Here is a 72,089-nt window from a genome sequence, read left to right on the forward strand (position 1 = left end):
TGTCTTGCATTAATTTTTCGCCAAGATCTTGTATTGATGACGGGAGATTCGGACCACTGCGCAAAGTCTTCTCCAGCAAATCCCAAAGATTCTCAATCAGGTTCAGGTCTGGACTCTGTGGGGGCCAATCCATGTGTGAAAATGATGTCTCATGCTCCCTGAACCACTCTTTCACAATTTGAGCCCGATGGATCCTGGCATTGTCATCTTGGAACATGCCCGTGCCATCTGGGAAGAAAAAAACCCATTGATGGAATAACCTGGTCATTCAGTATATTCAGGTAGTCAGCTGACCTCATTCTTTGGGCACATTGCTGAACCTAGACCAGACCAACTGCAGCAACCCCAGATCATAGCACTGCCCCCACAGGCTTGTACAGTAGGCACTATGCATGATGGGTGAATCACTTCAGCCGCCTCTCTTCTTACCCTGATGTGCCCATCACTCTGGAACAGGGTAAATCTGGACTCATCAGACCACATGACCTTCTTCCATTGCTCCGGAGTCCAATCTTTACACTCCCTAGCAAATTGAAGACGTTTTTTCCGATTAGCCTCACTGACAAGTGGTTTTCTCACGGCTACACAGCTGTTTAGTCCCGATCCCTTGAGTTCCCTTCACATGGTGCGTGTGGAAATGCTCTTACTTTCACTATTAAACACAGCCGTGAGTTCTACTGTTGTTTTTTTACCATTTGATTTCACCAAACGTTTAAGTGATCGGCGATCACGATCATTCAAGATTTCTTTCCGACCACATTCCTTCCTGGAAGATGTTTCCTCACTGTCCTTCCAGTTTTTAATAATGCGTTGGTCAGTTCTTAACCCGATTTCAGTAGTTTCAGCAATCTCCTTAGATGTTTTCTCTGCTTGATGCATGCCAATAATTTCATTAACATCTTTTCCACGAACACAGGTTATGTCTTTCGACATGACTTTTTAACAAATGAGAAGCGACTCACTGCATCAGTTAGGGTTCAATAACTTGTTGCCAGCTGAAACATAATCACCCAAGCAGTAATTATCCAATGGGAGGCTCTTACCTATTTGCTTAGTTAAATCCAGGTGGTGACCTTTTTTTTGGCCGGGCAGTGTATTTCGACATAATATGTCAGAATAGCTATAGCTACAAACACTTCATTCACACACAGATACATCTGAAAATACGCTATATTTAGTTTATTTATGCTCTAAAACTCATTTTAACAGTGTATTTTAACTTATGGTATGTGTTAATCATTTTGTATTTTATTCATTCATGTTTTTGTTTTTATTTGTTTTTTCTGAGACAAACTGTTTTGTTTCTCGATGAAAATCTTAACCAGGCACGGCTGCTGTTACGGCTGAACTGGAACCAAACATGGCTTTAGTTCCTTTATCTTCTGTTGTTCATCCAGTTTGTTATCAACTTTAGCATTATCTTGAATCTATGTTTGGTTTGGAGTCACAACACTGGAAAAGGGGAAGATAACTGGCAGGTGCAGGGGAGACAAAAAGCAGAACAATATTAGAAGAATATTTGTTCTACCGTTAAAGCAAGTGGAGTGAACAAAGGACAGGCTTTAAAGGCTGCCATTAAGCAGCTTCATCCAATTCTCCTACTCGTCAATTAACCTTTGTTAATGAGTTTTATAAAGTGGAGTGAGGAGATCTCAAAGTTGCCACAAACTACCAACAGTCCTCACATCCCACGTGTGTGAACATGACCCAAACATCCAAATCCAAACACTCTTGTCCTTTTCTCAAGACATAGTCCTTGCTCTCTGAACATTGTGAGCTGTCATGACAGGAACCCAGTAACCATGTGCCTGTTGACAGGAGGCACAATACTGGTGATTAGTTACACTTGTGTTTGACATTCGCAAATGTCAAATTACTGTTGTGTAAAATTGAATGTGTTGCAAAGCGGCACAAGAGGAAACAAATAGTATAAGGGGTGTAATGTCATTAATTTACACTGTCTTATTCCCTTACTTGTGTGCAGTAATCATCAGCAGGTGAGACGGTGTGCCGACTAAAAACAAACTTGTGTCACAGTTTCAGTCTGTTGATTTTAACTCCAACAGACTGTGAGAAACAGGTGTCCTCTGCAGACTTTCAGTCTCTATGAGGTCAGACATGATTAGCCACAGCTAGCTGAAACACAGTTTAGTATATAGGCTACAGCCCCGGAAAAAATTAAGAGACCACTACAATTTTTTCTTAAATATTTCTCTACATGTATGGCAGCCATTCCAGTGTCTGTTGAATTCTAACACAGAGAAATGTTGTCAGTACTTTATAGAAAACAAACAAAAAAATTAATTAAATAAATAAATAATAATAATAATAATAATTTAACTCGGAGCTGTATACAAATAGTGTATTATGTTTAAAAGAAGGCTGCAACTAATATCAATTCAATATCGACTGCTTGAGTAGTGATAAAAAAGCATGCGGTTTCTTTCTTCTACAGGACGTGAAATATTATTTCTAGAAAGCTTGTTTTAGTTCACCTTCTTTACCTTTTCTTTCTTTCTCTTTAATGTATGTGCAAAGTATCATCAATTCAACCCAATATTTTGTTATTAATCTAATTGCTTGGTCTTTCAAATGTCAGGAAGTATTGAGGAATGTCCATCTCAGTTTCTCCAAGGTGATGTTTTTGTCTCTCTGAAACCCAAAGATATCAATTTGAATCAAACATTAATCAGAAAAAAAAGTTCATTTCCATATTAGAGAAGCTAAAACGAGCGTTTTTCATGCCATTTCTGCATGAAAAATGACTTCAACAATTTATGGATGATCAAACCACCCAGCGATTATTGTTCTGTGGATTCTGTAATTGCTGCAATCTAGTTTAAAGCAACAGAAATCGAAGGAGAAACAGGTTTTTTTTGTATAATGTTGAAATCATGACTCAGTAAAGGGAGAGCCCTGTTTTTGAAAGAGCTCAGAACTTCTTGATGGAGCGTGAAGCCGCACCACTCAGCTGCCAGTCCACTTTCACTGAGGCATAGCCAGACCCTCCTTCCCTTTTCCTCAATTAACTTGCTTGTTTTTGTAAAAGCGGCCTCAGTGATGAGGATGGATGAGACCCTGCTCAGCTTGGCTCTTCATCTTGTGTACATTCTACGAGTCTAACCTGGCCTGGGCTGTTGGGGTGATCAGGAAGCCGCCTGTTCGAGCTGCCCGCCTCAAACAGGAAGTGCTTTGTTTTTTATCTGCAAATATTTCATCACTCTGCCTGCAGGCCCCAACGGCCCCCTGTGTTCTGAAGAGGACACATGAAAATGATCACACATGCATCTGTCTAACAATTCAACTGTATTTCTTTTCTCACACACTGGGTGTTCTGTTACCGCTCCTTTTCATTCACTTTGTTTTCCCTCAGCAGTTTTGTTTCCATAATCGCTGCTTTCCTGCATTTATACAAACATTACTTTGACATACTTTAGTGTACGATTTTAAAGATTTAAATCCAGGTCATTTAACTGCAGTTCTTTAAATGCAAAATTGGAGTTCCTTTCAGCTGGACTATAAAGCAACACAGTCATTATAAGGAAGTAAAAGCTGTAAAAAAGAAATTAAAAAAACGTAATACATGGAAAATGTACGTAATGTTAAGCCCTCGGGACTACTTTTACATATTAAGCCATGAGCCATAAACAAGTACTCGGCAGAACAACCGCAGGATTGTAGTGGGAGGGACTGACAAAGATTCTGAAGAAGGTGACAAAGTAGGCTATTTGACCATTTTTATTTTCTATGGCAACCACACAAACAAACACATTTAGATAGCAAAAGAAGCATGTATGAGTCTTGGTTAAAATGTCAGCAATGTCTTCATTTTAATTAACGGGTGTATAGATATAATTTAAAGTGTAAAAGGTTGTTCACTGCTTCATGTATGAGATTTGTAGCTTTTTGTGCAGCCTTTTTTGACTATCATGCATGAAAGAAACTCAAAAAGGCTTACCGATAAATGTGCTTTAAAGCTGCAGCAATCAATATTAATATATAAATGAATGGGTGACGACTAGATATTTAAGCTCACACTTGTAATTATGCAATTTTTGTACTGTATAATATTTGAATCCTAGTATTTTTTAAAGATCCTACTTTGCAGATTTCTGAGGTATAAGTTAACCGGCCTTTTGAGGATACTGGCTTGAGTTCAACGAGTGTGTGATAAATTAAAACACAGCACTGCCCAAAGAATGTTTTTGGCACTGTTAATTAATTTCCCGTCTTTTCCAGTAAAGTTCATTTAAATTCACACAGATGTACACAGAAAAGGGATTTGTCATTTGCCTTCACGCTCTTCACGGCAATTTCTCGATCCATCTCCTGCTATCTGGCACTCATTCCTCTCACTTTCTACTGGTAATGGCTCCAGATTTGACAAACTGGGGAATATAACTGTATAATGCAACATGGATTATCTCTGTAACAGTCTTATACCTCATTCACAAAAAGACTGCCAAAGTGGTAATATCGTCATGTGATAGAACAATTAAGCTATTGAATAATTGAATTGGTCCAATTTTGAAAGTGTTTGTTTTTGACCAGATTAGTTCGATGTCGGATTTGTTGGAAGACGGCATCAACTAGGAAAGAAAACTGGGCAATTTTGAGCAATTGATGGACAAACACAGCCCAAAAAACATACTGTTCTAACCTTTTACCTATGTCCTGTTCCTTTGGTTTGATGGGATGTCAAAGATGAATGCCTGCCCAGAGGATCCTAGTTTCACCCAGATGGACAGGAATCATACCTACGTGTGAGGATGTGTGATCAGAGGTTGCAGAAAGTGCCAGAACTTTCCTCTTTGTTCCAATAAACACACGTTTCTATGAGCGAGCAGGGCAAATCTCACTATACAGACATATCCTGTAGAGACACACACACACACACACACACACACACACACACACACACACACACACACACACACACACACACACACACACACACACACACACACACACACACACACACACACACACACACACACACACACACACACACACACACACACACAATCGTCATTAAACAGTACATTTTGGTCAGGAGACACAACTGGTTTTCATTAAGAGCTAACAACTTAATCCATTGTAAATGGATTTTTATTGTATCCAATATTTTGTTAAAAAATGGATCAAAGGGATATTGTGCCATCTTTTTGTCCTGTTCACAGAGTTGAGTCCCACAGTGCCTATGTACTATGATGCATTGCACATACTGTAAGCTTTTCCCACTCATTGGTTCCCCACCGGCTATACACTCTGGCAGGTTAACACAGCCGTATACTCTGGAACGAAAAAGTCTGCTGAATATCTGAGACAGCCAAAACAGCCAAGATCTATCCTCGCCATAAACACCATTCTACTCATATTTTGTGACGCTTTTTCAAAGAAATCTAGCTGGTTTGCTGAACAAGCAACAATAAAGTAAGTTATGTTTATGAACGGCATGGAGAACATTGTGACGACCCTTACTCCTCCCAGTAGTGTGTTGTCTAACAATTGTCTTATTTGTAATTGAAGGTGACATTGGATTGCGAGAGACCTGGTCGCTGCACTGCCGGGTTTAAAGCCCTGCTTAGTGTCTCGCTCTCTTTTTGCTGGCCTACTCCTTCCTCAGTGCAGCTATCTGTTTTGTCATTTGTTCTGCATCGTTCTATTTTTGGCATACAACACTAGGCACTACATCATGCTCACAGATCCACATCTACACTATTGATTACAGACTCACACACCTGATTTTTGTAGCTTCCTTTGTTGAGTTATAATAAATACAATGACTTTACTTGTACCTTGTGTCTTTTCCATTCTTTTGTCATTGGCAAGACACAGACCATGAGAAAATGCCCTCTTTTTTCCTGGAGGCGCAAACCAGTAAGAAACAGCCTGTAGTTCTTCCTTGCTTCTAATTACCTCATTGTCAGGTTTTATCACGGAGATGGATGCAGGTACAACAGGTTTGCACCGTTTCAATCTAAACTGTATTGCACATGAGGATTAATGGCTTTAATCATCTACATTGACTTTCGAAACTGATTGGGTATTGCCTTTCTGTTACTGTAGAGCAGGGATTCCCAAAGTGTGGTGCCACCAGGGGGTGCGCAAGATGAAACATGTAATGGTGGTCTGGTATAAAAATATTACACAGTTTTGTTTTTTAAGTGGGATTTTTCCATAGGCTACAATAAAAAACAGGAACAATAAACATTTCCTTTGTAATCCCTTTTATTTTAATCAAAAAACCTATAAGTAATTAGTTTTTGATAGAAACGTAGAAGAAGACAGCCGCTGGAACGTCTCATGACAAAGTTATTTATATGGCGATAAAACAAAGCTGTGTCGCGTTTTTTTTGCGTTTTTTTGGGGGGTGCGTCAACCCGGTTGGGACGTAGAAGGGGGTGCGCCGCAAAAAAGTTTGGGAACCACTGCTGTAGAGAAAACTCAAGTTAGTTGAAATTATATAATTAACACACAATGAGGGTTTTTTTAGGGGATGCACCTAGTTCTTTTTATCCAGTTTGACCATCAGACTGCATCTGCCTGCAGTTCAAATATATTTTGTCATTGTGACTTGTGTGTAAAACCGCTTCAGCTTTAGAAATCACCACTGAAATCCATGTTTAACAAATAGATAAACAATCATTTGTAACACAAGCCTCTCAAATATGACAACACACATTTCTTGGACTAGTCAAAATAGTTACACATCAGTCATTTTGTTATGCAAAAGCGATGAATCATAAACCTTGCATACTTCAAACAAGGTATGTAGTTTGTGGAGTGAGCGTAGTAGTTGAAATACTGTTTTCTTTTCATGGCTTATCTTCCCGGTGCTTGAGTACATCTACTCACTGAAGAAAAACCACAATCCAAACACACATGTCACAGAAGCCACAAAACCCCCCTAAACAAAACAGAGCCAAATAGAGGGATGTTCCTGCTTCAACACGGCTCGTTTGCAGATGAACTTTGCAGGTTGATGGATGTGTGGAAAGACAAGTGCCCGAGGAAAGAATCTGAAATTAAAGTGCTTATTTTAAAGCTGAGTGCCAAGTATTTTAGACAAAGGTCTCTTTGTGTCATGGTGAGCAGAAGCAGCTATCTTATTTTGCTTTGAAACCTGCTGGGTGCCTGAGGGAGGAACTGGTGGGAGCAAAGCACCAATAGCAAAACCTTTCCACAGTAGAGAGAAATTACCCACAATTATGAAACAAACAAAAGTGTGCAAACATGCATACACCTAACCACGTGCAAACAGACATTTCTAAAAGTCTAACTGGCATGTAAGCACAGAGTTTTGTTGTTCAACCATCGCCATCAGAGCAGATTTATTGTCCATGAATGCAGAAGAGGACAGGTGTGGTACTGGATCACAACATATGCAAGCGCCCGCTACTGCAGACTAATGATTGTCTCATTAAACTATGATACTGAAAGACAAGGAAGTAAATCTTTTACTGTTTCTCAGAATCAACAACTGTTGCTCAATTAAGCGAGGAAAACACCCAATAATATAGATTACAAATCCACTGTTGTAATGAATTTACCCAATAGAGTCCATATTCAGGTAAAAATGCCCTGTTCGGATCTGGCATTAAAGAGGACACATTATGCTCATTTTCAGTTTCATATGGGTATTTTGTGCCTCCACTGTGACATGTTTACATGCATTTTGAAGTTCTCCTTTTCCTGTAGTGTATTTTATAGGTTTGTGTGCATGTAAATGATCTGCAAAGGCTAAAATACCTGTGTTTCCTCACCCCCCCCCCCCCCCCCCCCCCCCCCCCCCCGCCTGGACTCCTTTGTTTACTTCTGTAACAGAGACCTCATTGTAACACTTGCCCTTCTGTTGGCTAGCGCTCCAACTTATTGTACATGACAAGACAAGGGGCGCGACATGTCTGAGTGGTTGACCAATCACAAAAGAGCTGGCCAGCTAACCAGTCAGAGCAGACTGGGCTCTGGTTTCAGACAGAGGGTGAAAAGAGGTGCTGCAGCACAGGCAGTATGAGAAACATAAAGAGCTTTTTGAACATTAAAGCATGGAGACATGTCCCAGTGGAGGCTCTAAATACTAAAATGAACCTGAAAATGAGCAGAATATCCTTTTTAGTTGCTTATACTCTGTACATTTTCCAATCACAGTCACCCACAATTAAAAAGTTTAAAAATGTCAGATAAAGCAATATTTTTAAAGAACTTTCTGGAAATGTTTTTAGGGAAAACCCATACCACTCCTTAAGCGTGTCATGCAAAGTGGTAGCCGCTCGTCAGCAGCGTAAACAGCAGGGTCAGACAGGGTCACCGCCTCACTGTGGCGTCTGCAGGAACCTGCTGGATTCTAGGTGAACTAAGGTGAAGTGCAGACATATAACTCTTAGCTGTTTTTGTGTAGGATGAAAGGTGCATGAAGGGTTTTGGCATGTATTTTAATTTGGTAATTATACAATGCATCTCCCTGTCTGTCTCTCTCTCAGTCTCACACAGATTCTGTGGACGCTGAAGCACTTGATGTTTGCTGTTCTAGCCGCCGGAGGGAAATAGTTTGCAACTGTCGAGACTTGTTCCTCTAAAGCTTATGTTAAAACCGCACCTGAGTGTGGAGCTGATGAGCATAATTATAGCCATAAGGGTCTGAGGTTCTTTATGAATGTACTGGTTGAGAGAGGGAAACTTTGGGGCCTATAAAAAAACAATTTCTTAAAAAAGGAGAAGTAAAAAAAAAATCAAGCTTGTCACATACTTCCTTTTCATTCATTCAAGTAACGGTTCACATTTTAGGTGGCTTCCTGCAGGACTCCAAGTTCTTATCTCCACACACACCCACCATACTGCAGCTCGCGTATGGCGTACTTAAACCTCTGTGGTCTTGTGTTGTCAAGATAGAAGAGAACAGTCTGTATGTTCTGTTATGTGATGAGTCATGGCTGAGAAACGTTACATCTGTTCAGCAGTGGGAGTAGCTCATTACATTTATCCATGTTTCTGTTATTGCTGTGCAGCCATTAGTTTAAGTGTTGAGAGATCGATGGTACTTTTGTTCTTTATACTGGAGATTTAGATTTTGTCAGCTGCCTGTTGCACATCAGAAGTACAGAAAAGTCGTCTGGAATTAGTTTTTTGTCCTTGATTAATAATAAATATATATTCTCCTTAAGCAGCTGGTAATTTTTAACTTTAGTCCATCTGTGATCACTGTTATTTCAATAAATGAGTGTAACTCATCTGGCTAATTATTAATAAATTAAGAAACACTATTGCTTTAAAATGGTTAAACATTAATAACACACTTTTCTAATAGTCCTACTGGAGTTCTTTGTGTTGAACATTAACCGTGCACTGGTAAAAAACTAAATATTTGCATGCATAAAGGTGTGCTGGGTCAAAAATATAAAAACAGCTATTGTAATATTTGGTTACATGTCCCTTGGCCATTTTCACCTCAATGGTAGCTATCCACAAGCTTCTGGCAAGTTTCTGGTTGAATCTCTGACCACTCCCCTTTACAGAATCGGTGCAGTTCAGCTAAATTATTTAGCTTTCTGACATGGACTTGTTTCTTCAGCACTTTCCACAGGTTCCTGATGGGCTTTAAGTCAGGACTTTGGGATGGCCATTCCAAACCCTTAATCCTAGCCTCTATCACTCTATCAATAAGAGTTCTAGAAATTAGTGGGAACTCAAGACTGCCCTGATATACAGTATGTTTTTCACAAGTGTATGTAAACCTTTGACCACAACTGTATCTGTGGTGTCATAGATAAATACAAGGAAATCTAAAAGTGTGTGACGGTGGTCACATCATCAGATATTTTGAGGTTCATCAGTGTATTAGTCAAGACCACGAAACAAACATGTAGGTGGATGAGCTCACATTTAACTCCCTACTTTTGAATTTTTTTGTATAACATTCACTCCGCAGTAGGGTTCCTGTGGTCCTCACAGTTGCAATAATCTAAAAAGTGTCATCATTATTTCTCCCTTTAATGACAAAGTTGACATAGCCTAAATGTAAGCTTATAGTTATTTCTGCTCTGCCATATTCCCCCAAAGGATTATTATCACATTGAGTGTGGGAATTACACAAAACATTGTTATAGGAAGATCTTAAGCATTTCATTTTGTTTAATTCGTTGTTGTTTTTTTCTGCACACAGGCTGCAGCCAGCTTCCACCTTTTTTCCGTCAATTGTCTCTCTGTTTATTAATACTCTTTTAATCACTTTAACAGAAACTGATCCCACTGCTGATATCATTTGGGAATGTGTATGAGGGTTAAAGAGTGCATCCTTATCCCAAGAGCTCCACCTTTAATCTGTGTAGTTTTAATGATCTGGGGGAGTAACCTGACTTCCGTGGGGGGAATAAACGTGGGAAGATTGTGAGGAATGCTTGATTGCCACGACTTTTTCTGGAGTAAAAACAGTCATTTATGTCCTTCTATCTTTATTGGCCGTCTTTTAAAGGATCATTAATATTACTGAGTTTGACTGCCGGAATGCAATAATTGACATAGGAGTGAGGACAAATCGGGACTTGACTGGCAGTGATCTGCTCCCTTATTTAGAACAAAGAGGATCTTTTAGCGTTAATAAGACTCTCAAGCACTTGGCACTGTGAGAGCAAAACATGCATACCCATAAACCGCAACAGTTAAAATAAACAATAAATACAGATCTGCACTTGTAGGAGGGAAAAGAGGAATGTGGTACTAACTGTTTAGCACATTTACATTTGCACACAGTGACTTTTGAATGTTCTCCTTAATATGAAACATGTAAAAGAGGCTATTTTGATCATTTTCAGGTTCATATTAGTATTTAGTGTCTCTACTGGGACATGTCTCCATGCTTTAATGTTCAAAAAGCTCTTTATTTTTCTCATACTGCCTGTGCTGCAGCACCTCTTTTCACCCTCTGTCTGAAACCAGAGCCCAGTCTGCTCTGATTGGTTAGCTTGTGATTGGTCAACCACTTATATATGTCCCGCTCCTTAGCCTATAGCGTACAATGTGTTGGAGCACCAACCAATAGAAGTGCAAGTGTAACATAGTGATGTTACTACTGGTTAGAGCCAACGGCCCATATGCGGTCAACGCTGCCTAGTAAGCTGGAACGAATCCCAAACTGGCTGAACATTTCCGGCAATGTCCTCCCCTCCGTCTCCCCATTTCAGCACTAAGATCTCCAATAAAGACCCTCTGGCTTAAAATGGTGAGGGGGATCAAGGGCGGTGAGGAGGAGCAGTAGATTCGGTGGTTATTCCTCCCTGGGGAACTGAAAGAAGTTCTGTTTTCCCAGGCTGGGACTGTTTCCGAATACCTCTCGTACAATCATGATTTCTTCAAACATAAACAAGGCCATTTTAGTTCAGTAATTATAGGGGCTTCAGTTGAAAAATATTAGAAAAATGTAAATAAATGTTCTTTAGATCTCAACATTGGTAGACAGTGGTCTGTCTTAGATATGGCTCCATATGTTGCCTAATAAATGCCAATTAATAAAACCAATTAAAAAGATCTTAACCCTTATAAAATATATTCATAGTGTACACTGCTCTGTTACTTTTATTCTTGTATTTTCATACCTGTGTCTTTTTTTAAATTACTTTTAAGTTCATTTTAATGTAATTGAATAATGTGTGTCTGTTGCTTTTAGTTTTTATGTGCGGACTATGAAAATCAAAGTAGTTTTTTTCAGACTTTTTGATGCAATAATGGATTACATAGGTATAGTTTGAAATAACATAAGTTTAAGTGTTCAAAACCACTTGGATGTATCATTTATCGATGACACTTAAAGATTGTTTCAGTGGATATGAATTAATTGAGTGCAGCCTTTTATTTATAAGACAAAGTATGGTGAGCTCATGTATCTCCCTGATAAACCCCACACTTTATGCAGAACCTATCCGACTGGGTTATTAATGCAAACATAGTCACTAAAATATTGTGATAATTGTGTGATCAGCACCATGGACAGCACTGTACATCAAACAACACGTCTACGACAGAACGCAGCTCGGGGGACATTTTATTCTACCCTGTGATGTAAACTTCTGGAGCAATGGAGAAGAAACTCAGAGAGACACGGGAGAGCTGAAACTTTGATGGCAAACACTGAAGATTTATTCTGAAGTTAACGGCCGGAGAATTGACAAGACATTTGCTGCAGCCACGAGTTGACACAGTGGTTGCCCCGACCAATTCTTAAGAACTCTACTGCAGTCCGAGGTTTTAACCAGTTCAGAGTGTATAATCAACATTCCTCATCATCGAGAACAGACAAATATGGACTCTGAATCTAACTAAAGCTGTCGTCCATAGAAAAGAATGTGCGCCAGGGAACCTACGTTCCAGAAAAGAAGGTCTTCTAGACGTCCCTGAACAGTACCTAGTAAACTACCTCATGGCAGCTTGTGCTCGGTCATAGACTGGCATCAACAATGCGCCCAAGCTGCCCCTCCTTAAGGGAGATTACAGGACCCCCAAGGCCAAAGATTTATGCTATGGAAAACAAACAGCGGAAGGAGAAAATTATGAACTGTGTTAAAGTTTAACTACCTAAGCCAAAAATTCCCTAACATACCCCATCATATACGTATCTATAACTCCATATTTTATTTCCTAAAATTGGGAGGACAACAATTAAAATCAAGTCAGCAAAATGTATATTTGAAGGTTGCCATTTTCTCCTCGTAAAGTTCAGTGTAGTTAATTTAAATTGATTCCACTCTAACTTATAAAACATGGCTTCACATTTCAACATTTAAGAAAAGTACAAAATCCATCTCCCTCACAAGGTTGAAATACAAAATCATTGTTGTTTGCCTGTCAAGTTTTCTACCCATGTATGCAAACAGTATTAGCATAAGTCTAAGGCATATTAAATTGATAATCTTGGCTGCTTGCGTATTTATCCTGTACGTGTACCTTATCAAAATACAATTTATACATTTGCACATTAACTGCATATGGTTTCAGTCACTGCATTTCCCAATACAGAAAAGCAAAGTTTTCCTTTTAGCCTGTGTTGTGAAGGGCGTCCAAAACCCCTGCAGCCTGGCACCGCTGACCAACTCTCTTTTTGTTTCAATGAGCTTCAAGATTAAAAATAACTAATCTATAATGTGCTCTCCAGGAAACGCTTTTAGATTATTCAAAGGAAAAAGGGTCAACTAAATCAGATAAACTACAGGTGCAGTGCCCCGCTCTGTAAACACATAGTTTTGTGGTTGCACACTAAAGAGCTTTTCTTTTTCTGAAGGCCAGTCCTCTGTTAGCGTAACTTTACAAAGACTACTCCACCTACATCATTTCAGTAATTTGTGTAAGAGCGACAGCCACCAATCCCTGAGTTTAGATCATTCTTTGTACTTAATTTGCATACGGTAATCTAAATGTTTTGTGCCCTTGGGTGTTTACAGATATTTGTTCTGCTGCCAGCTGTCATGTCTCAACAGTCAAATGTTTTATTGCCAAGCCACATCATGTGTAAACCAGACTGGAATACCAGTTTGGCTTTTTTTTTTTAGGGGTAATGTAGCTACTGCTAAACAAACGCAACCATGAGGTTCAAATATATGACAAAAGACATTCATAAACAGTCATAACTATGCAAAGACATAATAATAATAAGTCTTTAATGGAAATAAAGGAGGCTCTTTTTTAACTTGGCCATCTTTTTATTCTGTTTGTTTGCATACTATTTATAACATAATTTTCCTAACTTTGATTTGGCCTAAGGAGCTGCAGTTGTCATTGTAAGTCAATCTAAAGTGTGACAATTGTACAATTACATAAAGGTGTTTTAAAGGGTCAGTTCAAATTGTTTTTAAAGCTATTATCCCGTTTCCAGTGTCGCTGATGGGGGACAAAATCAGCATTTGTTCAAATTAAACTGACAATATAACGCTTTTACTTAATCAAATCTTCAAGTGCTTTTTTAAAACAGTATCATAACTTAAGTGCTTCTTTTGAGTTTCCAGCATCAAGATGCAGTCAGAGCTACTTTTGTGTTTCAACATCTGTGTGCTAAAAGCAGTAACATTGTGTAATGTTGAGAGCACAACAGAAAAACTGTGTTTGGATCCGCAAATGCATTCTGAATGTCAGTGCTTGTTGAAAGATTTATTCCAAAGCATGCAGACACAACACACATAGAAGGAGTTTTTCTCACTGTAAAGAGGTTTAAGGAAACCATACATAGTAGTACAGACCTGTTTTGAGTAGATGAACACTATAATTTGACTTACAAATTGTTCTGTGTAACCTGATTTGAGCTTTAAGTGCACACCACCTGTTACTGCACACACAGGCAATAACATGGGGAACTGTTAAGAATCTAAACTCGTCTACAATGAAAGATAAAGAGTAACGCTTCATATAAGAATATATAAAATCATTATGTTGCAACATGCTAAAATGCACATTTTGATGAGGTATATGAAATATGCTAATTTCCTTTGTGCGAGAGGATAAGACACCCCAGGGTCAGAGAAAGTGGCATCTCGGTCCATGTTTCACTTTTTTATTTGGTTTAGCAGTATGTACAAGACACATTTTCAAGACCTTTTCCCCCCACAATGGTTTAGCATTGCTAACATCCTGCTCAAAAGCCTTGTGTTTGCAGGCCACAAATAACAGAATTGGTTTGTTAGTTACTCTGTGTTTGATGCAAGGGACCGCACTATCAACTTCCTGACTTAGTGTCTTAACAAACTGTTAGATATTTATCTGTTGCAGCTGTCATTGTTGATCACAATACGATTGCCTCCAAGTCAAAATGCTGACAAATTAACAACATTTCTTTGCTTGAGTGTAAGAGCCCTGAAGCTGATGCATTCTTCATGTTTTAAAGTTTTGTGCATATCATCATTTTTAGATGTATTTTAAATGTATATAAAATTCATTTGTGGTTTTGCACAGGAACTTCACCGTCTCAAGCTGACTCAGGGGAGTGTTTACAAGTTTGGAAAGTTTCGTGAGATGTTCCATTACCACAAGTTAAAAGCATATTTAGATGACGCAAGCCCACTTGTTGATGAACTTTGTGTGGCATTGTTAGAAAAGTAGTGCATGCAGTAGGTCATGCATTTTTTTTTTCTTCCACTAACATTCAAAACTGGGTGAAATATCTTGAAAGGTGTGTTGCTGCACTACATTTAAGATGAATAAAGGGAGTATAATGTCATCAATTAAAAAACAGGCTTGGATATAGAGTAAATTAGGGGCTAGGAGTCCATTAAAGGCTGAATTAAAGACCAACCCGACTTTATAATAAAGGGACTTTTTCTCAATTAGTAAAGTATGCACACATGAAGTGGAGTCAAAAGTATGTTATTTGACTTTTTATAAGGTTTTTATAAAGTTTATAAAGTATATAGTCGAATGGAAGTTAGCCCTAAATTGATTGAGGGTGCATATATTCATTTTTATGGACACATGTCATAAATGCATGACACTTGCTACGACTATATGACCTGAAATTACTAACAGGGTAAGGTTGGTAATAAACTTATTTTTAGTCACAATGGAGTGGAACTAGGATTGTAACCTCGTACAAACACGTACGCTTCATGTGGCGGCATTATTTCTCAAACAGCTCACTGGTTAGACGAGACTTAGAGGAGGAGCTGCCTTCAGGGCCCCAGAGGAAACTTCCCTGTCAGTTTTGAGAGTGACAACAACGTGAGGCGCGGCTCGCAGTCTCGCAGCATCAATTGCACACCCAAACCACAAGAGTAAACATATTTCTCCTCTGGGTTTCACTGATTTGATCGCGAATTTTGCGGATTATGGAGTTCTCAAACTGTGCGTAAAAGGGAAGCAATGGATTTTCTTCTTGTTGGAAAACCTGGAGAATGCGCATTCATGGAAAGTGCCTCTTCTTCGAATGTGAGAAAAGAACCTAACTTAGTGTGAAACAGTGAAAGAAACTCCAGCAGATATGAACTCCACGGCAGCAGAGAAGGGATTTAAATCGCCCTGCACCATCCCGGTGATTATGTTTATTTTCGGTGTGGTGGGAAATGTCATCGCCATCGTTGTCCTGCGGATATCACGAAAGGAACAAAAGGAGACCACTTTTTACACCCTAGTATGTGGCCTGGCAGTGACGGACCTCCTGGGCACCCTGCTGGCCAGCCCGGTCACCATCGCCACCTACGTGAAGGGCGCATGGCCGGGCGGAGAGCCTCTGTGCCAGTACTCCGGCTTCATCCTGCTCTTCTTCTTCTTGGTGCAGCTCAGCATTGTGTTTGCGATGTCAGTGGAGAGATACCTGGCGATTAACCACGCATATTTCTACAACGAATACGTGAACCAGAAACTCGCTGCTCTGACTCTTTTGGCCATTTACATTTCCATCATCTTGTTTTGCGCGCTGCCCAGCGTGGGGTTCGGGCAGGTGAAGCGCCAGAGACCGGAGACATGGTGCTTCATCGACTGGCAGAACAACCAGACAACCGTGGCGACTTATAATTTACTCTACGCCGGTGTCAATTCAGTCATCGTGCTGGCCACCGTCATATGCAACGTGAAGGTGTGCGGGGCTCTCATCCTCATGCACAAGCGGTTCATCCGCCGCACGTCTCTGGGCACGGACCAAAGGCGCGTCGCGGAGTTCCGGCGCAGGCGGAGTTTCGGACGGTTAGCCGGAGCAGAGATCCAGATGGTGATCCTGCTAATAGCCACCTCCGCTGTGGTGCTAATCTGCTCCATACCTTTAGTGGTGAGTAAAACTGCAGCAGACAGTGTGCCACCTACATGTGCGCACTAGATGTTTACCCGTAAAAAATGGCACATACTTAATGCCCTTAGAGAAAATGCATTATAAAACCAAATTAAATAGAAAGCAGTGAAATAGAAATGAAAACAAATATAAATGAAAAAGATTGTGCACTTTAAACACAATAATATGTTTTTATTTACACCCTCTTTTAGACGTACAAAAACAGCTTTTGGGAAATGTGTATTTTCCAATACAGGCTTAATTATAAATGTTATTTGATAATAATAACATTCTCAAGGTGGTGTTTGGAAGGAAATATCTCAATTAGTATCAATACATGAGTAAGAGTATAATATTTCACTCTGTATGAAATAGTCTAAAATGGAAATATTCAAAACTGATTAATACAGCACCTCAGTATAAAGGTAGCCTTTTATATAACATAATGTACTTAATTATAAGCAAATGGGGGGTTAGGAAAGCTGAGTGTCAACTCTCATGTTATTTGCAAACGGTCCCTGAGAGTTGAATCTGTTGAGCTCTACAAGAGGTCAATGCTCAGCCTGAGGGAGAGCAGAGGATCAGTGCAGAGCGTGAGATTCCTGCAGGTGCTTGCTGTTGGGGTGCCGAATGACATCATGCAAACTTAGTTTCTCCATCTGTGAGGCCAAAGTCAGTGATCAAAGTGAAGGTTAGGAGTCTGTCTTCATACAACAGTCAGGTGCCAAATAACTTGTTTTTGTTTGCTGTAACCATTCAGTGGACAGAATCTAGAGTCTTCTGTGTTATCACAAATAATAAATGTGTTAATAGAGCACTTTTCATAAAAGAGATGCAGCTCAAAAGGCTTTACAAAACTTCAAACTTCAGCTGTCATTAGCAGCCACAGTGAATCTCTTCCAATGCTACTGTGTTCTCCCTTCACAATAGCTTCAGATAACTCATCTTCCATATGAGGCATGTTAAAAAGGGATTCTTTAAAGGCTGCGTACTGGAAAAAATGCCCTTTAATGATGAAATACCGACCATGTTGTGACTCAATTTGTCAAAAGATGATTCTTTGTTTGACCCTGGGGAAGCCCAAAGGCCAAAGGCTGTCCTGCGATGAAAGACGATGAGAACAGTTTTTACTGGCCTCCTGCCATCTCCACGCCGTTGTTGTTTCTAAGAAGTGACATTCAGCCTCGTGTGTATTTAGATTCGACCTGTTCCTTGCCAACCGTGTAGGAATATGTAAAATAAACATTGACTTTATTCCTGTAAATGAAGCAGAGACAAGTTTAGGCTTGTAAGAAACACAGGCTTGAAATGGATTCTGCCGGATCAGCTGATGGACAGATAAAGTCATTCAATTGACTTTGAGAAACTATGCTTGACATTTTTTACTTTTCTGACCAAATGATTCATCCAAAAAAATGATGTGTAGATTATTTAAAGGGAAATATTCTTTAGATGCAATTCTTTATTGTTGCATGTTCCTTAATGTATCCTCTATTTCTCTCTGCTACAGTTGAGGATCTTTGTGAATCAGCTGTTCACAAACACGACAGAAGAGACTTCCGGGTTGAACAAAGACTTGCTGGCCATCCGCATGGCTTCTGTCAACCCCATCTTGGACCCTTGGATCTACATCCTGCTGAGGAAGACTGTGGTCCTCAAGCTGATGGAGAAAATCAAGTGTCTATTCTGCAAAATGTGCGGGCGGGGGGGAAGTAACGGCGGTCAGTTCCGCTGTGCCGACGGCCATCTTTCCTCCATCGTTTCACGAGATTCTCCCTCGCTGGTGTCACAAGAGCTGCGGGAAATGGTGAGCACCTCGCAGACCTTCCTGTACCTGGCAGAGGGTGGGAGGTTGGGGGCACAGAAAGGCTCCAGTCCCCCACATGCACAGACGTTAACAGGGCCCCAAGAGGTGGAGGGGCCTCCGAGGGAGCTGCAACCGACTGATTTAGAGGAAAGAGCGCCAGGCAGGCCGATGAAAGAGCTGCCAATGTGCCCAAAGGACACGACTCTGCATGTGACCTTCACTGACGAGACTGCAAACATGCAGGAGAAATGCATATGACTGTTAGCATGATCTTGAAAAAAAGCATTCCTCGTTGGAAAAATAACTCATAAGAGCGCTGCAAAGAGAGGAAAAGCATCTGAAGACTGAACCTCTTGCAGGCTGCTGTTCTCAATGTATTCATCTTCAGTCATGTTTTTCTACCAAACACACATCCAACTTTGCATAACAGTTGTATCGAAGAGAACAATTTTGTAGAAAAGCTCTTCTGTTGCACTTTTTGTAAAACCACTGCGAGGCTGTGTGGACAACCTGCACCATGATTGTAAAACATACGTTAAAAATGTGAAAAGTGATCCATGATGTTAATTTATTTTATGTATGTATTTTATGTCTTCTCTGTGAGAAGGTCAAGATGGTTTTGAGCCATTTTTAAACTGGTTTAAAGATTAATATGTTCAGTATTTTTACTTTAAGGTTCTTAGAAACATTGGCAAATCATTTGGTCTTACTTTTTCACAAGATAGCAAAGATAACATTTTACTATCCCTTATATTTCATCACTAAAGGCAGCTACACTGAGGGCTCTTCCACAATGCAGACACTTGAGGATGTTAGCCGGCCTCCTAAAGAAAACTAATGTGTACATTAAATCTTTCCAGCCCATTACCTTGCAGGGATTCATCCAATTCCATCTTATTTCAACCTTAATCTAATGTGCAATTCTTCTCATCTAATCAGAATGTTTGGGGAATAAAAAAAGGGAATAGAGACTGATGACATGTTTCCTGTTCTGACGAGCTTAAACGTCTTGCCTTTTTGGATTTCCCTGTGGCATTAATTATATTGTCGCTATAAAGATTGATTTAAATGCCATGTTCACATTTCAATGTTAAAGTTGTTGTAGCAGCAGCAGATGTTAAATGTACCTGCAATATGTTGACTCTTGTTAAAGGACTCATGTTTTACCAAACTCATAAATAAACCAAAATAAAGGTTTGTAAATATTCAAATATGTGTGTCACTCTTTTGGTGTTGTTTAGTACAACAGTGAATGGAGTTGATATGATATTGAGCTAAAATATGCATGAGTAATAGTTAGGAGCATCTATAAGCGGTATATTTAGTCTCGAAAATTACGTCAATTCATGGAAGTTGATGGATTGAAATGAATCAAAAATCCCTTAAAAAATGCCTGCTTTCAGCCTCATACATTTGAGGATTTGCAGTTTAAAAAAAATATGTAAATAGTATTTTTTAGGACACGCAAACATAAAACAATTGGCTTTCACTCATTTCGGACATTTTATAGACCAAAAGAATAACTGATTAATTGAGAAATAATCTGAAAGGTAATCAAAAATGAGAATAAGCCTTAGTTACTGCTCTATCTGTACATAAAATAAATCTATTTCACCATAGGCCACGCTTCTGATAGCAACTTCATCGCTGAATCGTGGCTATTTATATCTTTAAAGGTGACCATTGTGCTCAATTGTGTTTTGTTCCTTTACTGTGATATGTTTACATGCTTTGCCTTTACAGACCATTTACATGCACAAACACCTATACAACACACTTTAGGAAAGGGTAAAATCCCCAAAAGCATACCAGGGCCCCTTTAACATGAACCTACTGAAAAGCAAAGAAATGCTGCAAAGATTTACCTAAAACAATTATTCAAAAGCGCTGCTTATTTATTTCCAAGCAAATCAGATGATCCCAACTGAGATTTAAGCATGTTTTCAGATCAATGTTCTAAAAAAACACGTTATTTTGCCAGCATGTCACAGTCAATGCCATTCAGCACCTGACAAAATGCAGATCAGCTTTCTTCCCTTTCATCTTTGAATGCACTGATGGTTTGAACACATTTCGGACCAATATCCAGTTCAGATGGCACAGCCCACTCACCTGCAGACTGATGGGTTCCTCACCCTGCAGAACACTTCCAGATCCAAAATGGCTGACGTCCAGAAGCTTCCCAGAGCCGTAAAACCTCCCTCTGAGAACAATTTCCCGTTAAACAGAGTGCTGACCTCAGACTCAGAAATCTGCTAAAGCTGCGGAGTCTCTCGGGAAAGCAGGACATATTGATTGACAAAGCAGTTGTGAGGAGAAAAAAATGAATTCTTCTTGGAAGGCAGCTCATTCTCCACCTCATCAGCTAATGGATATCGTATGCAGTGTGACATTTAAAGCCCCGACGCCTGTGAAAACAATCAGCTTTCATTTAAAAGATGCCACTCAAAGAGCAGTGTGTGTTCATCATGAGGCTTTTTAGCTCAGGGATGGAGTGAAGAGCAAAAAATTCCAGGAAATGACAGTTGTTAGAAATGCCTACACTGAAAAAACTGAAACGTTGACTTTAATTAAATGTTTCATATCAACTGATTTCACATTACTGCAAAAAATCTCAAGTTAAAACAAAGTCAATGTTTCAGTTTTTTCAGTGTACAGTATTTGAGCTGTTGTATCTTGCTTAAGGGTAGTTTTAAGGTTGAGGTGAGGATTCAAACTGAAGTTAGATTTATTTAGCTTTATGTTTTAAGGGATGGTCAGCACAACGGGAGAGTAAAGATGCAGCCAATAGTCCAGAAAATAAACGTAATTTCCCAACTTAACAGCATCACAGAAGACTTAATGGATAACATTTAACGACCGTGACATCCTATTTCCTGGCTCACTTAACTCTCGAAGTGGCCTTGTGGGTGTGAGTGAGTTTTCTTCTCTTTTTTTCTCTCTCCTAACTTTATGATATACAGTATATCAGTGGTTACCACGTGCAACCGGTTGCTAATGAGCTATAACCTTTGAAAGTCAAGACAGTCTGTTGTATCATGTTTATTTGTTTAATCTTAAACAGCTTCGGACCTAATTTTATCCGTCAATTTCACTGTATTTTACAGTTTTTCCATCCCAAAACCTTCAGTATAAGCTCAGCTTTTATCTTACATGTTTTAAATACATTTACACTTTATTTCTTTAGTTCGTTTACGCATTATTTTAAAGTTTTTTTCATGCTGAATACAATATTTTCAATAATTTGCGAGCACATCTCTGGTTAACATTTTAAAGTGGTGCTTGTGCAAGATTATTGCTTGATGGTTTTACAGATCTGTCTAAATCAGCTAATAAATATATAATCCTTAATTTCTTTAGTTGAGGAGAGCCCGATTGTTTTCTGAGAATCATACAAGCAGCTGTAAAGTAGATGACGTAAGGCTGGCCGAGCACAGATATTCAACATTTGTCAATTTAATTATTATCTTACTTAAAAGGTGTTTTCTTTAGTCTTTTCAGATAATTCACGAACATATCATATTTGTTTTGAAAGCTTCGCTTTATGATGCAACTGGCTCTCACCACCTGGACTACCCCCTCATATGTTTATCTAACCTGAAATCCCTTGGCACACCCTGACCACACACAGGTGATCTCCATCTCCATCCGTCTTATTAAACACCATCTGAAACAAACTGCTGCATCAGTGATAATGGGTGTGCGCCACAGGTGAGGGTGTGACTACTTATGTAATTATATTTCTTTGTTTTCTATATTTGTATTAAATTTTACAGCAATTTTGTAAACGTGTGTTCTCTTTGTCTCTGACGGATATCCATTTGCAAAATCAAAGCGAACACTTTGTATCGTAATTATTGTACAGAAACTGTCAGCTGGGAGTCCAGTTTACTTTCATGCAAATACTGTTTTAATTATCTGCTCCTCTGACAGGAAGATTGGGACTGTATTTCATTTCTTAAAGGACCTTTTTTTGGTATTCCCACAGAACCTGTATTATCTCGGGACTTCTTGTGGCCTTTCTATAGAAACTCAATTATGTCTATATTTACGCTGCCCTACAAAGATGAGAAAGACTTCCACTGCTTTGGAAGTGAGAGTTATTTTTTAAACAATCATTTAAAATGCATTTTTACAACACTACAACATAAAACAATCCATCAATGACTTTAGTTTCTACCTTGGAATACAATGCTGAAATGTTTTAAAAACTGTAATAAAAAAGAAATCAAAGTACCTTACAATTCACTATAGGCTGATTTATTCAAGTATATGTTTAAACTATATACTGTACGTAAGCGATATGAAAACACACTGTTGGACACCATTTAGTAATCCTCAAATCTATCCACCTACCTATCTATTTTTTTTAACATTTCCTTCCAAACCTATCAACAGATGTGATAAATCTGAACAATTTTCCAGCAGTTACTCTACTTGTGTTTGCCGGTAAACTTATCAAGATCTCCCAGTAATGCTAAATGGTTTCGCTTTGTGGTTGTTATGAAGTATTTCTAGAAAATGTCAATGGAAACAATCACTTATTACATCCTTAAGAAAGGAAACACAGAGCAGCTTGTGGTTTACTGTGCATCTTCCTTTACAGTAGGGTCTTGTGGTTCCTCTCTGTAGGGTATTATATAGAAGGATTTCATTTTCTGAACTTTTAGAAAATGCATGAATACTCCTAGAAAGTGCAGTTTGTTGTGGCTAAAAGCAGATATTTATTTTCATTTTTTCTTTTGGAAATGTATCTAAAAGTTGAATTCAAGTAATAGTTTTTTATAAATCAAGGTTTTCAAATACTGGCATTGGATCCACCTTGGTAGAAATCTTGCAAACTATCTCCAGATAAAAAATTTAAAAAGCACAGGACTATAAAAGCCTGCAGGGAAAGAAAAAGTGCAGGACACAGAGAGAACTATTCTACCTTTTTATTCAGGTTTATACACTTCTTGACAATAAGCAGAGCCTTACAAACAAACACAACAAAATATCGCAAGTCATTTACATTTAGAGCCTTAAAAAACTACTAACATAGGAACCATTGTACTCTGTTAAACCACCTGTTTTTCTTGGTTTGGATTTGTGTTGATATGCCTTAATTCTGTGGAATATGTATTTGGAGAGATTAATCAATCTTCTTTTTTCTATTTTTCCATTAAAGCCTTTCACTGCTTTAGCTACAAGGAAATGTGTTGACTGGAGCTTTTGACTGGAGAAATTGTGTAACATTTGATAAATAATCCCAAATTGCAAATAGGCGTTTAAACCAAGCGGAAGTCTCCTGTTTCAGAAGCTAATGTAAGCCTAGTGTACATAAGCTGTTAGCTAAATGAGTAATTGTGTTATCCAGAGGAAACACACAGAACTAGGATGTGCGTTCATCGCTTCAAAACATGTAAAATGTCTACATGCACATTAACACAATCACACAAAAGGGATTGAAATTATACAAAAACAGTAATACTTTTTAAGTCTGTTGCATGAAGACCTATAACCAGACTTTGTCAGTTCACATATTTTCTTCTGAATTGTTTCTTATTTTTAAATTTACACAAATAATAGCGTTCAGTCCAATTTTTTCATTCTACCAGGACAATCGTTTCGGCTGGAACCAAATCAAAGTCCTCTTGCTTTGACAAACGTGTCCGTTGATGGCTCCTCTGATCCCCCTTCCCCAATGAGAACATTTTTTAAATTCCCCTCAGCGTCCATGACCACGGTGGTCCTCTTTAGCTCCTCGTAGCGCGTCTGCCGCTCAGCAACAGCCACGCAGGCGGCCAGCACCTCATCCGACTCAAAATCAAAGTCCTGCTGCAGCTCTGGGGCATTAATGATCTGGTTTTTGGTCTCCTCTTCTTGCCGGGTCTTCTCTTTTGTTGCCAACTCCTGCTTCTGTAACCTCCATGCCCACTCCAGGTCCTCCTGCCACAGGGAGCGCTCAGATGGGCAGAGGTGGATCGCCACCTGGAAGGACCTCACGGCCTACAAGGACAAGCACCATGTGAGCTTAGGGTTCAAACACTCTTAGGAAGGGTCATAAAAAAGCTGAAGGCCAGTTTATGTCTTCCTGAAATGTAACGTCTTATCTGGATTTCCCTGTAATTCTCACAGATGAATGGCATGAGATTGGAGCTGAGCATCATCAGCTTGTCTACAGAGCGAGACTTTAAACATTCCTCGTGCAGACAGATTTATGGTTTCATTAGGAAGACATCAATAGCTCGCAGCTGACTGTGCATTTGTAGATCGATGTGAACATTATTGTCCCAATAAAAGATGAATACAAACGGCCGCCTTTGGTTTCTGGGACCTGACGTCAAGCGGTGGCTGTGATGATGTGCTGCCTGTGACATGGTGACATAAATCTGCCTCTGCATGCTGTATGAGGCTACTGATTAGCTCGTAAACTAATTCTGGCAGATATAGGAAATCTGTTAAGCCTTTTCTCACAAATAGAAGCACATTTGAATCCACCTTAGAGTGTTAGCAATAATCGAATAACACTGGTTGGTGACCAACACTAATAGTTTGTTATAGTTACATAACATATTACTTATTAGACACTTTTTATCCAAAGCGACTCAATACTTTGGGCCCACAGGGAAAATTTGGGGTCACAACAACATGCTGCACACAAAATGATAACACTTATTATCGACGGGTGACAATATCTGCTGCCAGCTTGTCATTTGCTCAGTGAATGTATGCTGCTCTTTGCGGATAAGAAAGTAGAGTGTCGGAGTTTAGAGAATCTGCCAACCAACCTAAGTGTTTTCTAAATGTACACACACGAGCCTGGACTGTAATAAAGGAGAGCAAGCCTGGCAGTCTGAGGTAGACATAATAGGATCTACACTTTATTGGTTTTATCTACGTTGATACGCATACATAAAATATACCTGGATCTGCCCTGATAACCCTCTTCTACTGGTTCGCTGTGTACAGATGAGAACACACACATCTCACAGAACAGCTTTGGTTTTCGGTTGCACCTGTTCCCAGTGACACAAAGACACTCCCATTGTGAACAAAATAATCAGTCTGTAAGTCATTCCCAGAACAAATCCCACATGTCCAACCTGTGCTACAAGTCTGGCCGAGGAAAGTGTCATTGATGCATCACACGTCAAGAATTTAATCACAAACTGTTGTTTCTAAAGGTCTTTCACACAAGCTTTAACATTGGGTTTAAACATCATGAGGCTTTTCAATGAAGAATATCAGCTTCAATAAGTCATTTTGTATTGAAACGGTTAAACGATTTGTTTCTGTGAAGCTGAGCCCTCGTATAAAGCTCTTTATGGGAATCTCAGAAAAGGCCAACATCTTTGACGACTTGATGTTAAATGTTCCTCAACTCTAGCATGAATAACCAGCTGAAAAACACTTTGACATGAACCACTCAAAACTATTTTTGGCTTTTCAAACTGCTCAAAACAACAACAGGTTTTATCTTGTACAGACCGTAGCATCAGGTTTTTATTTCTAAAGTAATCCTTCAACAGACAAAACGCCACGACAGGCAGACCAACCGGCTCCTTAGTGATAATACTGAGGAGATGGATTGAGATGGATCTGTCACGCTGCAATGATGACAGTTTCCAATGTTTTTAAAACATTAGGAGACGTGAAGAATAACATATAGCAAGCTAGATGCTTGTTTAATTTGGGTACTTTCCAGAAAAAGAAAAGACTCAAAAGAGAAAATGTGGAATCACTGCGTGCCAACGTGTTGATGCACACAACGCTGTGAAACTAGACTGAACAAGCCTGGCTATAAATAGCTGTCCCCTTTTTTTCGCCTTCCTTCCCAATAGCTTCATTATTCAACAAGGTGTGTCCATATTTGGTTTAGCTTTTAGCTCAGGTAACTTTCAACACTTCCATTCTTGTGTGTGGTGCCGTAGGACAGGTCTCCTGCTCTGAGGAGTGACATGCAGCGCCATGAGTTGAAGGGATTCAGAGTTCAGCCCTGTTTGTTTGGCTCTAAATGGGCGAACTGGGAGTTCTGCAGGTTTCGTGCACCCACAGGTCCCAGCGTGTTCTCTGGTTTTTTAAGCAATGGTCCAAGCCCGAGGCGAGAGGGCGTGATTTAAAAAAAAAAGAGGAACGTCTCGGGGCAAAGTGCAGAAAGAAGTAAACTGAAAATAACTGACGTCCCTTAACAGCCCCTCACACAACTGATTTATAGGAGGCAACTATCGTAGTTCATTGCAAAATCAAACATTCAAAGCTATTCCCAGGAAGATCCTAATGATTGTCTGAACACAAGTACATATTTTTTAATGGTACTACTGAGGAAATGTTGCTAGTCAGTTAAGAGTGCCAGCATGACATTTGGTGTGTTAGCATGGAAGACATGTGTCTTTACTAGTTCTTACACATCACACATTATTTTATTTTATGTTCTTATTGCACATATTTACTGTAACTTCTCATGTTTCTACAAATATTTGTATTATATTTTATCTTTGTATTTTTATCATTGTAAAATGGAGCAGTTTCACCCAAAAAGAAATTCTGATAAGCTTTGTAATAGATTTTTATAATTATTAAAATAAAGTTAAATAAAATATAAATACATAAAGTATTATGAGTTTGATTTTTAACTTAAACCCAATAATGCATTTTTATTTAATCACCTCAGAAATAATTGTTTCAGCCCAAACAATCATCTGCAATTTGTAAACAAAAGGCATGTCGTTTTTGTTACACGTCCTGTGTCCTCCCAAATTCCTCTATCTGGTATTTGCATGTGTTGAAAGGACCTGACTTTGATTGCAGTTTGAAGCATTTACATGTCATCTGGAGTGTGTGTGTGGCATCAGTACTCACTAGGTCGACTTCTCCCAGGTTGAGCTGAGCTCGGCCCAGAGTCTGCCAGCCCTCCCACCACAGGGGGCGCAACTTCACGGCCATCTCTGCTGCCTTCACTGCAGGGAACACCTCCTGTAGGATGGTCAGCACCTGCGGAGAAACCAGACTTGGTTAAAGACCGTCAATGAGCTACTAACGCAAGGAAAACAAAAGTGTGACACCATAACACGGTCAAAATCAGAGGTTGAAGTTTGTCGAGCACAAATACATTTTTCTTTCTTCTAGCTCGTCAAATGTGATTTTTTTTTTTGCTGTTTTTCCTTATTTTATGTACTTTTTAATATACTTTCAAAAGGAATATCTCTCATTTTCAAAGACGGGTAGGGTTTTTTTTTCCTACATGATCCATCCCCTATCGGAACATATGCACAGTCACAGTCACAAGATCACTTTGTGTAGTGTACTTAACCTTTAACAGTTTTGCACTGCGTTAATTCACTTCTTTAACCTCGCAAGAGTCTTATTAATCATCATTTATTCAGACACTCAGTAGGTTAATGTATGCAGCTTCCCCTGGAAGTTTTTATATTTTGCATTAACCTCAAGTACGTATGAAGAAACTTCAACCGTAACGAAAAACGAAAACGAAAGGCTTTTGAAAAGGCTCATTATTATTGTCAGTAACAGAGTTTGGCTGTGACATAAGTGCCTGAACAACTTTGTATTGTTTCCATCTGTTAGAAAAGAATACGTACAGGTTTCATTTTGTGTAAGCAAGTTTACTTTCACAGCATAGCTCTCTGCTAGACTGAAAGGGTGCATCATCATCTCAGTTTCATACATAATCTAGTTTAAGCACATATTCCTGTGAGACACGAGTGCACTTTTGACCAACAAAACCCAGACCTACAAGAAGTGAGGAGCAGTGGGCCGGGCAATATGAAGAAAAGCTAATATAATGTTATTTTTGAAAAATATCCTCAATTTATAATACCACTGACTACTGGTGCTTTCACCAGATATTAACACCATTACACTTTTTAATAAATAATCAACACTAATGTAGATATAATGACTTTAAGCCTCTATAACTGTATGTTAAAGGTCCCCTATTATGCAAAATGCTGTCTTTTATACATAAATATGTGTCCCTGGTACCCTCTCTCTTTTCCTCCTTAACCACATCTCTAAAAACGGGGGTACAAACGAGCTGATCCAGATTTGCTTCGGTTAAGACGTCATAACCGAAATGTAGGCTGGCCTTACATTGAACTCCTGACAACATCCCACCCACGTGACACGTCCCAACCTATCGTCTGCAATATACAGTCGGCAAGCTGAATCCCCTCCGCTGCATCTCTGTGTGTCTGTGTGTTCAGCAGGATGTCTGCAGGAGGGACTTAGAGTTGTTGTATATATAATACATACACTGCCCGGCCAAAAAAAAGGTCACCACCTGGATTTAACTAAGCAAATAGGTAAGAGCCTCCCATTGGATAATTACTGCTTGGGTGATTATGTTTCAGCTGGCAACAAGTTATTGAACCCTAACTGATGCAGTGAGTCGCTTCTCATTTGTTAAACAGTCATGTCGAAAGACATAACCTGTGTTCGTGGAAAAGATGTTAATGAAATTATTGGCATGCATCAAGCAGAGAAAACATCTAAGGAGATTGCTGAAACTACTGAAATCGGGTTAAGAACTGACCAACGCATTATTAAAAACTGGAAGGACAGTGAGGAAACATCTTCCAGGAAGGAATGTGGTCGGAAAGAAATCTTGAATGATCGTGATCGCCGATCACTTAAACGTTTGGTGAAATCAAATGGTAAAAAAACAACAGTAGAACTCACGGCTGTGTTTAATAGTGAAAGTAAGAGCATTTCCACACGCACCATGTGAAGGGAACTCAAGGGATCGGGACTAAACAGCTGTGTAGCCATGAGAAAACCACTTGTCAGTGAGGCTAATCGGAAAAAACGTCTTCAATTTGCTAGGGAGCGTAAAGATTGGACTCCGGAGCAATGGAAGAAGGTCATGTGGTCTGTTGAGTCCAGATTTACCCTGTTGCAGAGTGATGGGCGCATCAGGGTAAGAAGAGAGGCGGCTGAAGTGATTCACCCATCATGCACAGTGCCTACTGTACAAGCCTGTGGGGGCAGTGCTATGATCTGGGGTTGCTGCAGTTGGGTCTTTCTAGGTTCAGCAATGTGCCCAAAGAATGAGGTCAGCTGACTACCTGAATATACTGAAGGACCAGGTTATTCCATCAATGGATTTTTTCTTCCCTGATGGCACGGCCATGTTCCAAGATGACAATGCCAGGATCCATCGGGCTCAAATTGTGAACGAGTGGTTCAGGGAGCATGAGACATCATTTTCACACATGGATTGGCCACCACAGAGTCCAGACCTGAACCTGATTGAGAACCATTGGGATGTGCTGGAGAAGACTTTGCACAATGGTCCGAATCTCCCGTCATCAATACAAGATCTTGGCGAAAAATTAAACCAAAACAGAAATGAATGTTGTGACATTGCAGAAGCTTGTGGAAACGATGCCACAGCGAATGCGTGCCATAATCAAAGCTAAAGGCGGTGCAACGAATATTAGAGTGTGTGACCTTTTTGGCCAAGCAGTGTATAATGTCTCTGTTCTAAAGGTAAACACTGAGAAGTGTTTCAGTAATAATGCTGGATGTGATTTTGAACATAATATGGGGTTTAATCATGGCAGCGTTTAGCTGAGTTTCTCTGTTAGAAACTTTTCTGTTCAGACAGAGAGCTGCATGATGCTGCAAAGGGGCGTGACCAGCTTCAGCTCAGCTCAAATTTAAAGCGACAGTCACAGAATCAGCACTTCAGGAACAGGGCTTAAATAGAGGGGGATGAGACATGCTACAATGGGTGATCTGTTTGGTATTTTGACCAAACAGATCACAGACAGGTTTTGTATAGATATGGCCCTACAATATATTGTTCAAATATAGCATAATAGGAGACCTTTAAGTTAAGCTACTAACTAGGAAAAGACACAATGCCATATCAGAAATGTATGACATACAAATCGACGTCTCATATCATGATATCAATATAAAATTGATATATTGCCCTATTTTTATGTTATAAAAGTCTTTCTTGCAAGCTGAGGGGCCTTGATGCCCATGCTTGATAAAAAGTACAACATAAGCCACTTATACTAATAAATATCAGTTTGATCACTAAGAACCAAAATGGTTTAGACCAGACATGGGCAAACTACGGCCCCCGGGCCACATACGGCCCGTTAGGCTTTTTAATCCGGCCCGCCGAACTTGTCCAGATTATAGTAAAAACTCCTTCATTTTCCACTTTCCCTGCAATGCCCACGTTTCCTCAATAGATGGCGCACTCTAACCACATTAACCGTTATTGGAGTGGCGAATATTACCGTATTTCCGCACCATAAGGATTTTAAACCGCTTTATAGTGCGGTAAATACGGCACTCTTTATTTTCACTTGAGCCCTTCTGTGAAAATGAGCGGACCAAAGAAACGGAAAGTGGACAGCGAATGCCGAGTGTTTAATAAGAAGTGGACAACAAAATACTTTTTCACTGAAGTTCGATCAATGGCTGTATGTGTGATATGCCAAGAAACTGTTGCGGTTTTCAAAGAGTACAATATCAGCCGTCACTTTGCCACGAAGCATGCAAACTATGCTAACAAGCAATCAACACAAGAACGGGTGGCTACTGCTCAGAGGTTGGCAGCTAATTTACAGAGTCAACAGAACTTTTTTCACCGACAAACTGCGATTCAAGAGTCAAGTGCCAAGGCAAGTTATTTGCTGGCATTCAAATTAGCAAAGGCTAGCAAGCCTTTCTCCGAAGGCGAGTTTTTGAAAGAATGCATGGTAGAGACAGCAGGTCTCTTGTGTCCGGAGAGCAAAGCCAAGTTTGAAAAAATCAGTTTATCACGCAGGACAGTGACTCGCCGCGTGGAACTGATTGACGAAGATATAGTCAGTGAGTTAAACAAAAAGGCGGAGTCTTTTAAGTTATATTCACTAGCGATGGATGAAAGTAACGACATAAAAGACACTGCTCAGCTCCTAATTTTTATCCGAGGGATTAACGACAGTTTTGAGATAACGGAGGAGCTTTTGAGCATGGAATCACTGAAAGGGAAAACGCGAGGAGAAGACTTATATGAACAGGTGTCTGCTGTCATCGAGAGAATGAAGCTACCTTAAAGTAAACTTGCCAATGTCACCACGGATGGATCGCCAAATTTAACTGGAAAAAACGTCGGGCTGCTGAAAAGAACCCAGGATAAAGTGAAAGAAGAAAACCCTGACCAGGATGTTATTTTTCTTCACTGCATCATTCATCAGGAGTCTTTGTGTACATCTGTATTGCAGTTTAATCACGTCGTGGGTCCAGTTGTAAAACTTGTTAACTTGATACGAGCAAGGGGACTTAATCATCGCCAGTTCATTACGTTCCTGGAAGAAACTGATGCGGATCACCAGGACCTACTTTACCACTCTCGCGTCCGCTGGTTAAGTTTGGGGAAAGTGCTTCAACGAGTCTGGGAGCTCAAAGAGGAGATTCGCTCATTTTTGGAGTTAATGGGGAAATTCGACGAATTCCCCGAGCTGAGCGACACAAACTGGCTTTGTGACTTTGCGTTTGCTGTGGACATATTTTCACACATGAATGAACTGAACGTGAAGCTACAGGGGAAAGATCAGTTTGTGCACGACATGCACACAAATGTGAGAGCCTTCAAATCCAAGCTGGTTTTATTCTCCAGGCAAATGTCAAACAAATCTTTCACACATTTTCCCACACTCGCCGTGCAGAAAGAGGCAGCCCGAAATGCAAAGAAATACTGCAAATCACTGGACGACCTGCACAGAGAATTTTGCCGTCGGTTCTGTGATTTTGAAAAAATTGACAAGTCACTTCAACTGGTGTCCTGTCCCCTGTCACAAGACCCCGAAGCAGCACCGCAGGAGCTGCAATTGGAACTGATCGATCTTCAGTCTGACTCCGTCTTAAAGGAGAAGTTCAAGTCTCTTAAACTGAATGACTTTTACGCTTCACTTAACGAGACCACGTTTCCAGGCCTCCGGAGTACTGCACAGAAGATGCTGGTGTTGTTTGGCTCGACCTACGTGTGTGAGCAGACGTTTAGCATCATGAACATCAACAAAGGCCATCACAGATCCAAGTTAACTGACCAACACCTCAGATCTGTCCTGAGGATTGCCACAACAAAACTAACAAAACTTTGATGCACTGGCAAAAAAGGGAGACCAACAACACTGTTCCCACTGAAATTGGTGAGTTTTTCTGCTGTGTTATAAAAAAATGCATATGGAAAGTTTGGAAGTGCGTCTTTTAATTAAGAGCAATGCGCATTTACGCACAGCAGCGGTACAGTAGCTGAATTAACACGCCACACATCGCTCTTAATTTTAAGCTGCAGGTAGGATATTTAATACAGCCTGTGTCCGTGTGCTTGTGAACGATATACGTGTACTATTTGCGTATGAAGGTGAGGGCGTCCGTGGCGAGTTTGTAGAGCGCGCAGTCAAGACAATCCATCCATGATTTTGCGGGGTTTAACACAAGTAGATATTATTGAGCTTGAATATTTCGTTGTGTAATAATATGTTTTGAATGTTGAAAGTGATTCAATTTTATCAATAAATGTTGATTTCTTTAACTTTGCACCTTCGATTGAAACTTATTAAAAACAGACGCAATCTTGATAAATCACAGTGTGTATGCTATTTTAATCTATTTACATTTCCTCCTCCCAGTATCGTGCAAAATAGTGTGTAAACGCCATATCTTGCATATTTCTTGAGACAAACTTATTAACTGATAAGGGCTATTTTGCTCATTTGAAAGATAGTTAATAAATTGCATTATAGTGTTCTTACTGTGCTATAAGGTTTGCACACACTACATGTAATGCTTTAGTACAGGGGTTTTCAACTGGTTTTGTCCCAGGGACCACCATTCGGACTAGAAAGCAATCCGCGGCCCACTGATGTGCCTGCGCGTGCGCGTGTGTATTTGGTGTTACATGCATAGCTCAATGCATGAAACATGAAAGAGAGGCCACGCAGATTTTATAATAATAAAAGTAGATTTATTAAATTAAATTAAATTAAAGATTATTTTAAAGAAAGAATAAAGAATAATAAAGTGTTGTGCAATTCAGTATTGGGAAAAGTAACTAAAAATGTCATGCAAAGTCAGTCTAGGTGTGTGACAAAACAACAACGGAGAACAAAAATCCAACAACACCGGAGAACCAAAATCCAACAAATGAAGACCAAGGCAGCCTCAACTGCTGGCTGGTCAGGGCTTTTATAACCCAGCCAGGACAGACCTGTCACCAATCACCTGCTGTAGAGACAGAGAGATTGAGAAAAGCAGAGAGAGATTGAGAAAAGCAGGGAGAGAGAACAGGCTTACCATTAACACAGGGCGGGGCCTAAACCCGCCAGGGTCGTAACAGTGAAAACATGGGAGAATTAGGCCTACCTGTCAGTGTGATATCTGGGCGTGGCGAAGTCCACACAGCCTGTCTATTCGTGGCGAAATGGTAGACAGAGACAGTCTCATGTCATTCTCTGGATCCCTGTACTTATTCTTTAAGTACGCCAGTGTAGAAAAACCACTCTCACACAGGTATGTGGTTGGAAAGGGCAAAAGACACCTCATTGCTTTTGCAGCAAGCTGTGGAAATTCTGTCTGGCAACTTATCCAGAATTTAACAAGGGGCTGTGTGTCGTACATATGCCTCCTGACAGAGTCTGTGGACATCTCAATCAGCTTATCCTCTTCCACAGCCGTCAGACTTGACCCTACTGATGCATCGTCACTGAATGGGAGCAGGATCCACTTGCTGTCACGGCGCCACTCTTCCGAATCAGTGAAGTACTTTGCGAATTGACGCACAAGCTTCCTCAAATGCTCACATATAGTGTCGTTGATGTCAGTGCTGTCAGGGTATTCCTCAACTGAAGGAAACATCGCCAAGTTATTGCTCTCCACTCGTTCGATCCACTTTGACATTTTTTTCACAAATGCGTCGAGCTTCTCGTAGAGCTGCATGACGTTTGCATCTCTCCCTTGCATGGAGCTGTTCAACTTGTTCAGCTCTGCAAAAACATCTGTGAGGTACGCCAGCTTAGTTAACCAGTAACTATCGTTGAAATTGGAAGCCAGATCAGAATGCTTCTCGCACAAGAACTCGTAGATAGCTCCGCGTAGTTCAAACACACGGGCGAGCACAGCGCCGCGAGACAGCCAACGCACCTCTGAATGATAAAGGAGAGAGTTGTGTTCACTTCCCAAGTCATGGCATAGGGATGAAAACAGGCGTGTATTCAATGCGTTTCGTTTTATGAAGTTGACCGTCTTGACAACGACATCAAACACACCACTGAGCTCAACACTGAGATCTTTGGAGGCGAGAGCCTCTCTATGAATCAGGCAGTGTGTCCAAATTACCCCCGGAGCCACCCTCCTTACATGCGCAAACAGTCCAGTCTTGCTGCCACTCATGGCTCGGGCCCCATCGCTGCATAATGCAACGCACCTCTGCCACGAGATATTGTGCTCCGTGAAAAAATCGTCCAGTGCTTTAAATATTTCTACACCGGTAGTTCGCCCGGGCAGTGGTTTGCAAAAAAGAAATTCCTCGCACATAGTGCCACTGTCCTCGTATCGCACAAATGTTAACAGTTGCGCATCATTAGTAACATCTGTCGTCTCGTCGATTTGAAGGGAAAACAGAACTGTCTGAAGTTTTGCCATCAGCTGGTCTTTGACATCATTTGCCATTTCCCCAATTCGTCTTCCGATTGTGTTGTCTGACAACGGAATAGTTTTTAATTTGTTGGCACATTCTTCGCTTACCATAGCTCTGCACATATCTATGGCTGCTGGCAATATAAGCTGCTCTGCAATGGTATGGGGCTTCTTACTTTTTGCAACCCTGAGAGCGACCAGATACGATGCTTTCAGTGCGTTTTCATTTATTTTTGCACTCTTCCTCATGGTAGCCTGCTGTCCTTTGAAATCACGCAACATCTGTTGCATGTACTCAACGGGTTTGGCCTTCAAGTGGACGTGATGCGTCTCCATATGCCGCGTAAGTTTCGACGGCTTCATAGCTTCATTACAGAGAATTGTTGAACATACGAAACACAGTGGTACCTCCTCTCCTGCTCTGTCTGTCGTCACTGTGAATCCATATTTAACATATTCCTCATTGTATTTTCTTTTTCGTCTTTTTTGCGAAGTTGACGCTTCGGAAGCCTGTCCTTGCCCTATCGTGGCGGCCTGTCCCTCTGTCGTGGCAGCCTGACCCTCTGTCATGGCAGCCTGTCCCTCTGGCACTTTCCTCACTACAAAACGATCCATTGGTGCTAGATATATAGCTAGACTAGTACATATGTAACAAATGTTTGCTGTACTACAACCTATCTTAAAATACTCTCGTCGGCTATGCTTATAAATGTGTGTCAACTTTGCTCGCAAGACTGTACGTAATGAATAATAAGTGAGGTTAGCGACGCAACTCATTACCATTAGCGAATCACAGGCTACCATAGACTGGATAGGCGCAAGGCTACATTCTGTCAGCTTGAATTTCCTTTATATTATTTTAAACATATTTTTCACGATATGTAACGGTATTCTGGAAATGTGTTGAAATATCAAAGCGAATTTATATTAAAAAAAAACAATGGTGAACTGATCAACATAGGCTCTTGTCACGGACCACATGCAATGCCGCCGCGGACCACCAGGGGTCCGCGGACCACCGGTTGAAAACCCCTGCTTTAGTATATCCGACCCAAACACTCCATCCAAATGCTCCTGGCCCGGCCCCTCTGTCAAATTTTAGAACCCATTGTGGCCCGCGAGTCAAAAAGTTTGCCCACCCCTGGTTTAGACTGTTAGACTGTTAGTATGCATTAGGGGTGGCACGGATCACAAAACTCACGGTTCACGGTGTATCACGGTTTGAGGTCCACGGTTTACGGTTTTGTACGGTTCTTGGTGTTTTTTTAACTTTTTTATCGTAGCCCCATAATACACGCCGTTACACCAGTGGAACACTGTAATAGTCACTGAAAAGATTTTACTACCACAGCACAACACTTCTATGACATTACACAGTGCCTTTAGCAATGCATTACAACTTGGTCCTTGCCATTCTGGTAACAGCCAGTTTATAACAGGAGCCCTGTCTCTGAGAATATTCTTAGGCAGATGCTATTACTAACCATAGTTTAGGATACAGCATTTAAAAGGGTATAAAATTATAGTTATAATGTAACAATAATGCACAAACTTGAATTTCAATTGACTCTAAGCACACTGTTTTAACAATCTCAGAAAGGTAGTATTTTGATAGAGCAAGAGGGAAGACATGGATGATTTCAACATGTTTTACTTTATTACTCAAAATAAGTGTCAGGAATGTTTGCTGTCCTTTGAACAGGCGAACACAATTGCCTATGAGAACATGAGGCCGTAAACATAATATGAGCCCACCATCCAACCAGCCTAACAGAAAACAAAATCAACAACTCTTCTAATCCCTGAGAGTGAGGATGTATTTTTTTCACTTGAAATTAAAGTGCAGTGCTTTGAAACATATGGCTGGATTTGGTAAGTGCCAGTGCCACTGTTATATTAACAAAATTTCGAACAAAATACACACAGACACAATCAGTATAAAATATTGCAATAGAACCAAACACTGCACTGTTTAAAACAGCCTTCCCCCTTTCACTTAATTCTCATATTCTTCTGCATGAAAATGAGTTTGTCAACATTTTCTGGCAAGAGACGAGACCTACTTGCAGTTACAATGTCCCCTGCTGTGGAAAAAACCCGCTCAGTCGGCACAGATGTACCTGGGACAGCCAGGTCACGTTGTGCCAACTTTGCTACATGGGGATACGTGCGTTGGTCTTCCACCATGCGAGGGGATTTTCATCCACAGAGATGCAGCCTGTTTCCTTGTATGAAGTGACCTCTTCACGAATTATATCTTGGAAAGGCTTTGTGCTTCTTGCCTGTGTTGTAAAAAAATCGTAGCTTTTTGGAAAGAAATTCGCTTGTGTGGCTGTCGTATATTGGGCGCGTTTGTAATACGCAGCTTCGTAACTCCCATTGGGGATTAATGTGGTGGGCAGTCACTGTCTGGTAACTTTCCGTGGACCTAGAAGTCCATCCATCCGTCGTCAGAGCTACGTGGCATGCCAAAGACAACTCCGTCACTATTTCCTCCCTTGTCTCGTCATATAACTTGGGTATCACATTGGTGCCAAAGTATCTGCGAGAGGGCATGACGTACCGCGGCTCCCGGAGCATCCTCTATCTCCGGCCTGGGCGGCCCGCCTTCTCCACTCCCACTTGCCATGTTTGTACACGCTGACACACCTCGACCTCTTAGCTTTCGGTTCTTTCGCGCGAATGAAAACCACGTGGTAACATACGGGCATTAGGCTACAATGCAACGTCGAACGTCTGGAGAAAAAAAAAACAAAAAAAAACCGTGGACTCCGTACGGTGCACAGACGCACCGCACCGTGGCAAGCAAACCGTACGGTTCGGTTTTTTCACCAAAACCGTGCCATGCCTAGTATGCATGGACCACAGAGTCCTTGAGGAAGATATTAAAGATGCGTATCACAATGAAATATAAGGAAAGAAATGTTAGCTGGAAAAGCCTAATAAACCTCATGACTACAACTAAAACGATGACTTGTTTTGCCTCGATCAGCTGAAATCCTTTATATTATAGCCAGCAAGATGTGATGACACATTTACAAATGTGGCCAGTTTCCTGCAGAGTGCACAGAGTCTGCTGTAACAGACACACAGTTGCTGTATGAGGCACAACACTGATCGAGTTAAATAAAAAGAAAGTGACGAAGGGAGGTAAATGACCAGCTTCAGATCAACCATCCTCGTCATCTGGGCCAGTAATGGGAAAAAGATGAGGTCAGGCCTATTTCCTGCCTCATAATGGACACTAATATGTTAGATGTGCTTTACAGGTGTAGTCAAACACATGAAACGCAACACAAACGTATGTTCTTTCGTCATGCTTTAAGTCATTTGTAGCATGAGGAGGAGGATTCTTCCTCTTTGTGGTGGATTTCCAGGCCTGGTGCTCTAATGATTTCCTTCTCTAATATCCTATAATGGATAATATTATATTAGGCATACGCTGGTTATGGCCATAAAAGAGATTTCATTGTGTTAGTCCTAGTAAATGAAGGAGGAAATAATCAAGTGTGTCTGTCTCTAGATGCTTATGATAGAAGAAAAGAGAAAGCAGCTGAGGAATGATGGCTAAACAAGAACTGAGGAAGTGAAAGTAACCAGAGAAAGGAACAAGGAAATGGAGCGTAAAGACAGTAAAGCTGTTTGAAACATGTTGCAGACGTTCATTTCTGTCATCACTGGGCTATTGACTTATCTATCTTAAAAGCATTCCACAGTGGCAGCTGAAAGAGGGTCTATGTGGCCATGATGGCAGGGATGTGTGGAAGTGCATCATGCTGGTGGACAGTAGCATTCCCAATCCAAAGGTCATGAAGGGAATAAGTGGTCAGCTATCAGGAAAATTGCTGGAAGTGACTGATTGTGTTCGGAATTAACTTCTTGGAATATCCTAAACACAACCCAGTCTCACGGCATTTCATGTCACGAAATGTAATGTATTCATTTGTGTACACCAACATGACTTTAAAAACAATGTATTTCTATTGGTAGTATCTTTCGTGCCTGCACCGGGCCTTTAAGTCAGGGTGAGAGTCGGGTCTTAGACCAGAAGCTAAGAGCATGTGGCACCTGAAAAAAAGGGAAAATCGTATTTGGTGGCAATAGATTACATTTTGTGACTATAACACAAAATGCTGTGAGACTGGATGCTAAACATCAAACCCCTGTTGGATATATCTTCCTACACAGATGTTACACTATCTAATCAGAATAACATTTCTATCTATCTATATTCTATCTATCTATTTCTGTATATGCATGGTTGATCTCTTTTGACATTTTAAGTTGAACAAATTGAGAAAGTTCAGAAAAACAGAGCTACAAAACTAATTCCAGGTCTAAGAGATTTCAAGTGGAGAAGTTAAGAAAATGAAATGTACCAACTTTAGTGTTTGAACCAACAAGTGACATGACAAATGACTGCTTTTTTACAGAATCACAGCCACGCCTTGGTCTAATTTTGGTATATTTGGTATTATTTATTGAGGAATCTCCTAAAAAAAACCTCTCTAAAGTGTTTCTGTGACTTTGTGCTGTAAAGCATTAAAACGCTTTGAAGGATTTCCTGCAGGCTCTTTGAGTTTACTCTTTTCAAAAGTAGTTTGGATCATTTCTTCAAAACCTGTATTTTTTAAATTAAAAAGCTGTCTTGATAACCTTATTACTTAAAAAAGGCAACTGTTTGACTGCATCACATTTTAGAGAGGCTTGCACTGTGACAGGAAACAGCAGCAACATACTGCATGTGGTTAAAGACAATTATAACCACCTTACTAAAGGACTAGCTGCTTAGAGGGTAGACTCACATTCTCTCACATATCACACACAATTGTCCATTGTTTAGTTGCATTATTATGAGTAATGTAGGACATATATTTCTATTAGGTAGGAGAATGTGTAGAATAAAAAAAGAGGCTTCAGATCTTAATGAGAGTGTATAGTGAGACTGTTGGTAAATAGCTAAATTGGATTTAAATCATACCTGAGACTTCATCTCATACAGGAGCGGGTTGTCTGCAGTCAGCTCAATCGCCTCGTCCAACTTCTTAATGGCCTCCCAGTGCCTGAAGGAAACACAAAATGGGGTTTAATCATAGAAAATGTTTTCAGCAGCATAATAAAACTTTACTTATGACTGGTGCTATAAACCGCAATGTGATGTTGAATTAAAGACACATGCATTCCAATGATTTAGAGTGTATGAATGTTAATCAGCTGTGATCTTAAATCAAAAATGGAAAAGAAAATTAAAACATAATAAAAATAGAGTCTCCACACTTGATAATAGTCCCATGAAAATATGTTTAATAGAATGACATTCTAGTGTAAAGCTCTACTTCAGTAAAGGACGCTTGGAAAGTCACTTGTCTGTTATGCCAGCACAATTAGGCTTTTGTAAAAATAAAAAAGTATGATTCAAGTAACCAAAGCCACCAACTCCCAACACAGACCTCTTGCGTTACATCATGTTGAACATGGCTTTGTATAAACTCTGGCCAAAGTTACATTTTTTGGATAATGCAGCACTGAAACATGACTCATTCAAGTAAAAAGAAGTGAAATTAGACACTCGGGTTTATTGTCTCCGCCCTGACATTTGATATATGTTATGTAACCTAACACAACACGTGTTTGTTGAGAGGGTATCATGAAGCCCTTTCCCCTGAATATATCTGTCGCTGCACGTTAGAGAAGTCAAAGCTGCTCCTGTCACTGAATTGTTGCAAATGACATCTCAAAAAGCTGATGAATAGACTTTTATGAAGCTTGTCTGAGTTATATTCAAGCAAATGTTTACTATCACCTTTGTGCATTTTAGTTATTCATCATTTTCACAAAACTTGTAAATATGATCAATGCTTTGTTCTTTTGACATTTAGATTAAATAAAGCAGAAGTGGCTCCTATGAGTAGTGTGCATGAGCTTATTTATGCTGGAAATCTGCAAGCATACTCCACAATAGCTGTCCACCTGTCTGATAGAATGGCAGCACAGTATAGCAAGCTGAATACACACACTGAGCTGCATATCAAACTCTTTCCAGGAAAACATGATGCAGTCGACATTTATTCTTGTCAGACATGTAAATATGTTTTGCATACATTTGGGCACACCACATCCACTGTGATTGTCTGATCTGTGTTGCATAGATTTGTTTATCAGGTTTGACAATTTTGAGGATTTGAGGAAATACTCCCGTTTTAACACACTAAAAAGGACACATGCTCCTCTTCAAGTCAATATTGACTCAAGAATCTGTCAGTTGCCTGATAAAGATAAGGGAAGATGATATGAAGTGAAATCCTCTGTTTAACAATGCAATAAGTCTGTCCTCATGTTTAATAGCTTTATTAAGGAGGATATCCTGAAAGCATTAAAAGCAATTAACCACACAATGAGACCTTTAACACCGATAAGGTATAAAACTCAGATAATAGCCAGAAGCAGCATCAAACTGAGAAAACATTAACTGATATTTAGTCAGAGAGAGGAGTGTGGAAATGGAACTAGGGCAGTGTGGAAATCTTACTGTCAGTTTGCAAAAGAGGCTGCAAAATCATGTAAGGAAGTGAAGCAATACACATGAGTCTGAGAACTAAAGACTCCTCTACTGTTATCAAAGTCAGTCAGTCAAAGTAAAAGGCAAGTAAGCTAATGCGAATTAAATTGAGATTTTGGCAGCATGTTTTTGTGCTGAAATAAGTAGACGGTATAATGATGATTCCACGCGCTGCTGTTCAAAAGAAGGAAACATCCCCAATAGTTATGATGTCAAGACTAGTAACCTATTTTAACCAAACAAGGTAAAGAAGCAGTTCCTTGGTATGATTCAAACTCAGCTTTAGCCTGAAAAATGACTCAGCATTAGTATTGATTCAGCCTTGCTTTTTTTCCAAAGAAAGAAGGCAGGCTAACAAGGCAAGATGTTGCCAATGCACAGCCTTATTCACCTTAACTGATGAATAAAATATAAAGAAAAAAGGAATAATAATTAATACAAGACCAGACTCATATAATGTTCCTATTTTACTAATGTATCCTTTATTTAAGCAGATATACCTAAAGATTATGATTACTTTATTTAAGATTGTTTGATTGATTTTTTCCTCACCAAAAAAGGATGCTTAGTAAAAAATGGAATAGAGTTTTAAACGTCTTTGTATGATTAATATTGCCAATTGCAATTAGTACGTAGAGAGTTCATAATCTTTTTTCAATAAAGTTAAACAGGTAAATCACAGTAGCTTAATACAGACGGTTGTTGGTAGAACCTTGTTCATTATAAAATACAGGGGAAAAAAGTCCTACTTTCACCCAACATATTTACTTGGAAAACGATCTATTGACCTTTCTTCCAGGCCTACCTACTGCAGAAAATGGGTCTCAGTCAAAATGAGAGTCATTTCAAACAAAGGTAAAAGAGGAGCTCTTCAATTACATCAGGAGCATCTAAAGCTCGGTAATGACAGCTGACATCAGAGGTCAATGTTGTTAGAGGAGAAAAACTTGTGGCTTACATCCCCGACTATACACCATCTGAAACCTCAGAGCAGCCATTACGGAGCAGCAGGACATCATTTCCCCAGCAAAATCCACTCTCTCATCACTTATACGATTACAGGCAGTCACTAAGGGCAACAGCATTACATCGTAGACTGAGGGGAGTTTCACAAAGTGGGCTTTATTTGGGCTAAAAAGGTCAATTATCATGGGAGAAATATCAGATTTCAGTTTTTAAAGTAGGCCTATTTTTTTCTCGCCTGTGTGTCTATAACAAAAAAGTCAAATTCATACAAAGGCAGCTGAGGGATTTTTTTTGCCAGAGTCACATAATGAAACGCTGCGCAGAGCTGAAATTCTTTTTTAAATCTAGTAACATAAATAGAACTTAAAATACATTTTTAAGTTAATATTAAATATGCATTCCTAGGCCAGAAAACCAACTTTTCCCATGGACAAATAAATGACTGGAGCATGCATTTAGGAATCTTATCCTGATTAGAAATCCAAATCTATACAAAAAACTTACTTTAACAAAAAAACTAATCAAATATAAGGAAACACTCCAGGTTGGATTGCTCTCAGTTGAATTCCCCTTCAAAGTGCAATATTATTGAATTGAAATGCCAATGTCAGAACTGAATTCAATTCAATTTGATGAGCATCCAGTCTGAAGCCATTAGTTCTTTGATGGGTCTGTGTGCTTTGTACAATGCTGCCCTCCCATGGAAGATTTCTAACATCACATGTTTATAGTTATTTGCAATGTTGAGCTCTTTTCAAACGTAAGTCTATCTTGTATGACCAACAAAAACACAGCAAAAGCTGGAAGTGTTGTTATCCTCAATGCAATCTCCCTCCTTTATCAAGAGCAAGTCCCTTTAAAGCTTGTCTTAAGCAGATCCTGCTTCAGAAGATGGGGATCTGATGGTTCAATGGCTATGTTAATAACTTGTTCTGTACCGAGTAATTAAGTGTGACTTAACCCCTCCTATCAAATCCAGTAGTCCACATAAAGAATCCCAAAGCACACAAAGAGGAAACCCTTAGTATCATAGAATAACATAGGATTCTAGTTGTAATCCTGCATGTTTTAAAACTGGCACACAGTCTGGAAAATGTCCTTCAAATGATTAAAGGTGTATAAGCGTGTTTGTTCACCACTAGTCATTGTTACCAAAGCAACAGGTCAACAAATATACAAAGCCTAGTATTTAACAACTCACTATGCATTTTTTCTGGAGGCATAATGAGCAAAACCCTAACTAATTCCACCACCCACACAAACGCCTAACATGTAAAATGCATGCGTCTCCGTACACAAGGAATTAGATTAAGAAGTTCAACAAATAATGAATGTTTGCATGTCTGAGTGTTATTGTTTAGAGCCATTGTTGCAAACTCACCAAGTAGATTTACTCAAGCTGCTGCTTTGTACTTCTACTCCACTACCTTCAGAGGTAAATCGTGTACTTTTACTCCACTACATTTATTTAATCCCTTTAGTTACTTTACAGATCTGGATTAATGATGGTAAATATAATCCACCCTTAAATCAGACTTTAGTTCACCTGCAGTAAATCCAGCAGCTACCCTGCAGTATACAAAGCCATTCAAACTAGCTGCACCTTTACCAGCTCTGAGAACACTTTACTGATCAATAATTATAAAACACATCAGAGATATTATTCTGAAATTGAACAATCTGCATAATGAGTACTTTTACTGTCGGTACTTGAAGTATATTTTGATGCCAATACTTTTCTACTTGAGTAACATTTTGATTGCAGGACTTTTACTTGTAACAGAATATTCCTACGCTATGGAACTTTAATTAAGTACAAGATCTGAGTACTTTTTCCACCTCGGTGTAAAGCTGTCACTGACTGATGTGCACACAGAAGAGCTTTAAACTGCTACATGGCTCACCTGCCGTGCTCAGCCAGCTCTGCACCTTCATCCTTCAGCCTCTTGCTCTTGGCTGCACAGTCTTCCAGCAGGATTTCCTTCCGTCTTTTGATGGCGTGCAGCCAGTCCACCTCCTCGTCTTTCCTGGATCCAGCATCTTCTGGCTTCTCTGCTTCAGCCACAAACTGCTGCACAGCTGTCTTTGAAACCTTCTCACCAACTTTCCTCTTCCAGCCAAATGAAGCCATGCTGCAGGGAAACGACAGTGGGTTTACTAACAATATGCCCAGATATCCTATCCCTCACCTGTACAGCATCCACACTTTATTATTATCATTATTTTTGAAGTATCCTAAATCCAAGCTTTAGCTTTGGATGTTAGCATAATTTTACTTTGACATACCCTATGTATCTGACCCGGCAATGTAGCTACTACAGTTACATGTATGTCATATTTAAGCAGAGTTACATAACTAACAATTAATATCAACAACTCCTAAAAAAACGACTTTATAAACTAAGACCACCATGGCAGTCACAACAAGGCTAGCTAACGTTAGCTATAATAACATAGCTAACATTTTCCCAGACTTTTTATACCTTAGTACATTTGCTTACATAATGATTTGGTTTTGAAATAATATATTACATTTGAATTTGTTTTTTAAAAACAGTAATTACGCACAAACTTCTACAGCTTTCCGTGAGCTAAAATTGACCAGCTAACGGAAGCTAACTTCTGGCCATTTTGGTAACCCGGAAGTTTTGGGAATGTTTACATCGTCTCTTAAAGAAACACCAACCGTATGTTTATAGTATTAGCAGGCCAGTAACCAAAAACAATTGAAATATAAACACAAACTTAGTTTTTCTAAACTTAAAATACTTTGGTATGGTATAACATTGAATTAATTCGACAATTTAAGGAAAGTAGTTACTGAAATGTAATTTAGATCTGGCAGGACTGAATCTCCATTTTCCCACTAGATGGCAATACAGGGATGTTGTTTTTTGCACATTATCACATTTGTCAACATTTATTTCCTCCACCTTTATTATTTTTTTGCAAGTCTTGTATCTTCAATACCTGTTTTGTATCTTTTTTCAATCTTATATTCATTTGTCTATATGTCTTGTGTTCCTATTGTACTGTACTTTATATAGCTGGATGAAAAGGAAGTCGCTTATCCTATCTTAATATAAGTTAGTGGGATTTCAGAATACTAAAGGTCTTCCCCGGTAGTTTACAAGGAGACACTCCCTGTTTGCATTCTGAGTAATTAACATTTCATTCACTGAGAAAACTGTTTATTTAACGACTGATGTAAAGTTGTGGTGTAGAAAGTAAATGGCAAAACACTAGACACATTTGTATGCAATTTAGCAGTTTATTAGGCAGTTGTGTATACAAATGATTTCAACACTGTCCATTCAGATTTACACTGGTCAATCTGGTAGGGTCCCTTTACACACCAAACAAAAATAGAAACAATATTTATTTGAAGCAGTCCAAACAATTAGACTGACATAATTTATCTGATAACAGTCCACTAGGACACAACTCCATAAACTGTCAAAAAAGGTCAAGCTTTCACACATTCATCTTTCCTACAAAACCCATGAAAAGTCTTGTAGTCAAAACTTGCAACTGCCCTATAAAACTAAAATGTTTAGTTTCACTTTAACCAAGAACGTAGTGGGTTTCTTTTCCACGATCACTGTATATCAGAAAGTCTTAAAACTGAGAAATAAAAGGTCAAATATCAACTAAATATTTCAGTCCAAACCTGCCCCGCAGGACAGCAGAAGAAACAACAAAATCACAATTACTGTCACTCTTGGCAATTTTTGTTACATTATATGTCTTAAAAGTAAAATTGTTTATACAAATGAGATTTCAAGAGTTTTAAACCTTTGGAGAGCTCAACACTGAAAACAGAGCAATTACTTACTATTCTTAACTCAGATATAATGTAAAGTTTATTTTATTTAAAAGTGTCTGATAATTCAATTTGAACATGCAAAGTTCTTTAAAACCTTGTTTAGCTGAGTTAAGACAAAAATGGAGACGTTATTTTTTCCTCCTGCTACCATAGTTAAAAGATGGTAGCAATAACTGAGGACTGAAGTAATATGGCAAGAACAATCCGATGTTTCCTATACGTTTTATAACCATTCTTTGCTTTTTTTGTGATAAAAACACTAAAAATAATCTGTGAATTTTTAATAAAGATACTGTGAAAGAAGACTGTCAAAATATTTTGTCGGTTTTAACCCTTAAAATTGCAAAAAGTGCCAATAATTCTGACCAGCACTGGATTCTAACTTTTTCTGACAAAAAACGATTAACAGTACTCACAATAATAAGGCAGCCAAACAACAGAAACTGCGGCAAACTGTAAGACTGTGGACAGGAAATGGAGGGAGATGCATCATACTTGATGCATACGTGATTAAAAACATATTTTAACCTTTGTCAGCTTAAGAGTATTGTCTGAAACATTTTTTTATCAAATATAATTCAACCCCACACATATTTATGATCTAAATGCTTGTGTGATATTATTTTCTTCCATCAGAAATGCAATCTACCAAGGAGGACTTCACAAATCCAAGCTGACAAATTTGTTTCATATGTAAACTTTTTTTCCAAGGGAATGTGGGCAAAAAAAACAAAAAAAAACGTATCCAACAATGACTGGATGTCTGCCAATAAGACATTGTCCGTGCACTGTAAGTAATTGCTACTTATCATTTTCAAATTGAGCCCCAAGGCCTCTACACTTGTAATGGATTGGCATCTACAAATTGGATGTAGGCAAAAGGCATTTCACTCAGTAATCATACTTAAATCCTAATTAATAATCTAAATTAAAATAAGAAAAAGAAAAAACAACAAAAAGAGTCAAAAATCAACTTGCCATTTTAATGAGACACTGAAAATGATATATTTCTAGATTTTGACTGTCATGGCAAAATACCTCTTAAATGGTAAAGCAGGCTATATTTATATGGAAAGACAATCAAGTATCAGAATAGTTGTGATTGAAGGAAACAGAGCTGTGATATTGATTTAAAAACCAGACAGTAAAAAAGGAAAATATATATCACCCAGCAATGGATCTTGATGCAATAAAGAAAACGAAAAATCCATGTCCAATAGAAGCAATACTCCGTCCACTGATAAATATATTCACGTCTTTATATATAAAAATGTAGGGGACAGAAATATTCATTTTTTACAACAAGGACAAAACTATGAAAATTTAGTCTCTGACAACTCCAAAAACCAAACAAATGTGATGAAGCCTTCTTTAGTCCCTGACACAAGACAGAAATAAAGGGGTCATTGCACTTCTTCAGAGTCCAATGAATGTGATGGGCATGACAGCCCTTGTTATAGCCAGTGCAGAGCCCCGATACATCTGCACCACCTCTCTGATCCCCACAGAGAAAAACAAGAGCAGCAGGAAATTAAAGAAACTTGTGCAAAAGTGCCTCCTGCATCCTTTGACTGCCACCTAAAAACACCCAGCCCTCATCGTGTGGCTTCCTCCTCTGCAGGCAAAAACTTGATCTGGTTCCCTGTACTGGAAAGCAGTGCTCCCTGGCTACAGTACAGAAAATTCAGTGTAATCAACTGCGTATATATGTATAGTTGGGATGTGGACATTTGCTTTTTTAATTGATCAGGACACTGTAAGACCCCCTCCTTAATGTTGTTCTGTCCTAGCTATAGAGTAGCTCGTCTTTCACTTTTCCATATAACCCCCTTACATTCCCTGCCAGCTCATTATACATCCTTTCAGTTTAGGGAACACTAACTTGCGCCAGTGCCATGGAACAATCACTTCATCCTCAGCCCGGATGAATTGAGCCATGAATCGGTTGCATGCTTATTGCTATAAAGACACTCGGAGAGGAAAAAAGGCTAGCGATTGTTTTGCAAGCTATCGTGCAAGTAGTTTAATAAGATTTGCGCACATCTCAAAGAACTCGATGGTGTGGCTTCCCGGCCGAGGGACGATCGCGGTGTCCGCCCATCCTGTTGAGTCGATGGATGAAGTCAACGATGAAGCTAAGGAGCTTTCTGCGGCCTTGGCGAGGGGTACAGCGATAGACGTAGTCGGAGTTTCTGCCCCGTCTACATCGTTCTTTAGAGTGCTGCGGTAGTTGCCCACAGACCCAGATCGGAGAGGGGTAGCAGTCCCAGATTTGGTCTCCACCATATCATCTGAATAACAAAAGACAAAACATGTTTTTCTACAAAATACACACACAAAAAAACTATTTGTATTTAATTCCATATCAAGATCTATAACCACTGTACTTGCAGCCCTTGTAACATCTTTAAAAAAGTGAGGTTTTAAGATATAATACATTTAATATGCAAATGTATTATATCTTTCCTGCTTTCGTCAACGTTAGGTATAAATAGTGTTGATTAGGTTGTAGGCTGTTTATTGATCCATCAGCCTGAGCAAACAGCTTTTATTTATTTTTTGCTGCCATTTTTGAGGACATATGCTCATTTTCAGGTTTCACATTTGAATGTTTATTGTCTCTCCTGGGACATGTCTCCATGCTTTAATGTTGAAAAGCTCTTTATTTTTCTCATACTGCCTGTGCTGCAGCACCTCTTTCCCCCCTCTGTCTGAAACCAGAGCCCAGTCTGCTCTGATTGGTCAACCGCTTAGAGACGTTCCGCCCCTTATCCTATCAATGTGTTGGAGTGCTAGCCAATAGATGTGCCAGTGTTACATAGTGATGTCACTGTTACAGAAGTAAACCAATGTAGGCGTTTCAGGGAAGGGGCGAGTGTGTGGGAAAGAAACTCCCTCTGGAGAGAACACAGGGATTTTAGCCCCTGCAGACCATTTACATGCACAAAAACCTATGGAATAAACTACAGGAAGGAGAAAACCACAAAAAGCATTAGAGGGCCTTTTTATAATTTTTAGAGACATAGGGAGAGAAAAAGGGGTTATGACACGGCTGGAATTCATGTTGCAGTAATGTGGCATGCGCTGAAACAAATTGGTTACTAAGGCGCTTCATAAGCTTTAATTCTAATGTCGAAACTAATCAGCCTTCAATTCCATAACGCCATCAGTTACAGCTGCAGCTAAACATTAACTCTTTGGCTGACTTAGTGGCAGCTTGGAGCCAAAATGTACTCTCCTGCCCTTTACCCAGCATGCCTGTGCCACGTTGATTCAGCTCATAACAACACTCTTATCTCTGCCTTTGAGGCACCGCTGCACACCTACACTGACTGCGCTAAAGCCCTCAACCCCGTAGTAAATCATTTATAAAGTCTACACTGACACAGCATACCACAGGACAGAAAGCAAGTAAACATTAGCCAGATACAGGGAGCTGTAATCAGGGCTGCCCAAATAATCATGCCAATTTCAACAGGAAATAAACCTAAAACTGTAGGCAGTACGAGACAGCTTTAAATAGTACGACTAACTTTAAAGAACGATGGTTTCTACTTTAACTATCTTTTATAAAAAAGATGTATTCATGCTATTTAATGGTTCCGATTATTTCAGTGTAATTTATTGGAGTATTGGAAATATCTTACGTATAAATGTCTGCCTTCTCTCAAATGTAATGGAACTAAATGGCATTCCTTTTGCAGTTCTTAAAGCAACAGAAAACATACATATAAAAAACTAAAAGTAAAATGTGTTTTGATTCTGGGTGAACTGCCTTTTTGGAAAAATGGTAGTTTTCTTAGTTTCAAAGCTATGATAGTTTTCTTAAATATGAAACACAGAAAACCTCACATGTCAATAAAAGTAACTGATAGAAAATAGTTTAGTAACTTACCGTCTATGCTACGGAAATCGAGGAGGTAGGTTCTACTGTCCACCTGGTAGAGTTGAAGGCTCATCTTGGTTTGCATCCCAGTAATGGGATTCTTCCTCTTCACACGTAGATAATACGGATTCACAACCTGGAAGAGTGACAAAGGGTGAATAAAACAATCATTTGATGAATCTCTTTAAAAAGGAAGTCTCATGTGAAAAATAGTTATTTACAATAATGTAAAGATACAATTCAAACACCCTCTGAGGTCTATCTTCTCCTCTTTCTTACCTTCCACTCATAATCCAGCTGTTTCATGGCCCGGCACACCTCTGACATTATGTCGTTGGGTCGACTCTGACTGCGGATTCCCAGGTGCCACTTGGCCCTTCTTACTCCCTGGTGCTTGGACTTCTGGGGGTTCAATTCGTCCAGTGTGTGGCGAGGCCTGGGGGGAGTCTCCGCCAAGAGGAAGGGTACCCGCTCAGGGTGGGGCTTGATGCCCGCCGCAACGGCACTAGATGAGGTCAGGTGCTGGTCGTCTAAAAAAGAGTCTGGAGGGCTGGACGCCAGGTAGAAGTCCTTGGCTTCACTCATGATACGACGATTGTCAATGATGAGGTGGTAGGCGACGGCTAATGGGTCCTGATGGTTGCGGCTGTATATGCAGGCGAGGACCTCCTCTTCAGTGCACTCAAACTTCTCACAGACCTCCTTCAGGGCCTCGTCGTCGATCATGTTGTTGCTGTAAGAGGGGTCCTCAGGGAACAAGTACTTTGGTAAGCCCTGTTTGAACCACTCATCCTCTCTGCAAAAGACACATTATTTGCATATTAAAAACACACGACATACCGTGAATGCTACTCTGAAAATATAGACTTGGTGTTTAAGAAATAGTTTGATTTGTTATAAATCATGTCAGGCTTACCGGATCTCTCTGATGGTGGCTCTTTTCATGGGGTCCACCTGCAGCATGTGTTTGAGGAGGCTTATTACCGAAGGGTTAAGATACTGCGGGGTGAAAAAGATCCCGTCGCAGATCTTCTTAAAGAGTGTTGGCACGTGGTCGTCATCAAAGGGAAGCGTCCCACACAACAAGGCATAGAGGATGACCCCACTGCTCCAGATATCCACCTCTGGACCAGCATATAACCTGAGGACAAGAAAAAGAAACAATCTTGTGATCATGAAAGCAGCTTTTTAGCGAGATAATAGGAGAGTGTTGTAGTCCTGAGTCAATATCACCTTCTAATGATGGCTCAGAGAAAACCTTACCTTCCCGAGATGACCTCAGGAGCAGCATAGTTTGGAGAACCACAGCTCGTTCGCAGGAATTCTCCATCTGACATCATGTTTGAAAGTCCTGCACAAAGTTGTACACTGTTATAATAAGGCCAGTATTAGCCTGATAGCATATGATGCAGAGCAAAAGTGGGGACCTGCTCATAAAAACATTGCTCTCTAGCCTTTTATTTTGCATTTCATTTAGAGTTCGCGAACAAAGTCCTGTCCTTAATTTAACAAAGTAATCACTTGTGAAGACCTGAGTTTAGGATGAGACTCACTTACCGAAGTCTGCAATCTTGGCATTCATATGTGCATCGAGCAGCACGTTTTCAGGCTTCAGGTCCCGGTGCACCACCATGTGTCTGTGGCAGTAGTCTACCGCTGAAATGATCTGCTGAAACAGCCGACGGCTCTCCTTTTCCTCCAACTGTCAAAGCAGAAATTATCCATTAGGTGTGAGCTTCTCTGTGACTCAGTTGTCACATCACAGCTGACTAAGCAGCACTTCCTGTCAGGCTTTGGTATCTTTTCCAGCGGCCGCCGGTTTCTGGTTCACAGGTTGCTGTATCTGCAGCAAAAGCTGGCAATAACATTGAAAATTACATAATGCACTTTTACGATCTGTTCCCCTCACTGATTTTAAAATATACAACATCTGCTATATATGAGAAGATGGAAAGTACGTAGTACATCTTTAAAACACACATTAAGACTTCTTCCAGTTTCACGGGGTATTACCTTTCCATTTTTGCAGATGTAGTCGAATAGCTCTCCTCCTGAGACATACTCCATTACCATGAAGATATCAGTCGGGGTGCTGATAACCTGATACCTGCAGACAGGAACACAAAATTACAATCTTGTGGGACATAAATAATTACATATTCAACACTGCTCCATTTGTACAAAATCATTTGGAATTCAACTGTGGAATATGTTAGAGAAAAAAATAAAAGTAGCCAGAGGAAATATTTTGTGAACACAAAGTCTATCTAGGCCAATCCGTGTTTGTGTTCATTTCAGGTGAAACGGCAATGTAGCGATTCAAATATAATAATATGTTGTTATTTCTTGCCTTTGCTTTTGTGAAACTCTTCCTTTTAATAAAGACACCATATGACATACTTAATGAACATGTTTCATTGTACCATCTCATGCTTGTCCTCACTGGGCCACATGAAATAAACATCCGGAGCGAAAGCACCCTGAAGGCACTTTTACACTGCAATACAGAAAGCATCCAGTAATTACCCTGTGGAGCTATAAATAAGAATGCAAAAACATTAGACTTTACCCTGCAAAGCACCTTCTACACTGTCAGTGTTATTGTCCGAGAATTCATGGGGATGAAATGGGCGTATTGACATGTCTATCACGTCTTGGGTGAAACCAAAAGAACACAAACATCCATATACATCAACAACATATACCACTATTTAATTCATCGATGACTCAGCACATCTCTGGTTTGATCTATGCTGCACGGTATGAAGTACACTCTCAGACTTTCAGATAACTGTTATTGCAGCAGAGTTAGTTAAAACTTGATCAAGTGACTGAAGAATGTGTTATTGGACAGCAACCAATCCTTTTAGTGCACAGATTAGCTAGAAATTCTTGCACCTCAGATCAACAATGGCACCCATCACACCTCTCTCTATTTACACTACACTGGCTAAGAGGCCTGTGATGGTCATCGTCAACATCAGGCAGCAGAGTAAGCTGAAAGCCAACATTTCTGTCAGCAACATTGTAATCCCTGTAGCTCTGAATACACACGTTTTAAAACTACTTAAGTCTGTAGCAAAGTCATGACAAGGTGACAGTGTTAGATATTTCAGAATAAGAGTGTCTGTCTCATCGGCAGTGTCCCATCAGGACATTGTCCTTTTAAAGGTAAAGAAAATACGGATTGTGGAACAGCCAACAAGAAGAAATGCAGTTGTGACAGATGTTGACTAACTTCTCCTCTAATCAGTCACAATCACTGCAAACATCCTGTGAACCAAACAAAGCTGTGATGTGTTTCATTATTTCACTTCCTTACTTGACATTATTCACTCTAGACAGGCAACGGCGTGCCCTCTGCACGAGTGTTTCACAAAGATGTGATCTCCCTCGCCCTTCCTCTCAATGGCGTTTACATTCTTGTGTATGCAGGACATGGAGATGGTATTTCAGACAAGGAGACACACCTCATGCTCGTTTTGACAACCCTGTAGCTCTGGCCTTGGGCCTCTGCTGCTTGTTTGGACATTCAAATTCCTTGTATGAAGTACCTCTACCTCTATCTCTCTTTTAGCAGTGTAAGCTCACCACAGCATCTTTCTGTTTCAAACATATTCTTTCCAAATAAACATGGTTTACTGCAGGCTTGATGTGCTTACAATACATGCTTGACGCACATGTGCATTACATGACTAACGGTGTAATGAGCCGGCCTCTAAATAGCGTCAAAGTCATTTTAGACATGTGAAAATAAACAATGCCTCATTTGAAGTCACGCAGTCAGTGAGACGGCCTGGAAAGTAACATGAAAATCACAGTCATGTATTAATCCGCATCAACATATGCAGATGTTGTCAGCAGTGCCTCTGTTTTTTAAAACAAGACAGATAAAAGACATAAACCTGTGTTACAGTGTATTATTATTTCCTGCTGTATTACAATGCACAAAACAGACCCATGGGTTCTGTAAATACATAGTGAATACACCCTCACTCAATATTCCATTTGAGTGTAGTTGATCTCGAAGCAAATAAGATGAAAAAATGATAAAGCAATTTTTATATTAAAAAGAAAGGTCAACAGAGAGGATGAACCAAACAGGCAATAACCCAGACTGAGCCCAGGACTGGGTCAGACAGATAGGGATGTTTTCTAAAACACTCCATTAGAGCCTGGAAATAGCTCAGTGGGTGGCTTTAATGTACCGGCAGGGGGATTATAGCGCAGGGAGCAGGGTGTAATCTAGGACTTACAGTTTAATTATGTGAGGATGCCTGAAAAGCTTGAGGTTCTGGATCTCCCTGCGGATCTTTCCCACCACGTCCAAACTGCGGATCTTCTGCCTGTTCAAGATCTTCACCGCCACTTGGTGCTTGGTCAGCTCATGTTGGCCCACTGCAGGATAAAAACAAAATGAAAACACATGAGTAAAAGCAATTACAACCCACAACGTATAAAAGATTAATGATGGCACAGTATAAACAGGATTGTTATAGAACAATGAAAAGCCAGTGTGGCAATGAGGTAGGAACATTTTTTTTCAAAATGCCTTCTTTTCTAGAACAAAGTAAGACTTTTTAGATGTGCAGTAACTTGTATGTTTACCACTTTGAGGTGGCGGGCAGAAGCTGTAAAAACAACATTGACACATCATAGCCTCATATAAAGCTGATATGGTAAATATTTCTGCAATTCTTTTTTTTGTTTACACAGAATACACAGAGCAGAAGCCTGTTGCATCTGGAGATCAGGCTGAGAGAATCAGACAATGAACCATTTTTATTTTTAGTTCTAATAATTTGTTATGCTTCTTCTTTTTGTATTGCGCTGCTTCAATGAAAATATTTTCCCAGTTTGGGATTAATAAAGTATTTCTGATTCTGATTCGGAAATGAAGCTGCGGGCCTGACAACCAAAACAATGAGCTAAAAGGCACTTAAATGCTCTGTTAAGATGAGGGGAACTGCCAAGTCCAAGTGTTTTATTTCTTGCGATTGCAATACAAAATTCATACAAAGAAATAGTCAATAGTTAATATATTTGAGTGTGACACAAATCTCTAAAGAACAAGAACTATTAAAAAATCTTAAAATAACAACCCAACAGCTTTTTATTTTGAGGACATAGTTTGGTTGATGACCTTTAAAGGGGATTCCCAACTCACAAAAATAGATCCATCTAAACCCAACTTTGTAATTCTTCTGTTGAAGTAGGATAACGTTGTCATCCTACCAAGAGTTCACACGGCATCAGAGATTTGCAACAACAGCAGCCGGGGGAAAAATATGCAAACATATCCAAAACCGATCAGAACAAATTACCATACAGAAAAACTAAATAACATCTATAGGGATCGTGTGAAGACGTGGGAGTTTGTTTACAGCCGTTATTGATTTACCAGTTGCGCTGGAAGCAAGCTATTAACAACGTCTCCAGTATGCAAGACCAAAGACTGTGGTCTTATTTCTTACAACAAGACGCTCAGTTCAGATATGACTCACTGGGATCTAACTGACTGTAAAACAAAAAAAGGAAAAAGCTTGCATTTGTTGTGTGATTTGTTGGAGACTGCTTGGCTGGTTAACTTCATTTGGGTATATTATGGCTTAGGCTAATCATTTGTTCTAAGAGACAAAATGCACTGCATGATGAAGCAGAAAGCAGCCTGCAGAAGTGTTTTTTTAGAAGAGCCTTTTATCTATCACATCAGTCCATTACAGGGGCACATCTAAGATGGAGAATGTGAGTCCAGTTGATATTCAACACCAATAAGTGTCGATACAAGCAAAGCTATATATTGACTAACTGTACCGCCCTCTAGAGTGACAACATTGGGCGTAGAAGTCGCAGGGTTTGTCCTGCACCCTCCCCAACCACAATAAAACATTAATTTGTCTTTAATTAGAATGGCAAATATAACTCATAAGCAGTGGTGTAAAGTAACCAAGTCGATTTACTCAAGTACAATTATGAGATACTAGTACTTTATTTGAGTATTTCAATTTCTGGCTACAAAATCCTTCCCCAATACAACTCAGAGGTATACAGTCTACTTTTACTCCAGCATTTTCTTTTCTTTGAAGATATGGATGAAAGATATCATATATGATCAACACTTGAATACGACTTTAGTTACACATGGAACAAATCAACTAGGTACCCTGCAGAACACAATGGAATTAAAATAAGCTGCAAAATGACCTGATAAACACATTTATGCATCAATAAATATAATCAAAAAATATACTAAAGTAAAATGAAATGTATCAAAGTGAAGGAATACTCTGATACCAGTAAAAGTCCAGCAATCAAAATGTTTCTCAAGTAAAAAAGCAAAAGTACTAGAATCAAAATATACTAAAAAGTACTGATGATACAGATTGGTCCATTTCAGAATAATATATATGATATGTTTTATAATTATTGCTCATTGAAGTGCTATCAAACCTGCAGCTAGTTTTAATGACTTTGCATACTGCAGGGTAGCTTGTGAATGTACTCACTAAACTGTAGTCTGATATAAGTGTTGATTATATTTCACATTATTAATCCAAAATGTGAAGTAACTATAGATATTAAATAAACGTAGTGGAATAAAAGCACACAATTTACCTCTGAATTGTAATTGGGTACAACATTGAAATACTCAAGTAGAGTACAAGTACCCTCGAATTGTACTTTGATACATTTACTTAGTTACTTTACACGACTGACTGCAGAGATGCATAACTTTGACATAAAATAAATAACAGAAAAATGACATGAGTCAGGATAGGTAAATGGTCCTGATTAATATGCACTCAGCCATATTAACTAACAGCAGTCAGGGAGGGAGGTTTACTTCCCGGTGTCTTGTTCTTGACAAGCGACTTGTGGCTCTCTGGCTAGCTCGCAACGCAACCACCGCTAACTGATTATATTGCTAAATAAAACACTAATGTCATAAAACTTGCTTTGTGTGGCTTTATGCTTTCAACTGCAGCTAAAGCCTCCATATCGCCACGTTTGTCACACTCAAGTTAAGCTAACTAGGATGACAACAAGTGTGCTAGCTAGTTTCTGGTGTTGCGACAAGTTAGCTTTTTCCTAGCATGCTAGCATTAGCGGCTAACAGCCACCATCTTTCAGTTGGCAGGACACACAGACGTCAGGACCGTCAGACATACCTTTAACCTTTCCAAACGTCCCCACTCCGAGTGTGTCTCCGAGAATGTAATGTCCGATTTTAACTCTTCCTTCATTTTTCTGTTTTTCCGTCGCCATCTTCCCGCAGTGGCCTTGCTGCGGGGTAAGCTAGCTGTGAGCAGAGATGGGCCGGACTCCGCTGTGTGCGTCTCTATACTCAAGCGGCGGCTGCGCTCCACACGAAGGGAGGCGGCACCGCGGCTGCTGAGCGATTCGTCAGCAGCGTAGGCGGCGTAGTATGGTGCCTTCAAGTTCTGCATTGAACAATTTGAAACGGCTAAATTTAACAATTTTAATCATTTATATTTCAAGTCAAGTAAAAGTAAAACTATATATATATATATACTGAAAGTACAAAAATGAGTCATTCCAGAACCACATTTTTAAATATTAAGAGGTCGAAGGAGTATATCTTAAGTTAAAGTAGAAGTACCAGAGTGTAAGTAGGCTATACTCCGTTAAAAGTAAAAGTCCAGAAAATGATACTTAAGTTAAAGTAAAAAACGTATTAGCATCAAAACATACTTAAAATAACAAAAGGAAAAATACTCATTATTCAGATCGGTCTTTTTCAGAATAATATACAGTATATCATACAGTATATACTATATATACAATACACTGGAATAAACCCTGACAAAAATGTTTCTCCAACTGATAAATAATAGCCTAAACTGTATGGGGGTACATTATTTGACATTATGCTATTTAATACTTTTATTCCATTACATTTTGTGGTAAAATATTTTACTTTTTTTACTCAAATCTGTTTGTCTATAGATTTAAATCAAAATTACAATTTACAGGTTAGATTATTAATACAAAACATAAATCCACTGAAACATTAAGATAAATTTGTATAAAATGAGCACTATAAAACGTAGTTTAAATAAATTCCTCCTTTAACAAGTGAAACATGAAATTCATGAGCACATTAATGCATCAATAACAATAATAATACAATATTTTCAATGGTGTTAAGAACAATTGTGAGGTACTGAGTATTTCCTGCTACTCTGTACTTCTATTTCATCACAATTCAGAGGTAAATGGTGTCCTTTTACTCCACTTCATTTATTTTGTACCTTTAGTTACTGTACAGATTTTGTTTAATGATAATATAATCAACCCTTAAATAAGACTTTAGTCACAACCGGAGTAGATTCACAAGCTACCCTCCAGTATACAAAATCATTTAAAGTAGCTGCACCTTTACCAGCTCTGAGAACACCTTAACGAATCAATAATTATAATCAAAACATATGATATCAGTGGCAGCTGGCCAATAGAGGGCGCTAGGGCGCCGCCCCACCACTCACCTCTCACCACATTTCCTTGAATAAGACATAAAAAAAATTAAATAAAAATGAAATAATAAAATAAAAATATTTTGAAATATATGTATATATTTTTTTAGATGTGCAAAATAAATATTTCATAGTTAATGATGAGTAAAGTTGTTTCGTTCGTTGACATTGTCTGATTGGTGACGTATTTCCGCCCTGGGGCGCAGGAATCTTTGCCCATTCGCCTTATTCACCTGGCGGCCATTTTGAAACTCGAACGAGGCTGAGGGGTACACAAACCCGGAAGTTTGACTCGACGCATACGATCTATGGAAGATTCAGCAGCACCAGCAATGGAAACTCCAGTGTGGACCACCAACCTTTCTTGTTTGCCAGAATTAACAATTCAAAATGTGGAGCAGTGGGCCAGTACTGACTGCAACATCCCCCGGGCGGTGTTAATTAAAGGATACAGTAACTGGATCGAAGGTTTTATCCACGACATTGAAGGTAAGAATGGACGCTAATTTACCTCAGTTTCTGCTAGCGTGTAGCAGCTAGGGGTAGTAAGCTTAGCTGTGATATGGAGTTGTTGACTGTAGGTACTATGTTTGATTTTATTTAAAACTTAACATGTATTTAATCGACAGTTAATAGGAGCCCAACACACATATTTGTGAGGGCTAGGTCTTTTCCCTCGGTGCGGAAAAATGAGTCACCGTACAACATACAGGTATCATAGTGCTAAGTGGGCAAACTGCTCAGTTCGCAGAGCAGTGCCACAGTTTAAACCAGCTTGCTAAATGTTCATTATGAGTTTTATCAACGATGTACCTTTCCCTGTCTGACTGAAAATAACATGTTGATTTTATCTCATTAACATGTTATCTCTAGTTGATGTAATATCACATAAGCCTCATTGATATCTACTCAAATACAGTATTATCTTGTTTCAAATTAGCAAAGCCAGACAGCGCTAGGTGCATGTTGCTATTGCTTGTTGACAATGATAGTATAATGACAGTATAACTATCAGGTAAGTGATAAGGTAAGCTAAGTATTAACATTCATAAGATAAGAGTTGCTCAGTTCTTGGAGCAGTGTATCCAGGGTTGAGGAAGGTTCACTGCACACTCAGTGTATGTGTGTGTGTGTGGAGCAGTCAGTACTGGCCCACTGCTCCACATTTTGAATTGTTAATTCTGGCAAACAAGAAAGGTTGGTGGTCCACACTGGAGTTTCCATTGCTGGTGCTGCTGAATCTTCCATAGATCGTATGCGTCGGAGTCAAACTTCCGGGTTTGTGTACCCCTCAGCCTCGTTCGAGTTTCAAAATGGCCGCCAGGTGAATAAGGCGAATAGACTCTCGTTAAAAGTTGTACATGCGCAGTAGCTCCTCTTCAATACAAGAGATAGGACGATGTTGGGGCACACCTCTCCTGCGCCCCGAGCTGAATGCAGCTGGATTTGGCGGCGGGGCTGACGTCACAGCCTTCTGTCATAAAGTATGTGTATTGTCCATGTTATATATGATATATATTATTTAAATATATAGATATAGAGATATATTTAGAGATGGATAGAGAGAGAGATAGATAGATATTTATTATATATGTATATTGGCCATCTGTATAGTAATATAGCACATCTGTATATGTGTTCATACTACATCTGTTTATACTATGCCAATTATTCCCACCTCTTTATACTGCCCTTATCTTTACATAATCACTCTTAACTGCATATACTGTACATACTCTATATATCGTTTCTCTTTGCACTTCTATCTATCTATCTATAATGTTGTTTTTGTTGTTTTCATTTATGTAAATACACTCGTTTGATACCTTAGTACATGTATGCATGCTTTTTTTTAATTATACATTTTGGAGTTATAGCCCCCCCTGGAGAAAACTCCACCAGCCGCCACTGGTTTATTCTATTTAAAACTATTTAAATGTTGAAAAGACAAATGAGACGGAAGATTTGGCTGGATTAAGAGAAGGGAGAAAACTCATCCACCTCCAGATATTTGATCCACTTTACCGTTCTGAAGATTATTCTGTAGCTTGGAAATAAGACTAAATCTAATAAACTGTTCCTGGTAGAGTAACCTGTAATAATAATAATTTATTTAAATGACATATGTGAACTCCCTGCTGTCAATTATTTTTGTTCTGTGCTTGATCCTCTTTCGAATGGCTCCAGAAAGTGAAAGGCAGCTGAAAGTTGCTGTTTAGTCTCAATGATTCTTGAGTTTGAACAGAGCCACAAATACTGTATCTAATGGCCCGGAACACTGCGAGACACATGGTGAATAACAATGAGCTTGTTAGGATGTAAAGCACTGATCAGTGACAGTAACATATGACCACACAGCCATAAAGCATCCTCTTAGGAACAGCAAAGCACATCAGACTGTACTTAAAGGGATATCTTAAATAACAGTAAGTATCCCCCAAAAAATCTCAAACATAATGGACAGGCTGGACAAATACATGTTTCACTCAGCCAGTGAGCAATTATTAAAGAAGGTCTGGCCTCGTGAAAGGTAACCATGACTCCCCAGAGAGGTCTAGTAAGAATTAGCATAGTACCAAAGTCCTTGTCAATGACTTTGGTGTATATTTGTGTGTGTGTGTGTGTGTGTGTGTGTGTGTGTGTGTGTGTGTGTGTGTGTGTGTGTGTGTGTGTGTGTGTGTGTGTGTTTTGCTCTCTCTATATGTTTTCTGATTAAAGAATACTGATTAGATTAGACCGTTTTACACTTCCCCATTTGAGGACACAAGAAGTCATTTATCATCCAGTAAAGTGCACACATATTTATTTCTGTTTCTGTTCCAATGTATCAGGTGGGAATAGAAAGGGAGGCCAATAAATGCCTGTCAATAAAAGTTTTTCTTTTTTTCTTTCTTTTTTTTCTTTATGATCTGATCATCCAGAGTCTTTTCAGTGGCGACATCTTGTGCTGGCTTGTCTATCTTGCTGGTTAATTTTGACAACACATGGCACATGCGAGAAGTCTGATTTTAGGTATAAATATCCTCAGTTTTAGGTAGCAACTATACTTGGTCAGATTATGAAAAGAATAATGGATTTGTGTTATAATAAACCCTTTCTGTCAGAAAGCAATATATGTAAAAATCCCAAACCTTCCGATTCAGGGTTGTGCTCAGCCCTTGATGAGACAAAATTAGTTGCTTAAGATCTTTTTTTGAGGTTGAATCCAGAGTCTAATTACACCCTACATCTGCTGATGTTTTAAACTTTATATAATTGTGTTGTAGTTGTCTTCTGGTGACGGTCTTAATGGAGCCCCAAAGCTCAAGTTGGATCTCTTTATCACTCCTAGCTCATAATATGTAATCTTCAGTATTCAATTCAGGCAGTTTGTGTTATTAATGGAGATAATGTAGATTCTATTCATTACCAGTCACATATCTCAGTCCTGTCCTGACTCTGAGCCAACGGCAGATGGCAGTGTTTGAGCATGTAAGCAAACCCTGAGGAGGAGGAGGAGGAGGAGGAGGAGGAGGAGGAGGAGGAAGAGGAGGAGGAGGAGGAGGAGGAAGTCCTTTCCTACAATGCCCTGCAGTGTTGCCTGCAGGTTTCATATCAGCCATAAGCCATAAATGACCATTAATACAGAATGACACACCTTTTCAGTGCTTTGATCAGGCATACCTGGCAATTGATCTAGAGCAGGGGTGGCCAACCAGTCAGAGACGAAGAGACAATTATTTGACTGTGTTACTGCAAAGAGCCACATCATACACACATCGTGGATGTATGTCCCCCCACTTCTCTCGTGCCCTTTCTCTTTTGCTCTCACCCTTTCTGTGTGCTCCAGGGCCATAGCTAGTTTTGAAGTTTGAGTGGTGTGGACTTCACATCCTCTAGGGGGGTCCGGGGGCATGCTTCCCGGGCAGATTTTTAAAAACACTTTAAAGTGAATTGCATGCTTCTGGTGCACTTTGAGAGCAACATTAAGAGGCTACACAATAGAACTGTGTGGTCTTGGTAAGGGGAGGGGGCACAACTCTCAACACTAATGTGAGACATAAAAAAAATATATACATTTTTCTTTTCAGTTTCAAAATGTTCATTTGGGTGGGATTTAATTTGTTTTAGGTGGGCTGATGTTCACCTAAAATATAGGTATAGGTATAGCTACGCCACTGGTGTGCTCCCTCACTCTATTCCTCTGTGCCCCTCTCTATCTCTCACACATAGAAAATGAAAATCTAAACATTTACAATAATTGACACACAGACACACACACACTCAAAGACACACCCTCCAATAGAGACACACTCTGTCACACAGACAGACACACATACCTCTGTTCAGCCAGACTTCTTGTAAATGTCACACACCATGATATTGACAGAAATCAGTATTAAGACCAGAGGCCAGTTATTTTCAGCCATTGAGATTGTGTGCACTGTCTCACACACACTCTCACTTAATCATGTGAAAACTACTTTTATATTACTGCATGTTGCTTCTTTGAACTAAGTTGGCATTCATTGCCTTGAACAATCCTTTACAAATTTGGCTTGCACTATTTAAATGTTTGTATTTAAAACAAACCCATGACTAAGGTTGGTTCAAATACTGCTTCATGACAGTTATTTAAAAATAAATGAAGTGTATTTAAGTTAATTATCCTCGCATGATAACTATCTCAACTTTTACCCTGTGACTGGCAGAAGCTCTGCTGACAGAGATGCACTTTCTCTCGTATTTATTTCGTTATCGCGAGTCAGCAACTCGGGAGTCCTTCGGGAGTGTTGGTGGCCAGCTTTCCGTGATCAGGCCCTCTCACACACATCTACAACTGCAAAGTGTTACCGTTTTGATTTGACAACTTTGTATTGAGTTATTACGGTTTTATCTGATTATCTTTTATCTTATTTTCGCCGTTCAGAAGCAGATCTCCCCCTTCACTGTCACATCGCGAGTTCAGTAGAACCCGCCTCCTGTACTGCAGGATCTGCATTCTGATTGGCTAAAGCACTTCTGTGTCGAACATTCTGTGTAACGATTGGCCTGGAACTTGTGTGTCGTTAACCCTTTTTGAACTTGGATACATATGCGCAAAAAAACCCCCACACAATTAAAATTCCATATGAAATGAGGAGCCGCATGCGGCTCGAGAGCCGGGTTGGCCACCCCTGATCTAGAGCAATAAAAACAGCAAGTGATTAAATGGTGAGAAACAACTGTGCGAAATCTGCTTAAGCAAACTGACTGAGGATAAACAAAAATAATACAAATAGTATTAAGTGAGAGAAAAGGAGTGAAATGGTCTGATGTAGCAGTAATGCAGCAGCATCATGCAATCAGAAAATATTTATTTATCATTTATTTTGAAAAACATGTCTAAAGATGTAAAAAAATATATGCATACAAACAAAGGATGCAAAAGAAAAGTGATAAGCTGGATATATTATTTTTCCGTAAACAAATGTTCAGCTCTATCCCTCTGTTATTTCTTCCACTGTGCATACAGAATGGGGCAGCTTATTGCATGCTAGAGTGATTATCATTTTAATTGCAGCGGTTTCTATTTTAACCCTACGGGATCTGCCTGCAAGCATGCTAATTTAAGTATTGCTTATTAACACGACTCCACCCTCAAGCACCTGCTCTTATAATAATGACATAAATATGAATGGCATTTACACACAGAAAATAAAACAAGCTACTGTTTGCACTAGCAGTTAGAGACTTTTCATGAAAACATTGTATTGCTCAGGTGTGCGTACAGATGCATGTACATGAACTGACATGGAGTTATTGATTAAAAAAAAATGCAATTAAAGCATTATTCCAAAATGTACCAGTCAGTCAAAAAAAATCTCACGCGATAATTTTGCCATTAAATTAATTGGGAGATGTTTATGCAGTTTTGATAATGCATTCATTTACCTGCACTGCTAGCCAAGCATTTGTTGCATGGATTTTGTATGTAAGCTCATGGTTGGCCAGTCTTCATGACTGTGGAGTTATTTGTAAGCCACGGTCTTACTCTTCTTTTATATGCAAGATAAGAGGCTGCAGTAAATACATGATTATCGCTCTGAATGATACAAACACAAACATTAAAACGGTTCTGAAAATCACAGGTAAAGTGAATTTAAAACAATATTTAAAACACTCATGTTTGCCTATTTAAGATGTTAATCCTGTCTTTTTTCAGACTCAAAATTAGTTGATCGTTTGAAAGAGATCTCTGTAAGTTACAGACTGTAACTGCAAAAAAACATTCAGATCTTAACAGGCCAGTGTGTAAGAATCATTTTAATTCCTTTGGTGTCTGCAAACAATGTGCACATTAAAAGACATGACATACCTGTCAGACGGAAAACAAATTGACATAATAGTTTAAAACATTTTTAAGTGGGTTAAAAAATACTACAAGTACCAAATTCACAGTAAGTAGTGAGTTAAGGGAACACTGAGGCACACATTACAGAATTCACAGGGCAATGAAGCCAGTTCATCAAAAAGGGAGGATGAAAGTGTGGGGAGTAAAAATCTAAAACGAAGAGAAATAACAGATGTATGCATTGCAAGAAGAGTAAACTAAACATTTAAATCACTTAACAGGTTCTGGGATGTTAAAAAAATAAATCATGGTACGAAAAAGGGAAAAAACAACACTTCACTCACTCAGAATGTCGTGGGAACACCATATCAATATAATTCAACATACATCATCAAAACTATCTCACCAAATAACAAAGAAGTTACAATTATTTAACGGTTTTCTTGAATTAGTAAGCTAAAAGGACTGCTTGAACTGTGCACCCCTCCTTTTTGAATCTGTTTGAGCTCTACAGTATATGCATGTTGAGGCACTTGGAAAGAATATGATTGTACTGTGTGTAGTATATTATGTACATTTGTTTTTATTTGTGTGACTGTAAATCACACTCCTTCCAAAATGAACATGTGCTTTAGCCTTACAGATGTAAAAAAAGTCAGATTTGCTGTTATTCAAGCCACACACTGAAATTGAAAGACACATGGTCAACATGATCTCTTATTCCTCTCCCAACGAGTGACTGAATGTTAAAAACGCATAGCAGTACAGTCTAGAAAAAAATGTTTTTCAGATCATGAGGTGGCCATGATAACCTAGTTACTGATGCCAGATCAGTATTTAGGCTCCAAAGCTTGATGGCTCTGTACCAGAGGAAATGGGCTGGGCCTAATCTCTGATCTGAAGAGAGAAGCTGACCAAGATTAGCCTGGCAGGAATCCATCATAGAACTCTGAGGACAGTGCAGAAAATGTGCTGGAAAACTGCTTTCTTTTCCATGTGCTTCCACAAAAACATCATACTCTCGCCTCACTGAAATGAATGCCCTCAAAACGAAATAAGTAAAGAAAAAAAACTGGAAAATGTTGGAGCGTTCCCTTCAAATGTATCCATGAAACACTTACTACAAATGTCATTTAAGAAGCAGATTTACAACTAACCCACGCTACAGTTCAATTAAAGGGAAAATAAGATGAATATTCACAGTCAAACATCATTTAGTGAGTTGTGGGCTCAGTCTTCCAAAATATCAAACACCCTGCATACACCGTGTACCACAACATCCTCCGTCACCGGTCCCGCACTAACACAACACTCCACATGTTAAGAGAACGACTCGACTTCACGCCAACAGCGATGGTCCCTATGCTCCACTAGCACTCTGATTTAAGTTAAGGCAGGCTGGAAATGTCCCGCTTTGGAGGGGGACCGTCGGGTTTGCAGGAGGTGCCATTGGCTTTGTCCTCGAAGATCAGCACCCTGTGGAGGGAGAGAGAGAGAAATTCATGAATCAGAAAAAAAAAGAGAAACCCACTGGCAATTTTTTTAAATAACACACATTGTGAATAGACTGTACGATTCATGCAGATATATCCAATATACAGTGGCTTGCAAAAGTATTCACACCCCTTGGCATTTTTCATGTTTTGTTGCCTCACAACCTGGAAGTAAAATGAATTGCTTGAGAGTTTGCATCTTTTTATTTACAGAACATGCCTACAACTTTGAATGTGCTTTTTTATTTATTGTGAAGCAAACAACAAAAAGGACAAAATAACAGAAAACTTCAGCGTGCGTAACTATTCACCCCCTAATGTCAGTACTTTGTAAAGCCACATTTTGCTGCAAGTCGCTTTTGATAAGTCTCTATGAGCTTGCCACATCTTGCCACTGGGATTGTTGCCCTTTCCTCATGGCAAAACTTCTCCAGCTCCTTGATGTTGGATGGTTTCCGCTTGTGAACAGCAGTCTTCAAGTCAAACCAGAAATTCTCAATTGGATTGAGATCTGGGCTTTAACACATTTAAATTATTCCGGTTAAACCATTCGAGTGTTTCTTTAGCAGTATGCTTCGGGTCATTGTCCTGCTGGAAGGTGAACCTCCGTCCCAGTCTCAAATCACAGGCAGACTGAAACAGGTTTTGCTCTAGAATATCCCTGCATTTAGCACCATCCATCTTTCCCTCGACTCGGACCAGTTTCCCAGTCCCTGCTGCTGAAAAACATCCCCACAGCATGATGCTGCCAACACCATGTTTCACTGCGGGGATGGTGTTCTTGGAGTGATGGGATGTGTTGGGTTTCCACCAGACATAGCGTTTCCCTTGGTGGCCGAAAAGTTCAATTTTAGTCTCATCTGACCAGAGCACCTTCCACCATACATTTAGGGAGTCGGCCACATATCTTTTGGCAAACTCAAAACGTGCCTTCTTATTTTTAAGTAATGGCTTTCTGGCCACTCTTCCATAAAGCCTAGCTCAATGGAGTGTATGGCTTATTGTGGTCCTATGCACAGACACTCCAGTCTCTGCTGTGGAACTCTGCAGCTCCTTCAGGGTTACCTTTGGTCTCTCTGTTGCCTCTCTGATTAATGCCCTCCTTGCCCGGTCAGTGAGTTTTGGTGGGCGGCCCTGTCTTGGCAGGTTTGTTGTGGTCCCATGTTCTTTCCAGTTGAAGATTATGGATTTGATGGTGCTTCGGAGGATCATCAAAGATGTGGATATGTTTTATAACCCAACCCTGACTTGTATTCCTCAATAACTTTGTCCCTGACTTGTTTGGAGAGCTCCTTGGTCTTCATGGTGTGATGCCTCTTGCTTAGTGGTGTTGCAGCCTATGGGGCCTTTCAGAAAAGGTGTGTTTATACTGACAGATCATGTGACACTTAGATTGCACACAGGTGGACTTCATTTCACTAATTAAGTGGCTTCTGAAGGTAATTGGTTGCACCAGAACTTTTTAAGGGCTTCATAGCAAAGGGGGTGAATACATATGCAAATGCCAAAGTTCAGTTTTTTATTTAAAAAAAATATTTTTTTATATATACTGTATATTTTTCTCATTTCACTTCACCAATTTAAGACTATTTCGTGCAGATCCATCACATACAATTCAGATTAAAAACATTTAAATTACAGGTTGTAATGTAACAAAACAGATAAAACGCCAAGGGGGGTGAATACTTTTGCAAGGCACTGTAGACGTTTATTAATATAAAGTGGCTGATTACTTATTTATGTCTTAATAACCCTATAATGTAAGCAATCATGATGCTGATTTCTTGTTTTTTTATTTCAATTTTTGTCAATTGTGATGACATTTGTTGTATGTGTTTTATAATAATAATAATAATAATAATAATAATAATAATAATAAGAGCTACAACCGAAGTTTTTCATTTTCAATTCATATATATTATTTAAACAATTAATACACTTTGATTTTCTCTGAAATTCACTGGAACAATGTAAATCTTGTCATTTTTTGGATGAAGAATTGCATTAACCCTTTCTGTCATCCGACTACTCAATAAATCCATGTCAACTACTAAACTACTACGTATTTAAACAGGCTCCACGGAATTGGGCATACAGAAAGTAACTGTATATAAAGAAGGCAGTGGTAAAAAGACGTTTAAAAAAGACAAGTCTAAATAATACAGGCAAGATGTGTAAGTGAGGAGGATAATCCTGGAGAATACACACAGAGCCACAGTTACAGTGTGTGAGTGAGGAAAGGAATGAAGGAAAGCACAAAGGGGAGTGAGGGGATCGGTGGTTCAGACCGTACACACGGTGGAGTGAGTGATCTGACGGGAGCTATTCAGGGCAAATGCCTGTCTTTAATTTCCTTTTTTGGAAAACTCTGCAAAGCTCCACTAAGCTCATAAGGAGCCATGATCCCGACCACGAAACGGCCACTCAGCAACTCAGAGTCTGACACAAACACTTTCACTTCCCTTCTTCTTCTTCTTTTCCTGCACACTGCTGATGGCTGCTACACAAAGCCGCCTGCAGTCAGTCAATGCCCCCCTCACAGTCACTGAGTTATCAAAACAACTACTCAGATGTCCTGTTATTGAAATTAAATTAAATCCACATTACTGATGAAAATTATCAAAATTCGCATTGTGTATACAATTTAGGAAAATACAAATATTGTGATATATGAGCTTCTTCATAATGGGTAGCGCTACATACAGGATTTACATTTTTGTAGTCATGATCCCTCACATCTGTTGCTATCTGTTAACCAATACTGCTGAAAATACAAAACCTCTACTGCTCATCTTTTATTCCAAGTCTTTGTTAAAAAGAACTAGAGTGAGTTAGTGTCCTTGCCAACTTGTTAATTGCACTATAGCAACTTTATTCAAAAAAGAGCGTTCAAAAACTGGGCCCAAATTAGAAGCTGACCTCAATTATTTTCCTCTGATTGTAAGATCAATTGTTGCCGTGCCAAATGCCGCAAATATATCTGTTCTAGAGCATATTGTCCCCCCCCCCCCCCCCACACACACACACTCTCTACTCTCTGGGAGAAAAACAACAGCACAAGAGAGGCTTTGTAAACCTCAGATATCAGAGAGGGGAGCAGCGAGATGCTTTATAAATAGCCTTTAACCAATGTTTCCTTTCCTAATCGTGTACATATTTCATACACTACAGAATGTTAGTGGCCAATACAAGCTCACGCAAATCTACTTTTGTCTCATGTTTATATACAATTGATAATGAATCTGTGCAGTGGATCCTAAAGGGATAGCTCACCCCATAACAAACAAATATGTATTTTCTGTACCTGTAGTGAGATTTATCAATCTAAATTATGTTTGTGTGAGTTATCAAATGTCATAGATGTTGAATGCTTTCCCTCAAATAACTTAACAAATTTTGCACTTGTGGTGCTCTAGCGCCAAAGAAAAAATACATTAAAAAAAATTAACAGAAATATGTCTTCCCTCAGCACGGCGATATGGTTAGGTCGGGTAGAAAGAAAGTAGTTCCAAAATGAAACTGCTCTTCATAAAGTTTATTTTAAATTACTGGCTCATGATTTCCAAAAAGAGATTTTGATTCATCAGCTTTTAACTTCTGCTTTGTCAAAAACTTTATTTAATGACAGACATCAGCTTATTTCTGAAACACAGGGTCTGTCTTCTAGAATGCTACACAGTGGACTGGAGTGGCGGGGAGGGGATGAAGCATTTATAAATAGCGGCTTTCGAAAAATGGTAAAAGGCAAAAGCAGAAAAGTTATGCGTTTCCTCTGCTGGGTGATTGTGGGATTATAAGGATTTGTCTAAAGGCTCCAGCATTGCTTACATGCGGCAGTAAATACACACTTTCTCTTTCAGTGACTCAATGCAAGCCTGCTTTAAAAAGCTTAGACCAGGGGTGTCCAAACTACGACCTGGGGGCCAAATGCGGCCCGCAGGCCATTTTGAATCGTCCCTCAGCAAATTCTAAAAGTATAACGGAATATGGCCCACAAATTAAACTTTTGCTTGTCTTATATTGTACTTCTCAAATATATATGTTCAAATATATTAATGAGCCCAATTATCAAATAAATTCAGTCATTTAGAATTTAAAACATTTTCTAACAAATCTTAGTTGATAAAAAAATCTTCATATTTACTCTTATCAGCAATCTGAGGCTTCTGTTTTAAGGAATGAGCTGCCAACAAAATAAATGAAACCCTAAAGAGAGATGGGATGTAGGCTTTTTTTTCTTAAAGCATTTTCAAGTATTATTCACCTACATTTGATTTGTTTTACTAACTTATAACTTCACTTATGAGGCAACATTCACCTCTATAAGTGGTCCAGCTCTCCGTATATTTTTCTGTATGTGGCCCTCGGTGAAAAAAGTTTCGACACCCCTGGCTTAGACTCACCACACTAACCCGTGTAAGAATGGCAGGATATAATATTACCCATCCACTATCACTATGGAAAAATAATACATATCATAATGAAATCATTTCTGTCATAAAAGGGGAATTTACTTGAGAGAATTTGATGTGGTCAGGGTGTTTTATCAGTCCTACGTGACTGTAGGGTTTATCACTTTTTGCATGCTAACGCTAATAAATAAAATTAGAGAGAAGATTAAGGTTGCAAAAAATGTAGATTTTCAAGTATATTAAATAGTTATAATTTCATTCAGCTTATGTATTTTCCACTATTGAAGGGTCACAGTAAAACTGTGTTTAGGGTTATTTTTTCTGTATTAGTTTTAATCTAAATTCACCAAACATGTAATTTTTGCCACCATATTTAGGGGCTCGGCAGCCAGAGGTACCAGTGCTAAAAAATATGAAACGTGTTTCCCTGGACTGTCAGTGGTTAATCCGCCTGTAATCAGTTACCTAAGCTCCTGATCCCAGCTCAGGATAGGGATGGGGTGACTATGGATAGGTTTGTTACCATGGAGATTACTGATTAACGCAGCTTGTGTTAGTGACATCATCATTAGTCATCTCAGAATGCCCTGCTACAGGAGGAAACAATCGGCTGACACAACACATGAATCTCACACACACACACACACACACACACACACACACACACACACACACACACACACACACACACACACACACACACACACACACACACACACACACACACACACACACACACACACACACACACACACACACACACACACACACACACACACACACACACACACACACACACACACACACACACACACACAGGGGGTGTGACAAATGCATTACAAGGAAATGTGTAAATATTAAGCTTCTAAACCATCCATACAGCCTGTGATGCAAATGTGTGAGGGTTACAACAATTGCTGACAAATACATTTAAGCCAGTTAATTGTTAAGATACA

General features: G+C 39.4%; 4 protein-coding genes across 6 annotated transcripts in view; 1 reads left to right on the forward strand and 3 right to left on the reverse strand.

Annotated features, from left to right (window-relative positions):
* Positions 1-15,332: 15,332 nt before the first annotated feature.
* On the forward strand, positions 15,333-19,753 carry ptger4b (prostaglandin E receptor 4 (subtype EP4) b). The gene is made up of 2 exons (XM_063889851.1): positions 15,333-16,735; positions 18,246-19,753. Exons 1-2 carry the CDS (start codon positions 15,953-15,955, stop codon positions 18,798-18,800), a joined length of 1,338 nt encoding a protein of 445 aa, XP_063745921.1. The 5' UTR covers positions 15,333-15,952; the 3' UTR covers positions 18,801-19,753.
* Positions 19,754-23,461: 3,708 nt separating this feature from the next.
* ttc33 (tetratricopeptide repeat domain 33) lies at positions 23,462-45,370 on the reverse strand. Of its 3 annotated transcripts, none has more exons than XM_063890238.1 (5): positions 45,277-45,370; positions 44,613-44,840; positions 40,165-40,246; positions 27,384-27,515; positions 23,462-24,530 (listed from the first exon to the last, which is right to left on the reverse strand). In XM_063890238.1, exons 2-5 carry the CDS (start codon positions 44,837-44,839, stop codon positions 24,165-24,167), a joined length of 807 nt encoding a protein of 268 aa, XP_063746308.1. In that variant the 5' UTR covers position 44,840; positions 45,277-45,370; the 3' UTR covers positions 23,462-24,164. The 3 variants fall into 3 exon arrangements, with proteins under 3 accessions (XP_063746308.1, XP_063746309.1, XP_063746310.1); XM_063890239.1 differs by having other exon boundaries at positions 45,241-45,346; XM_063890240.1 differs by having other exon boundaries at positions 45,210-45,332.
* A 2,133-nt stretch (positions 45,371-47,503) lies between these two features.
* prkaa1 (protein kinase, AMP-activated, alpha 1 catalytic subunit) lies at positions 47,504-57,813 on the reverse strand. The gene is made up of 9 exons (XM_063889391.1): positions 57,590-57,813; positions 54,677-54,818; positions 52,434-52,527; positions 51,978-52,122; positions 51,684-51,771; positions 51,337-51,561; positions 50,700-51,216; positions 50,430-50,556; positions 47,504-48,825 (listed from the first exon to the last, which is right to left on the reverse strand). The coding sequence occupies exons 1-9, from the start codon at positions 57,684-57,686 to the stop codon at positions 48,542-48,544; spliced, it is 1,719 nt and encodes a 572-aa protein (XP_063745461.1). The 5' UTR covers positions 57,687-57,813; the 3' UTR covers positions 47,504-48,541.
* A 7,369-nt stretch (positions 57,814-65,182) lies between these two features.
* aif1l (allograft inflammatory factor 1-like) overlaps positions 65,183-72,089 on the reverse strand; it is a 15,104-nt gene continuing 8,197 nt past the window's right edge. Inside the window, exon 6 of the mRNA XM_063890010.1 lies at positions 65,183-66,704. Coding sequence (XP_063746080.1) covers positions 66,617-66,704 — 88 coding nt within the window. The 3' untranslated portion in view covers positions 65,183-66,616. The remainder of the gene's footprint in view (positions 66,705-72,089) is intronic.

This window comes from Eleginops maclovinus, chromosome 8 (assembly GCF_036324505.1).
Source record: "Eleginops maclovinus isolate JMC-PN-2008 ecotype Puerto Natales chromosome 8, JC_Emac_rtc_rv5, whole genome shotgun sequence".
NCBI lineage: Eukaryota > Metazoa > Chordata > Actinopteri > Perciformes > Eleginopidae > Eleginops > Eleginops maclovinus.

What these genes read in the sequence shown, in the direction of transcription:
- ttc33 (XM_063890238.1), bottom strand. Translation starts at nt 44,839, where the DNA reads ATGGCTTCATTTGGCTGGAAGAGGAAAGTTGGTGAGAAGGTTTCAAAG. An exon ending in GAGCTGGCTGAGCACGGCAG is followed by an intron (nt 40,247 to 44,612) that starts GTGAGCCATGTA and finishes TGTTTCCTTCAG; the next exon opens with GCACTGGGAGGCCATTAAGA. An exon ending in ACCTGGGAGAAGTCGACCTA is followed by an intron (nt 24,531 to 27,383) that starts GTGAGTACTGAT and finishes TTGTCCTTGTAG; the next exon opens with GCCGTGAGGTCCTTCCAGGT.
- prkaa1 (XM_063889391.1), bottom strand. Translation starts at nt 57,686, where the DNA reads ATGGCGACGGAAAAACAGAAAAATGAAGGAAGAGTTAAAATCGGACAT. An exon ending in TGCCAAGATTGCAGACTTCG is followed by an intron (nt 51,772 to 51,977) that starts GTAAGTGAGTCT and finishes AACTTTGTGCAG; the next exon opens with GACTTTCAAACATGATGTCA. An exon ending in CCTGAGGTCATCTCGGGAAG is followed by an intron (nt 51,562 to 51,683) that starts GTAAGGTTTTCT and finishes TCTTGTCCTCAG; the next exon opens with GTTATATGCTGGTCCAGAGG.
- ptger4b (XM_063889851.1), top strand. Translation starts at nt 15,953, where the DNA reads ATGAACTCCACGGCAGCAGAGAAGGGATTTAAATCGCCCTGCACCATC. An exon ending in TCTGCTCCATACCTTTAGTG is followed by an intron (nt 16,736 to 18,245) that starts GTGAGTAAAACT and finishes TCTCTGCTACAG; the next exon opens with TTGAGGATCTTTGTGAATCA.